At 32.8% G+C, this 72,089-nt stretch overlaps 3 protein-coding genes and 1 pseudogene across 34 annotated transcripts; all 4 read right to left on the bottom strand.

The window, feature by feature from the left end:
* Window positions 1–2,855: 2,855 nt before the first annotated feature.
* On the bottom strand, window positions 2,856–8,318 carry LOC125418596 (pentatricopeptide repeat-containing protein At4g21880, mitochondrial-like). 31 transcript variants are annotated; one of them, XR_007237541.2, is made up of 6 exons: window positions 7,431–8,318; window positions 7,203–7,301; window positions 5,434–5,538; window positions 4,754–4,909; window positions 4,007–4,681; window positions 2,856–3,127 (listed from the first exon to the last, which is right to left on the bottom strand). XR_007237541.2 is itself a non-coding variant. In XM_048462480.2 (6 exons), the coding sequence occupies exons 1-5, from the start codon at window positions 7,458–7,460 to the stop codon at window positions 4,568–4,570; spliced, it is 504 nt and encodes a 167-aa protein (XP_048318437.2). In that variant the 5' UTR covers window positions 7,461–8,318; the 3' UTR covers window positions 2,856–4,177; window positions 4,554–4,567. The 31 variants fall into 31 exon arrangements, 6 of the variants coding, with proteins under 6 accessions (XP_048318437.2, XP_048318435.2, XP_048318436.2 ...); XR_007237542.2 differs by having other exon boundaries at window positions 2,856–4,177; window positions 4,397–4,681; XM_048462480.2 differs by having other exon boundaries at window positions 2,856–4,177; window positions 4,554–4,681.
* Window positions 8,319–38,799: 30,481 nt separating this feature from the next.
* On the bottom strand, window positions 38,800–45,002 carry LOC125418459 (amino acid transporter AVT1J-like; annotated as a pseudogene).
* A 6,777-nt stretch (window positions 45,003–51,779) lies between these two features.
* LOC107434339 (uncharacterized) lies at window positions 51,780–55,138 on the bottom strand. Of its 2 annotated transcripts, none has more exons than XM_016045799.4 (8): window positions 54,976–55,138; window positions 54,419–54,754; window positions 53,397–53,468; window positions 52,987–53,054; window positions 52,658–52,811; window positions 52,474–52,566; window positions 52,268–52,357; window positions 51,780–52,178 (listed from the first exon to the last, which is right to left on the bottom strand). In XM_016045799.4, the coding sequence occupies exons 2-8, from the start codon at window positions 54,716–54,718 to the stop codon at window positions 52,050–52,052; spliced, it is 906 nt and encodes a 301-aa protein (XP_015901285.2). In that variant the 5' UTR covers window positions 54,719–54,754; window positions 54,976–55,138; the 3' UTR covers window positions 51,780–52,049. The 2 variants fall into 2 exon arrangements, with proteins under 2 accessions (XP_015901285.2, XP_015901286.2); XM_016045800.4 differs by having other exon boundaries at window positions 52,474–52,554; window positions 54,976–55,136.
* A 3,133-nt stretch (window positions 55,139–58,271) lies between these two features.
* LOC107434338 (probable apyrase 6) lies at window positions 58,272–63,348 on the bottom strand. The gene is made up of 8 exons (XM_016045796.4): window positions 62,442–63,348; window positions 61,386–61,498; window positions 61,082–61,189; window positions 60,635–60,695; window positions 59,919–60,110; window positions 59,728–59,825; window positions 59,340–59,536; window positions 58,272–59,128 (listed from the first exon to the last, which is right to left on the bottom strand). Exons 1-8 carry the CDS (start codon window positions 63,031–63,033, stop codon window positions 58,852–58,854), a joined length of 1,638 nt encoding a protein of 545 aa, XP_015901282.2. The 5' UTR covers window positions 63,034–63,348; the 3' UTR covers window positions 58,272–58,851.
* Window positions 63,349–72,089: the final 8,741 nt, after the last annotated feature.

Raw genomic sequence — 72,089 nt, 5'->3', positions numbered from 1 at the left:
GAGAGAAATTGCAGGGTTTTGAGAGAAAATTCTTAATTTTATTTATTTATTATTTTAATTACTTTATTTATTTATTTACTATTAATCGCCTTTATTTTGTATTATTATATTATTATGTTTTTATATTGTAGTTAGGTAGTCACTAGGATGATTAACGTCTCATTATTTGCTATTTTTAAATTTGTTCCCCTAAGCATAGGTGTAGGAGGTGTTGACCATTTGGGGACGAGCCCAAGTTCTTCTTTCCGCTGCCAAGTTCGAAGAAAACTGTTTCCTTTTCTTTCTTTTCTTGTAATATTCCTTTCTTAACATCCTATTATTTATTTTAAATTCTATACTTGTTGTAAGCCCTAATATGCTCTGTATACGGTGTCAGATTATTATTTATTTAATATTGTGCATGTTACCCTGTATTGTTTTATTTTTAAGTGCTGTATTTATGGATTGGTAGTAAGGTGAGAGGGATAAAGGTTTTATCGGAATCTTTTTCTATGTAGGGAATTTTAGGGTATGTCCAACCTTTTGAGGAGGTGCTGTCAAATTTTTTGTAGAAAAGTCCAATAGGGTTTTCTTAGTCAAGGGTTATTTACGGTTGCAATAAGGAATCTTGGGTGAGTCCTAGCATAGCTATAAGTTCCCATATCTTTACAGGATTGTGTATTATTGTGCCTCCCCTCTTCAAGTTATTCTTTTGTTTTAGCCGTATTAAATTGTTAATCATTATGAATTCTTGTTTGATTCTTCAAAATCAACTGAATTGCGTAGGTAAGGCGCATGCAGTTCTCGATAGGACTTGACGAAGTGTTCCGAAAGTAGGTCGAGCTTTAAAAATCATGTCTCCCAGTTGACACGAGCCTTGGAAGGTGCGAGCATTAATAGTTACACAGGACCAGGCCTAACAGTTGGAGTTGTGAACTTTGATGTGACCCAAGGTCCAACTGTAGCCATTGCATGGTTGGTCGATATAGAGAAGATCCTGGAGGAAGGGATGCAATGCCTTAATAAGGACAGGGTCAGAATTTTAGCTTCATGCTTGAAGGCGATGCTTGAGGGAAAGAAGCATAGGCATCACACTTAGGGACAATGCAAGAATGCCTACCGTGGAGTACTACCCTCCCGCTTTCTATGAGGCCTAAAGGTAAGAAGTGGACTTACTACACTAGGGTGGCATTATAGTCTCTGAGTACGAACAAAAATTTTGAAAGCTGTTAGAATTTGCATGCACTTGATATTAGATGACATCAAAAAGAAGATAAGGTTTATATATGGCTTGAACGAGAATATAGCCTTAATATCTCCAGAGTTATTCATCAGACTTGCAAATCTATGTGAGATGCCGCACTTGAGCTAGAGAGGCAGATCCAGGTGCATAAATCGAGGCATAGGTCATTTGATGGTTCTTATATGGGAGCCCTTAATCAGGGGTCAAAAGAAGAGTCACAATTCAAGTTCCTCTGGCACTGGTGGACCGAGCCCATAAAGTACTTTTCTGCGGATAGGCCTCTGGTTTACCTAAGCAGCCCGACACTCGATCAACGATGGTACGAGTTCCTATTAGAGGTCTAATCTTGGAGTTGGTCCTAGGTAGTCTTGCAGGATCTATGGCAAGTCGCATGGTGCATCTTGCAAGGGGATGGTATGTGTTTTCAGTGTGGGCAGTCGAGCTACAATAGGAAAGGTTGCTCCTACGGATTAGGGTGTTAGGGGTAGGTCCGCCAGCCCAGCAGACTAATGGTTTTCGAGGCCAGAGTTCCTAAGCTAGTTACATAGCAGGTGGTTCATCAAGACCGACCAACGATCCATAAGATCATGTCAAGGCAATATACATTCCTTTGTCTCAAGAGAATTCATTGCCTAAGTTGAAATAACTTGAATCTCCTTATGTTGTCAATTAGAGATCGCCACCCTTGCAAAAGAGTTCTTGTGGCCTAGCCAAATGGTCAAGGGTTGTCTCTTCTATATTGAAGATCAGGTGATAGAAGTAGATCTAATTCTATTGGATCTTTTTAGGCTTGATGTGATCCTAGACATGGATTGTTATAACAAAGAAGTGACATTTAGGTGTTTAGATCAACCCAATATGCTGTTCCATGAAGAAGTTAGGAGACCTCTATAAAGGTTAATTTCTTCAATCATTACTAAGAAGCTATTGGATAAAGGTAGCCAAGGTTATCTAGCTCATAAGGTTGATAACTGAGTAGGTGGTATAAGATTGGAAAATATGCTTGTAATGAGAGATTTTTCGGATGTGTTTCCACACACTACTAAAAAAAATTCTTTCAGTGACCATTGGTTTTGGTTGCAAAAAGCCATATATATTGGTCGTCAAAAATTTTTAGCAACCAAAAAAACATGATCATTGCATGGTCGCTTAATTGTTGTAACTAATTGTTTTCAATTGCCAGCAAATATTTGGTCGTTAAAACTGAAAAATTTTAGCGACCAGATTTTATTGTTTTGATAACCAAATTTTAATCCCTGAATATATCTAAAAAGTAACATTTTGACTAAATTTGGTAACATAAAACTATTAAGTGATCAATTTCACAATTATAAATTACCAATATTATAATCATTAAAAACAATATTTTGAAATCAAATTGTTTGATCGGTGAAAATACTTACAGCAACCAACACAGTGGTCACTTTTGGTCTTTCACATATTCAAAAATATTTTTAATCACCGAAAAGTGGTCACCATGCTCTATATTCAGCAACCAAACTCTTGTCTCTAAATACTTTATGTTTAGCAACTAATACATACAGATTTTTAGTAACCAATTTGTTCACTAAAATGCGAATATTTTAGTTAGTTTATAAGTTAATCAATAGTAAAGGTGCAAAAATATACAATATATAAAGCAAATTAGCAAATTCTTATAATGCTAAGGCTTTAAATATTTATAAAACAATAATTGTCTTTACATGCATATAATTGTCATTAGTACATACTTAAAACAATCATTTTGTGTAACATAGGCAATAAAATCATCTATAAACAATTACAAGTAACAGTAGTGATGGCGATGGTGGATGGTGATGGAGACAAATCTTGTGTTGAACTCTTCATTGCATTAATTTTGAACATGAACTCAATCGATTAAACTTAACCTTGGTCATTAAATTCCTGAACTTGAAAGAAGTTTAAATAACAACCAAAATCAAATGAAAAACCAACCTCGTACATTTACTGGCTACAAATAATAATAGCAACTATAATTTCCAAATCAAATAATTAAAAGCAAATCAGAGCTCTATACAATAAATGATCCCCTCTTAATGATGTTTTTTCCTGAAACTTTGCAACTTTCCTCTCAACAAGGCACCTTGAGATAGCCTATCAAGTTGAAAAGAGAATAAATACAAAAAGTTTTTCTCTACCCATCAATCCTAAATCTCCATTGTACACATGCTCATTATTTTGTGATCATTTATACAGGTTAATGGTTATATCTATTAAGGCACTAGGAAGCAAGAATGGAATTTCATAATTTAAAAGCAAAAGAACATAGTTTACCTTTATCTAGTTTACACAATTGATAGCTTCTCTAAATTTAACTTCTTTTTTTTTTTTTTTTTGGGTGGCATCTCATCCTCATCAACTTTTATATCATAATCTTTTGGCGAAAAAGTTATTAAATCCCAAAATTAGGTTGCTATGCTCTTTAAATAAATCCTTCATTCTTGCAATGACATATGCACTGTCAATTATGGAAGAGACAAAATAATGCAATTCAATTGGAATAAAAATAAAGCAGATAAGATTAGAATAAACGTAAAGTAGATAAAATTAATGATACAATGCTGTGGTCATTTCCCATTTTCCTATAAGCAAAATTGTTTATGGGCCTCATTCACTTTGAATGGCCTAATTACAGTTGGAATGACAGCATTGCAAAATTAGAGAAAGAAGGGAGGGAAAAAAAAAAAAAAAAAAAAAAAAAAAAAAAAAAAAACACAATTTAATTACTAGTTGGAGCTGAATGAAAACAAGGATATCCTTTACCTCGAAATCTCCATTTCTAGCAAAATAAATGCTCCTCTGCCTCTGTTTCCAAATTGTAAACATGCAAAATTCTGGTAAAAGGTTAGTAGGAAGAACATCTCACCTAAACTGTATTAAAAAGACAAAACCTCAATGGGATGCATGTCCAATATGCAGAAACGTATAGCCTGCCTGCAAAAATCATTGCATAAAATATTTAAACGTATTAATCCAAACTATTCATAGCTGCAACTACAAAACAAAAGCACAGGGAATACAAATTTGGAAAGATACATAACAGCAAGTAAAGGGGCTTTCCAGCATGTCATACAATGCAGTAGGAAAGATAAATAGCAGTAAAAAATTGACATGGTGAACACAATGAATGTACAGAACAAAACAAAAGCAAACCTCATTAAAAAAACCTTCAAGAACCAATTCGTTGTTACAAAATTTATCCCTCATTTGCTTGAGCAAGTTGATGGCAGGATAAATCAAATTGAATGAATAAGTATACTAGATAATGCCAAAAATAATTAATTCAAATGGAAATTTAATGCTAATGGACCTTAAATGGTTGTATCAAACACAATACAAGATAACTCTGCAGCAATCATCAACCCAATAGTTTGAATGATTTATTTCGTCCAGTAGTTTGAGCAATGTGCTCAACTCTCCATCGGATGGAACGTGCTCCTAAGTAATGAGTATGAGCATGTCATTTCTGTTTCCAAGACAAAACATAGACCACTGAGTTAAAGAGCTTACAATAAGACTGATAACAGCTTTGGGCTCCAAAGCAGATCCAATCTGTTTATATATATCAAGTGCATCAAACCACTGTCCATTTTCAAAAAGAGCTTGTGCATGTGGACTATTAATTTCATTCAAGCTTTTATCAGAAATACCCTTATCTGAAACTACCTGCCACATTAAAGAGTATAACTAATCGAACTTTGCATAAATACTACTATGGAAAGCTTAGATATAACAGCAAAAAGTAAGAAAAGTTTGTATTAAAAATTAACCTTGCACTTAAATCATACAGCAATCTTCAAGTCGGTAAAATATCATGGAAGGAAAAGCAAAGAAAGTGGAGGTTCCATATTCACTATGCATATGCTAGCAAATTCTAGAGGAATAAAGAAAGAAAAAGAGAAAGAAAAGGCTTTTCATTGCAAAATAGGCTCTTAAGGTGTGAAAGGTACATGGAGTCATAATATGAAGATAATAAACATTCATGAGACATATAGTAGGTCAGATATGTATGACTGAAGCTGGAAAACCATACTTGATAACAGTAATTGTATGAAAATATCGCTGCAACATTAAGAAAGGTGAACATCTTCGACTTCATTTTAACAACTTCCACCCACAAACAAAAAAAAAAAAAAAAGAAAAGAAAAAAATCTGCCTTACTATTAATCAATTTGCCAAATGGCTAATACGTGTTTTGCTTTCTCAAACTGTCCAAAACTTGCATAAGCATTTATAAGTGCCATGAAAACATGCTTCATATCATCAATTCCAGAACACTTCATCTCTTCATGGTACTACAAACAGATATGCAGATCAACATCTTTTAAGATAAATTTTATCCAAGGTAAGCTTTAATTGATAAGGAAAAGGTAAGAGTTAGATATAATTTACATGAAAGAGGGAAAAAAATAAATGAATAAAATCAAAAAAGCAATTTTACAAAATTGTTCTTTGATATATAATCACTGATTGAATAACTGATGCATGTCAAAACATTTCTGATCAGTCTAAAGTAGAGAAAAATCGCTTCTCTCTCTCTCTCTCTCTCTCTCTTTCTAAGTATTCTTTGCAGACAACTGAAGGGGAAAAAAATCATTTTCTTAGACTCAATTTCCACTGGAATGTAGCTTCCAATTATTAATTTTTGTATGGTGTAATAATTTTAATTTTTTATGTATTTTATATTGGACTCATTACTACTGTTCATGTTGCATAAGAATCAACTTTCACTCAAGATGTTTAGGATTTTCCTCGCTCTTTGTTAGAAAATAATAATAATAAATCAGTAATAAAACATTGGATGAACAACCAAAAGTAAAATTAATAAAACTTTGCAATTTTGACTATAAGTTAGACAAGAAACTTTGGCTGAAATATGGATTTTCAAGCACCTTTTTGATATCTTCTTCAGACTCACAGATGCTTAGTAAATAACAGAAAGTCAAGGAATCTAGTTTTAAATCTGCTTCTTCCATTTGCTTGAGAACCCTCTTTGCACCATATATATTCTTTACATAGTGTTCCATTAAGAAGAGTATGAAGATTCATGGAATGCTAGGATTGCAAACCACCATCAATCTAAAGCTTAAATAATTATCAATGCACATTTTTCATCATCATGAACATCAATACAATTTACAATGAAACATAATAAGATGGAAGCAAAGGCAAGTCCGGTTTCACAGCTTGCCTTTTAGGATTGTATGCTACCATTCAATGAAACTATCTAATATAATAGCCATGCTCCTCTCTGATAATCAAACAACTTTTTATACCAGCAACTATGGGAAGTATTACTAAGCTACAAACCAATACTTATCTTACAATTATAGAGGTCATACATAAGCTACATGAAGCCTCATCATAGCTTGAACAAACCGTGCAACTCGAAGACACTATAACTCAACTTAAAAGCAAAAAAAGCCTTAATCTTAACAAACAGTGCCCATTCATAGCAAACAGTATGTTATTTTCAATTTTCCTAAGAACTTTCTATCTGGTGTTGATTACTACATAGAAGGAGGAGGGGGTAGGGCATAGAGGTAAGAAGATAAAACAAGTAATACATTTTGAAATGAAAGGAAAGCCCTCTTCTTTCAAATCTTGACGCAATAGGAAAGTCAATACGATAGTGAATATGAGAATAGATCAAATAATAGAAAACCAAAACTTTTTAGTCTTTAATTCTCAAATAACATCACAAAAAAAGCAGTGCGCATTCATAAACAACCAAGTGCAACACACACAGGAATGGCAAAACCATCTGATGAAACAAAGGAAACTACCTCTCTAAAGTACCTCCTAATATGAATATGAGAATAAATCGCATAAAAGAAAACCAAAACTTTTTAGTCTTTAATTCTCAAATAACATTAGAAAAAAGCAGTGGGCATTCATAAACAATCAAATGCACAAACACAGGAACGGCAAAAGCCTCCGATGAAACAAAGGAAACTACGTCTCTGCAGTACCCTCCCAGTATGGCATTGTACATGTTAGCTGTTGGCTTCAAATTCATTTTCTCCAAATCATTAATCATTCCATATGCACCATCAAACTACAATAAAAGGAGTATATAACATTATATTGAGGCATGATTTATTTATCAAACTTAGTTCTCAGTAAAAAGAAACCAAGGCATATGTGTTTGCACACATGGAAAGGGGGGAATAAGTGAAAACTTTACATCTTTCATTTTGATGCATAAAGTTATCATAAGCCTGAATGTTTCACTAATTGGCTTCAAATTCTGGTGACAAATCACTGAGTAAACATGGTGAACCTAATGATTAAATACAGTTGAAGAGATATCAGTGCAAAAAAGACAACTAGCAAAAGAAAAGTTAAAAATAAAAATTTATAAATGTCCACATGAATACAAAAGAGATAACTAAAACTCCAATTGGAAAATCATCAAAAGTTATGAAGACTAGGCATTAAAATAGTTTATTTTTTCTACTTCTCTTATTACTTCAACAAAGAAGTACAAATTACTCTAAAATTCTCTGAATTGGTGGATAAGATCAGAAAACAGAATAGATAAAAAATAAAAAAATGGGAAGGTTCTAACATTGAAATGGGATCTGTTGGATGGGAGACAAAAATTTTAGGGATTTGGGCGCTATGTAGTGCAATGTTTGGGGATTTGACCAAAGTTGAGGATGTGGGTTCGAAGTTCTTCATAAAAAAACTGATAACTTTGCCAAAACTGGTTTTAGCTTTTGAAGCCTACCCAAAATCGCTTGAGAGTCTCAAGACAAAACAACAACAAATGCAAGTTACAGAAGGTGGGGGAGATGAAGAAATAGAGGGGGAAAAAGCAAAAGAGAAAAATAAAGAGGTGAAGCACACTTGAAAGCAGTGAGAGTGGGATTATCCGTTGCTCGGAGAGAGAAGAATCACGGACGAAATTCGTAAGCCGCCGTAGAGAAGGGGGATGACATTATAGGAGTGGTGAAGCACTGCAGAGTCTGAAAAAGGGCTAGGGCAAAATGTTGTTTTGATTAGAAGGGAAGGAGGGGAAGGGCCGGCAAATTTCCCACCAAGCCAGAATAAAAAATTGATTTATTTGGCAAAACCCAAAATTAAAAGTAAAAAGTTTATATTTTATATGATAAATAAATTAATATAATTTTTTTTATATATACATAGTATGGACTTTCAATAGTATTAATTTGATTTTGTTAATTTACTGAAGTAATATTAATACTATAGAAGTAGTTAATCTAATTAATCAAATGCAATTTTAACTAATATTTTTTATATATAAAATTATTATTAAATATATAATATGGAATAAATCTAAAACTGGTTTAGTGATGGGCTACAATCTCAGGCTTTGACCTTCGCTATCAGCACAGGATACTAAAAAATTTTACAAAATAAATTTTGCTAAATGGATTACACCATTAACTTTTTAGATCGAACCAATTAGAATTTGAATCATCAATTCTAACATATATATATTTGTATTTAAATATATGTTACTAATATATATGTCTATATATGTAAACATATAATATTGGTTATAATAGTGACATGTTAAGTCCTATTTCAAAAAGATTTTAATTTTTAATCATGTATCAAGTAAGATTATTTTAATAAGTCCACTCTTTCAAAAAAGAAAAATACATTATATTTTAAGATAAAATATCCCCTCCCTTTCTTTCTATCTATACATATTGTTGTTCATTTTATGGGTTAGAGAAATCAAATTAAAATATTTATATAAGAAAATAATGATTAATCTTACTTTATAATGAAAATTAGAGTAATATGGAAAGTAGTTTTTATAATCAATGATGACCATCACTTGGGATATTTGTTATAAGCCTGAAAATTTAAAAAAAAAAAAGAAAAAGAAGACCAATTAAATCCAAACCAATTGAAAATTGAAAAAACTGAATGCCATCAATTGGTTAGCTAAACCAATCAAAACGTAGGTAATTGTTGTCCGTATTGACTTTTCAAAGCTAATAATTGACTGAACCAATAAAAAAATAATAGAAAAACCGAAATTGACCAACCAATAGTTGGATGCTTTTCAAAATGCCAAAATTAATTTTCTATCGAATAACCTACTGATCAAAATTTTCCATTCAAAAACTAAACCAATTAAATGTGATTGTTGAATTTACTCTTACCCATCATTAGTAACATATTGATATGACAACTTAATAGGCTACCATTAAGAGTTCAATTTCCCATAATATAAGAAAAATAATAAATGCAATCAATTAATGTTTGTAAACCAACTCAACAGAGGTTCCACTAATCATTAGTGGTGGCAAATAGTGCATCTTTATCTATATGGATACATTATGATGATATCATTTTCTTTCTTTTTATAAATCAAGAAAGGAGGGATTTTAATATTAAATGTAGTCGAATTTAAAATTTAAAAGTTATCATCAATGATCATTATTATTTAAACAATCCCAAAATAGCATTTAAGCAAATGATTAAATACTAAGCTACATGGTTAATTAGTAACTTATAGCTTCCAAATATCAAATATGGCTTCCATTATAAAGTGAAATAGAATTCCTATTTTATCATTGTTATATATAATATTGTTTATATCTATAGCTATATGTATAAATAAATCTATGTATGTATATATGTACGATAATATATACATGTCCACACATACATATATATATATATATATATGAATTCAAATGAACAAGTATCAATTACAAATATTAATATATATCTAGAGAGAGAGACAAGTGGTTATATTTTTTTATATTGTATTCTAAATAATAAAAGAAAAATCTCAAATGACCAATTTTTTATCACTAAAATGTATTATCCTTTATATTTAGTGTATTTTTTTAGTTATTTATGCTATCACTTGGTTGCTCATGTTTAGTCGTCAAAGATGTACTATATCATCATTTTTTTTTTAATTTTAAAAAATTTCAACTATCAACCTTTTGTTCACTCGTGCAATATTTTAACAATAAAAGCTTTTAGGTCACCTAAGGTGTTATTTCATATTCTATCCAAAAAAAGAAATCTTATATTAATATTTTTGTTACATTGTTTTAATTACTACAACTATATATAACAATTATATGCTCACCAAAAGTTGCATCTAGTAAACAATTTATTTATGCTCTTTTTAAGTAACCAACCTACATTTGCTCATCCATAATTAGTAATACTGGCCAATAACACAAAATTTTAAGCGACCAAAGAATGGTCACCAATCTTATGCATTTATATTTATTTTCATTTTTGATTACTTAAACTATTAATAACCAAACTATTGGTTAGTGATAATTAATTTTAGTGACCTATACATATTTGGTCATAGAAAAATCTTCTTCCCACAAAAAACAAAAAAAAAATGCAGAAAAAATTTCCCGCTCTCACATTGAGTAACCAAAATTTAATTGTTCACTAAAAACTAAGATTTAGTGACCAATCCTTGGTTGCATGAAATGGTACCTTACCATTTTTCCAATATGAGATACCAAAAATTTTAGCGACCATCATATGATCACTAATGTTCACCTTTAATGACCAATAATTTTTGCTTGCAAAAGATTCGGTTACTAATACCTTTTTTTTTTTAGTGACATGAGACCGGAGAGAGAGATCAACTTTGCCATTGGTTTGGTTCCAGGCACTATGCCCATTTCCTTGCCACCACAACGTATGGCTGTAGTAGAAGGTAAATTGTGAAAAAAAAAGATAGTAGCATAAGGTTGTGCATTGACTACCAGCAACTTAACACGGTGACCACCCTAATCGTTATCCATTGCCATGAATTAATGACCGATTCGATCAACTTCAAGGTACCAAAGTGTTTTCCAAGATCGACTTAAGGTCTAGGTACCATCAGTCGAGAATCTGAGAGTTGGACATCCCTAAGCCTACCTTCAGTATGAGGTATGTGCACTACGAGTTCCTAGTGATATCATTTAGGCTTACTAATGCTATAGTGGCCTTCATGGACTTGATGAACAGTGTGTTTTGCCTATGCTTAGACTGTTTTATCATCATGTTCATAGATGACATTTTGGTCTATTGGAGGAGCAAAGAGGAGCATGTGAAGCATTTGAGGAGATTCCTTTGAACCTTAAGGTAGCTTTAGCCTTATGCTATGTTCAATAAGTGTGAGCTATAGCTAAACTGAGTGGGTTTTCTTGGGTACATTGCGTTAGCAGATGGCATTTATATGGATCCAAAAAAGTGAAAGTCATATCGAATTGGGAGTGTCCTACTACAGTGGTAGAGCTGTAGAGTTTCCTTGGCCTAGTGGGATATTATCACCATTTCATAAAAGGGTTTTCCAAGATAGCATGGCCACTCCATTACCTGACTTGGAAAGGAGTTGAGTTCGAATAGATAGATATATGTGAACGGAGCTTGCAAGAGTTAAAGGAGAGGTCAACATTTACATTTATCTTAACTTTATCCGATGGGAACTAAGGTTTTAAAGTCTATTGTAATAGGTCCCATCAAGGTCTTGGTAGTGTGTTAATACAGAATCAAAGGGTGGTTGCGTATGCCTTATGAAAAGTGAAGTAGTATGAGCAGAACTACTTTATGTATGATCTTGAGCTTGCAACGGTAGTCTTTGCTCTAAAGTAGTGGAGGCACTACTTCTATGGGGCCATGTGCAAGATTTACATCAACTATAAGAGATTTAAGTACATTTTCACTCAAAAGGAGTTAAATATAAGGCAGAGGAGGTGAATGGAGCTATTAAAGGACTACGATTGTGTGGTTGACTATCACACAGGCAAAGCAAAGGTAGCAGCTGACATCTTGAGTAGAAAAGTTACTGGATCCCTTGCACATATACGATCGGTCCAATTTCCTTTCATAGTTAAGTTGAAGAAGATAGGAGTGGTGATACACATGCATCCTTTTGGAGTCCCCTTGGCTAGTTTTCATATGCGATCAGTGTTAGTGGATCGTATATTGGAGACCCAAATATAAGATCCTAAGTTGAGGACTATGTTCTTAACATCCTTGAGCTTAAGTGAGAGATCCTAAAGGAAGTGTACAGTTCAATGTATGTGATGCATCTAGGGAGTGCCAAGATGTACCTGATGCTGATAAAGTACTACTGGTGGATTGGCATGAAAAAGGAAGTTGCAGATTTTGTGTCAAAGTGTTTGATTTGCAAAGAAATAACAGTAGAGAGGTAGAGACTTTCAGGACAACTTTAACCTTTGTCCATCCTTATGTGGAAATTAGAGCACCTTAATATGGACATTGTGTTCAAACCTCCCCTTGTAACGAGAAGGTATGACAATATTTAGGTGATGATCGATAGATTCACTAAGTTAGTGCACTTCCACTTGTTCAAGAGCATTTCTCACTAAAGAAGTTAGCTGAGCTGTTTGTGAAGCATAAAGTGAGTCTACATAGAGTACCTGTCACAATCACATCTGATCATGACTTATGCTTTACTTCACGACTATGGTGGAAGTTAGCAGATACGCATGGAGTGAGGCTAAATTTCAGTACTGCCTTTCAACCATAAACTGACAGACAAGCAAAGCCTACCATTCATATCTTGAAGGATATGCTAAGATAATCCATCATGCAATTCTAAAGGAGCTGAGATGAGCAATTGCTGCTGGTAGAGTTTTCGTATAATAATAACCAGTAGGCGAGCATCGAGATGTACCCGTATGAAGCCTTATGTAGGAAATAGCATCGAACTTTGCTGTGCTGGAATGAAGTGGGTGAGGAGAAGCTCCTTATGGTGAACAATGTTGTTGGGTCTTAATATTTATAGATGACCATGGACAAGGTGGGCGTCAATCCAAGAAATGCTAAAAGCTGCTCATAATTGACAAAAAAGTTACATGGATGTGCGTAGAAAGGATCTTGTGCAGTTTGGAAGTCAGTGATTGAGTTTTCTTGAAGTTGTCTGATGGAAGGGAGTTGGGCACTTTGGCTGATGAGGAAAGTTCAGTCCTCGTTATATAGGTTCCTATAAGATAACTAAGTGAATTGGCCCAATGGTGTACAAGTTGGCACTACCAGAGGAGTTTCGTGAGTGCACAATGTGTTTGACTTTTCAATACTATGAAGGTACATAATAGATCCATTTCATGTGCTCGATACTCTTGACATCGAGCTGAGAGAAGACCTATCATATGTAGAGCAACCAATACAGATTTTATATCTAAGGAGTGAATATTGAACAACTAGACCATCTGTCCAATCAAAGTTCTATGCTGGAATCACTTAGTCGAGGAGGCGACATAGTAGCCTGAGGCACAGATGTGCGATCAATATGCCTACTTCTTCAAGTGATGCATGAAATTTCATGGATGAAATTTTTGTAAAGGGGTATATCGTAACACCTTTTCCCGAAGTACACCAAAATTTTTCACATGTTGAGTGGGGACCACATTCACTTTTTGTTATGGATGGAGTCATGCATTGACTAAGGAACCATCACGAGGTACAAGTCAACTTGAGTTCGTGAACCAGTAGCATGCCAAAAATGAAGCTGTGGCTCAAAATTTATAAGCAAAATAGGTCACGATCTGAACTGTCTGAGTGGTTTCACATTTAACATTTTATTCTTGTAAATTTTGATTTTTACTTATACATTATTGTAAATTACTCATCGATATGAGTTCATGGACTAACGGCATATTTAATTCAGACATTTGGTTAAAAAATTATAGACTTACTAAATTTTTTGGAGATAATGTTTGTCTATGTGAAAAATATATATACAATGCCCACCAACACTGTGCCACAGGTTAATCCATTTACCAATTCTTTGAATGCACAGTGGCACTCACAGGTGGTTTTAATTGGCTGTTTAGGTTGTGAGAGAAGGGAGAGAAAAAGAAGAGAGAAAAGACAGAGGAGAAAGAAACCACCTAGCCTTGATTTGCCATGCATCAACCACCATCAGTTTGCATGTGCCAAACCACCTGGTCGGCCAACAAAATTTCACAGTTAATAAGCTGGCGACACACTAGGATCGAAGCGATTTTCAATGGTAGTGTCGCTCACGTCACCGGCCCATTTCTTTCAATCCGGCCACCTTTTGTTACACCATCCTTACCATCATGTTGCCTACCCTTCGGCTAACCAACCTACCAAATTTCATTGCTAGTGGTTGCCAGATGTGTTGGGACTAGCAATGTTTACAGGTGACAGGGAAGGCTCACTGGAAACGTTGGGTTTTAGTGAGTTTTTGACATGTCTACCAACCCTAACCCCATATTTTGAAATCTAAAGTCTGTTCTATCCAAATCTCGATAGATAGGGAGATTCGGGGATAATTAGTCCCAAAGATTCCCGATTAGATCCCGACCACCAACAATCCAATGTCCAAGAGGTAAGATTCAATTTGTAATCCTTGTATTATAAGTTTCGTTTTAAAATATAGTTTGTGTAGTTTGGAAAAAGTTTATGTTAGCTCTTCCTGGTAAACCATGTATATTATACCTGATCAAAATATTATTTTAATTGGTGTTGCGTGTTGTTGATATTTTAGACACCCATGTGAACTTTGGGATTGATCTTATAGAGGATATTGAATGATCCTCCATTTGAGGTGAGTGGTCCTTTTCCAAAATTTATTTTCGGGCTATTGAATATATATATTTTTTGTTATTTAAAATTTTGAAAAATATTATATGTGTTTTAAGATTTATGAAAATTGTTATTTATTTTTATTGTGTAGATTTTATGTGATTTAAATATATTTGTTGCATAAAATTTATATTTATTGTTTTAAAAAAATTATAGAGTTAAATAATTGTTATATTTTGTTGTTAAATTTATCATACAAAATAAAATAGATTTATGTGTGCTTATGCTTATTTCTATGTAAATTTTATGTGATTTAATGTAATTTTTACAAGAATCAATTTTAGGGATTTAAGAAAAATAATCATATTAATTTATTGTGCGAAAAATATTTTTATGTATTTAAATATTTATGAATTTTGATTTATTGTGGTTAAAATTGAATATTTTAGATTGTTGGATTTACGATGATGGTTTAAAAGAAAATGTGGAATTTTATGGGTTTAGAAAAATGTACTAAGTTCGGTGGCATTTTATTAAATGTTCGATACTTGTAACATTTTCGATGTTATGGTTTCAGATACACTATATAATACTAGGGTTCTGTACTGTATTTGTGATTAGTGTGCATTTATATATGGTCATCTTCTGGGAGCTATGAACCTGAGGATTGGCAAGTATTTTACACAGTGAGCATTAATCAACCCTTCTTATTGCAGGATGATTGGTTATTAGCATCAATGCCTTGAGATGCCAAACTGATCAGTTGCAGGTTTTTCTCTTTAACTTTCTCATCAGAGTGGTACTTGAGAGGCCGAGTGCTGCCTGACACCCATTGCTATATAGTGTGGTGCATCATGTCATTTTCTTGACATGTTTTTCAAAAAAAAAAAAAGTTTTAAAATGTATTTTATTATATTTTTATTATTTATTTCAAATTGATGTTTTAAATTAATTAAAATATAGTTTTATTATTTAATTATTTTATTTAATCCAAATTTTATATATTATGTTAATTTTGTTTTTATACTAAATTTTTCTAATACAAATTTTATTTATGATTTCGTTTTACTTTAAGATATTTTATTCTAAATATAATTTGTTATCAAATTTTCAATGTAAATTTTTAATTTTAAATTATTTATGTGATTATTTCATTTTTTTTAGGGATATAAAAATGATGTGTTTTGGGAAAATAGTTTAAAAAAAGGGAACTTTTCCAACTTAGTTAAATTGTGAGGGTTTTAAAAGGAAATTCTTAATTTTATTTATTTCTTATTTTGATTAGTTATTTTTTTATTGTTAATTGCCTGTATTTTATATTATTATATTATTATATTTTTATGTAGTAGTTGGGTCACTCACAAAGATAATAAGTATCTCATTATTTTTCTATTTTTAAATCTATTTCACTAGGCCAAGGTATAGTAGGTGTTGACGTTGTGGGGGCAAGCCAAATGTTTTCTTTCTACTATTGAGTTCCAAGAAGACCTTTTCCTTTTATTTCTTTTCTTGTAAAGTTTCGTTCTTAACATCCTATTATTTGTATTAAATTCTTTGCTTGTTGTAAACCCTAATATGCTCTCCATACTATGTTGGATTATAATTAATTTAAATTGTTTTAATTCAAAGTGCAATCTTTGTGGAAATTTTTGTAATAAGGTAGGAGGAATAAAATGGTGTTTTATAAGAGTGTGTTTTCTATGCAGGGAATTTTGAAGCACGTTAAACCTTTAGGGGTGATACTGTAAGATTTTCCACAGGAAGGTAGGGTTTCTTCAGTTAGGTCTTTTCTTTAGTTCTAGTAAGATATCTTGGGTGGGTCTTAACAAACAAGGTGCAATCCATGCTGATTGGGCAAGCTCAGGTTGACTTTTTAACTATGGGGAATTTTATTTTGACTTTTTATATCATATGAATTTGTATACTAGCAGCACCCTTAGTTTTGACCTATGGTCAAGAAGATATAGTTCTATAGATTTTAGAATTGTTTTACTGGTACTTGTTTTTCTGGATAGTTTTTATATAATAGTTAAAAAGGGGTGTTTAAAAATATATCTAAAAGGTGCCAAGTCTCAAAATTTGACAAGTCTATGTGTCGCAATTGCAATTCCCCATGTGTCCTCTCCTATTTTCTTTTATGGTGAAAAAGGGGATGTATAAAATATATCTTACAGGTGCCATGTGTTGATGTTTGACATGTGCCATATGTCGCCACATGTCCTTTCCCTTTTTCGCTTTTCTTTTTTCTTTTTTCTTTTTCTTTTCTTTTCCTTTATTTTGTTTTCCTTTTGGCCAATCTATACTTCTGGAGTGAGTTTTCTATGTAAGGAGTATCTAAGAAGGTTAATTTTATAGGTGAGGTGCTATCGGATTTTGATAGACAACTCTAGGAGGGTCCTAACATGGTTTGCTAAACTCTTCTATGTGAGTTGTTAGAGATATGAGATTGTTATTGACCTTGGTTTGAATTTAATGGCAAGTGTTGTAACACCTCGATCCAAGAAACACTTCAAATTTTAATTTTTGACTAAGTTTAATTAGGATTTATCGGGATTAACCAAGTGGATTCAATGGTTGACTTTTTATTATGAAAGGAATTTAGCTTTGATCAAGGCATCATGGTGAAGTATTTGTTAACTTGAGTTTGTAGACTATTCATATGCTAAAATCGAAGCTAAGGTTAGGAAATTATGGTCATAGCAACATGCCTTTTAGATTGATTAGGCAAGGCCACGTTGAATTTTAAAGAGTGGGGATTTTTGTTTTGACTTATGTATCATATGATAGTGTTTATTGATATACATTATTAGACTAGCAGCATGCTTAATTAGGACATACAGCCTAGAAGATATGATTTGGTAGAATTTATAATTGTTTTACCGGTACTGGTTTTTCAGGGTTGTTTTTATATAGCAGTGAAAAAGGGGAGTGGTTAAAAATATATTTGACAAGTGCTAAATGTCACAATTCGATAGATAGTCTAACACCTACCATGTGTTGCAGTTGGACTTGGCCACATGTCCTTTCCATTTTTCTTTTCTTTTCTTTTTCCTTTTTCATTTTCTTTTCCTTTTCTTTTCTTTTTTTTAGGTAAATGTGTACTTTTTGAGTGAGTCTCTTGTGTAAGGAATATTTGTGAAAGTCAATTTTATAGAGGAGGTGCTGTTGAATTTTCTATAGAAGTTTCAATGAGATTTTCCCTAGTTGGGGCTATCCTAAGGTTCCGATAGATAACTCTGAAAAGGTCCTGACATGGTTTGTTAAACTTTTCTATGTGAATTTTTGGAGATATGAGATTGTTATTAGGCTTGGTTTGAATTTAATGGTGAGTGGTGTAACACCCTGATTTGAAAAAAACTCCAAATTTGAATTTTTGACTAAGTTTGACAAAGGTTGATCGGGCTTGACCAAATGGATCCGATGGCTGACTTTTTATTGCGAAATGATTTTCGCTTTGACCAAGACATCTGGTGAAGTACTTATCAATTTGAATTCATAGACTATTAGTATGCTAAAATCGGTGTTGAGATTAAAAAGTTATGATCATAACAAGCTGTGGTCTGGACTGATTGGGAGAGCCCACATTGACTTTTTAACTGTGCTCGTCCATAGGAATCCATAAACCATTGGTGGGCCTAATTTGAATCTACGGTCAAGAAGATATGCTTCAATAGAATTTATAATTGTTTTATTGATACTGATTTTTTGGTAGTTTTGATAGAGTAGTGAAAAAGCGGTGATACGAACTTAGGACGACCTGCTCCTAAACCCGTATTATATTAACCCAGATTAATTATATTTAAGTTCTAATGGTTACCTTAACCCCTAACCAACCTGTGATTAGAAACCTTGGTATATAATGAAGACGCCACAATAGGTGATGGAAGACCTATTGATAAGTCAAACTAAAACACTCATTCACTAATTTTTCCAGCAAATAAATAAATAAAAATCAAAATAAAAGACTAATTTCCTAAAACGAAAAGTTAAAATCAAATTAGAAAACTAGTTAACTAGTTTGAATACTAAAGTATCTTTGACCAATCTCCAGCTTGTTTGAGCCCCAAATCAGCTTCCATATGCCATGTATGATGCCAAATATGATTAATAATTATTCCCACACGTTTCCCCTTGATTGGAGTAAGTTAAACAAGAAGAAAAGACAAAGTCAGCGGCAAAACAACACATTTTCGGTCAAATTGAGAGGCTATCCGTACAAGTCCTTTTTAGATGCTTTTGATTCTACCTTGGATGGATTACATGTCCTTTTAATGATATTCATTGAGTTCATGAAGTGTTAGAACCATTCCTTGCTGTTCGGAGTCAAATTTGCACGAAAATAGCTACCCGGGTCCTTATCGGTCTCCACCACTTGGAAGCTTAAAATGGATCTTGTATCTTCAGGTATTGTCATACTCTCTTGAGATTGAATCACTCCATGTATAAAGCCAGTCAAGTTGTCCTTAAATCTATTAACTTGTGCCCTAGTGATTGGCCCCATCTTCATTTGTATAGGACCTGTGCCCCAGTGGGTAGTCAGTTGAATGGGCACGAGTGGAATCACATCATTATCCTCCTCTTGAAAAGGATTTGTCCTTAAATCAAAACCATCACTTACAGCAAAAGGAGATAAGTTAGCAATAGTAAATGTAGCACTAACATTATACTCACCCGGTAAGTTAAGTTTGTAAGCATTTTCATTAATCCGCTCCAAAACTTGAAAAGGTCCCTCCACGCGTGGCATAAGCTTTGATTTTCTTTGTTTTGGAAACCTTTCCTTTTGTAAGTGCAACCAAATCAAATCTCTTGGTTCAAACACTATCACAACAAAATCTAAAAATACATACTCATTATGGCAAAAATTACACTTTTTAAAGTTAACAAATAATCTCTTTATAATTTTCAAATTGCCACAAAGTAAAGTTTTCAACAATGCAGATAAAGTTCTAAACAACAACAGCATCTTTAAATAAGTATCTTTATAATTCATGACCAGAAATGGTTTCTTACTCAAGATGGCTTTATAAACATCCCCAAAGCTCAAATAAAAATTTTTATTTTTCCTTTCTTTTCTTTCTTTTCCTTTCTCACTCACGGCCACCACACAACTTCCCTCCCTCGCGGGTTTCTCACAATGGCTCTCAGGTTTCTCCATTTTGCTCACCCTACATTTGGCTTTCTTATGATTTTTCCACTCAGTTTAAGTCTTAGAATACTTACCTTGAATAGCAAGCTCGGACTTACCTTCTTAGATGATTGGTGAAGCCGTTGGTGCCATACTAGCCTTCTCCTTGAGTTTTTCGGCCTCCCTCCTTTGTTGTATTTGTAATTGATCTCTATACAATTCCTTGGGAGTTAATAGCTCCAGCTTGACCTTTTTACCTTTAAATCTAAAAGCAATACAATTTTCTCGACCATAATGAGTAGCATCTTTATCAAATTGCCATGGTCTACCTAATAGAATATATCCGACATGCATAGGCCCAACATCACACAAAATAACATCCACATATGTATCTATGCTAAATTTTACCTTGGCTTGTTTATTCATTCTCATCTCACCACTATCATTAAGCCATTGTAATCTATATAGTTCAGGATGTTTAATAGTTGTGAAGCCTAATTTATCAACCACAATATTACTAATAATATTTGTATAACTTCCACTATCAATAATCATACTACAAATCTTACCTTGGATTTCATATTGGATGTGGAAGATATTTTCCCTTTGAACTTGATCCTCATCCTTGTATACAGCAAGTATTCTCCTAGAAATCAAGTTTAATTCGGCATTGGATGCATGGAGTGTCTCAGCTTCATCTTCAAGTTCTTCCTCTCCTTGTTTCACTTTCTTCACTTTCCGATTCTAACTCATCATTACCCTTTAACACCATGATTTTTCTATTCGGGCATTGGCTAGCGAAGTGTCCTCGTCCCTGGCACTTAAAACAAATAATTTCTCTAGATCTTGACGGTTTAGGATTAGATTTGACGTCATTCTTTGGTGCTTGGATAGATTTGGATTTGGACTCCTTTTTTGGCCAATTTGAACTCTCTTCTCCAACTTTCAGCTTTGGCTTGTTTTCAAAGGTAGGATTGTTTCTCCAACCACTTGGATTTGATCGTCCACTATTGGAAACACCTCCAAACCATGAGCCTACACCCCTCCTCTTGAATTGATGCTTAAATTTAATAGCCACATGCAACATCTCCTCCAATTCCACATATTGTTGCAATTCTAGTTGATTGGCTATCTCACGATTCAAACCACCAAGAAACCTTACCATGGTTGCTTCTCTATCTACATTCATGCTTAACCTCATCATAAACATCTTCATTTCCTTGAAATAATCCTTCACGAACCAACTTCCTTAAGATAAAGATTGAAGCCTTTGATGCAGTAACATATGATAGTGTGATGGTACAAATCGCTTCCTCATGGCTCCTTTCGTTTGTCGCCATGTAGTGATCAATTTATCACCTACTCTCCTTCGAGTGCTTTGCTCATTAGTTTGCCATTAGAGTGCATAATGTCCAAACTCCATTGCTGCCAATTTCACCTTCTTAGCCTCCTAATAGTTGTGGCAATCGAAGATCATCTCCATACTCTCCTCCCACTCCAAGTATGCCTCCGGGTCACTTTTTCTCATGAAAGGTGGTATGTTTACCTTGATGTTGCCAAGATCATCATCTACCTCCTGTCTCCTATGTCTCCCATGGCCTAGCCTCTCTTGTACAGCAAGTGTTTCATCCATTCCTTCCTCAAAATCATCTCCAAAAATATTCCTCTTCAAACTCCTTTCTAGGTCATCCACGGCCTCCTCTACCTCGACCTTGACCTTCATGGAACTCTTGCCTCAAATTCGGTCCACCATGAGATGTTTCTATTCTATCCATCCTTTGATTTATGTGATCAAATTGAGCATTCATCCGCTGCAATTGTTCTAAGATAGCCCTCATGTCCTTTTGCTCACCATTCCCCGTAGCGCGGGAATCACCATGGAATCCTACGGATTCTTTTTCATTGATTCTTAGTGGTGGATGTCCTCTCCTTAACCTTGAATCTGCCATGTTAGTATAAATAATGCAAAATAAAATATATTCTCACCAAAAATCACTCCCTCATGTGTTTCATTCAATCAAGGTCTCAACACTTGTGTTTTCACACTAGTTTCGACTTTTACCCTCTTTTAGGCTCACACACTCTTGCCTTTTTCCACTAAATGAATTATCTCAAAATTCTAACTAAAACACCCACAAAACAGAAATTAGATCACAAGTATGTTTTAATTTAACTTATCAACAAAACAGTAGCAAAAGCAAGCAATACAGAATGAATTGGTGAAATCTAATTTTCGACTTTTCTAGGCAAAATAAGGCAAATTAACAAAGAAAATTTCAAAAACAATAAGAACTGGACCAGATGGTAAGAAATTAAGGATTCAAGAATAAAATTTTAGAAAAAGAATTTCAAACACGAACAAGAATCAATTCGAACAAAATTAAAGAATAGTGTTGGTTATTATTCTTGTAATTCTAGTTTTATATTAAATCTTTTAACTAATTTTAATCCAAATAATTTAAGCACCCAAAATTTAAATATCCAACAATATAAATAATTCTCCAGAGACTCCAAATGTTGAATAAATAATCAACAAAACAGCAGCTCCAAGAAATTTCTAGCAAAAAATTTCGACACCCAATTCAACAAACCGAATTTTTTTTTATTCGGCTTTTTCTTCTTATTCTTCTTCTTCTTCTTCTTCTTCTTCTTTTACTGAATATTAAAAACAACTCCAGTAACAAAAATTAGCAAACAAATTGCAATTCCAACAGCAAAAACTCACCAAACCCATGGCCTCCAACAACAAGAATAAAAATGTGCATTTTTTTTTATATTTGTTCTGTTTCTTTTTTTTTTTTTACTCACAGATCATAAAACAACTGTAGTAGCAAGGATCAACACCAAAAATTTCAATTCTAAAGCCACAAATTTACCAAACCCGAGACCACTCTTCAAACAAACCAAAAAAAAAAAAAAAAAAAACAAATTGCACCAATTTTAGGTTTTTTATGCAATATGCTTTCAAAACTCTCTCTTTTGTTTTGTTTTGTTTTGTTTTTTTTTTTGAATATATGAATGCAAATAATTAAGACCAAAACAGAAAAGAAAAATCAACAATAATCCAAATTCATAAGAACAATGATGAAAGACAATCAACAAACTAGGAAACAAAAAATACAGTAAAACAAGGAAAACCTAATTTGACTAGGAATGAATTTTTATTTATTTTTTAATATGCAGAACGTGTATGATGATAGAAGCAGCCCTAAACTAATGTTAAAATTTTAGAATAACATAAAAACAAGTCAATCAAGCAAATAAAGATAGATCAAACTTGAACAAAATTTGTCTCTGATACCAATTGATACGAACCTAGGACGGCCTGCTCCTAAAGCCGTATTATATTAGCCGGGATCTAATTATATTCAAGTTCTAATGGTCACCTTGACCTCTAACCAACCTATGATTATAAACCTTGGTATATAATGAACACGCCACAATAGGTGATGGAAGGGCTCTTGATAAGTCAAACTAAAACACTCATTCACTAATGGTGTTTTAGGTGTTCAGAAGAACAAAGAGAACTCAATCTGACAAATAATTTTCTGTATAAAATTCAAGCTTTGTTTTTCATTGAAAATAAGTCTTTAAATAGGCTAAGATTACAAAGCAAAAGCCCTAAAAAATTAATTCAAAACCGGACACAAAGTGTTGAGAAAAAGAAAGTAGAGAAAAGGAAAGTGCCAAATTTTTCTTAGTTTTGTAAACTAATGTGGATTAATTAATTCTTTTATTTTGAATTAGGAATAAATTAATTTACAATTGAAATACTAAAATAATAACTTTCTTAAAATCATTTTTCCAAAAAATAAATAAATAAAAATCAAAATAAAAGACTAATTTCCTAAAACTAAAAGTCAAAATCAAATTAGGAAACTAGTTGACCAATTTGATTACTAAGGTATTTTTGACCAATCTGTAGCTTGTTTGAGCTCCAAATCAGCTTCCATATGCCATGTATGATGCCACATATGATTAATAATGATTCCCACACGTTTCCCCTTGATTGGAATAAGTCAAACAAGAAGAAAAGTCAAAGCCAACGGCAAAACAGCACATTTTAGGCCAAATTGAGAGGCTGTCCGTACAATTCCTTTTTAGATGCTTTTGATTCTACCTTGGCTGGATTTCATGTCCTCTTTATGATATTAATTGAGTTCATGAAGTGTTAGAACCATTCCTTGCTGCCTAAAGTCCAAATTTGCACGAAAATAGCTACCCGGGTCTGTATCGGTCTCCACCACTTGGAGGCTTAAAACGGATCTTGTATATTTAGGTATTGTCATGCTCTCTTGAGATTGAATCACTCCATGAATAAATCCAGCCAAGTTGTCCTTAAATCTCTTAACTTATGCCTTGGTGATTGACCCCATCTTCATTTGTATGGGACCCATACCCTAGCGCGTAGTCGGTTGAACGGGCACGGGTGAAATCACATCAAGCGGGGTGTTTAAAAATATATCTATCAGGTGCCAAGCATCACAATTTGAGTGGTGCCATGTGTCAAAGTTTGACACATTCCACGTGTCACAATTGGACTTTACCATGTATCCTTTTCCATTTTTCTTTTTTCTTTCACATTTTCTTTTCTTTTCTTTTTTCCCTTGTTCTTCTCAATCCCTAATAGAGGTGGCTCTCTTTTTTTCCTCTTCATGCATGGTAGTAACCTCCATGGGGAAATTGACATGATTTTAGCTAGCCCACTTCTCACGGCCATCATCAATCAACGACCCCACAGTGCTTTCTGTTCGCTAGTCCGTCAAGCACATGCTAGAAAATGGCCATGGAAGTCGGTGGTAGCCTTATCATTTGATCATTGAATTCTAGTTGATTCTGGCCAAGTTTTCTATCAATTCCCCCTAATTTGGACTTCTTGAAGCCGATGGTAACCTCTGTTTAGCTCAATTCGAGCTCATTTGTGGTTAATGAAGAAGGTGAGTTTAACAATGGCTTTCGACTGAAAATTTGGCCACCACGGGTAATGTTGAGCTTAATGGAGGTTAGGTTATCATTCGTCATTCATTTAGCTTTCCATTGATACCTTGTTTGTAGGTTATGGTGGTGTATTTGGAATATTGTCATTTTTCAGTAAATTTTTGTATTTAATGTGAAAATTGTGTTAAATTGTATGAAGACATGTTTATGTATAGATATGTGCATATATGTTTGTAAATATATATATATATATATATATATATTTTGTATATACATATATATATATATATATAAGTATATGCGTGTACACCTCTGGCATGTGCATAGATGTATATATATTGTGAATATATGAGTATATATATATATATATAGATACTTTTTTAAAAGATTATATTTATATATGTGAACAAATATGAATAAATATGAATGTGTATATGCTTGTTAAAAGATTGTATATATATGTGGACATATATATATATATATATATGAGTATGTGAGTATAATTAAATTTGTGTGTGTATATATATTTATAAGTATATTTTATTTATTTAATTAGTTATTATTAAAAGATACAGTTAAAGGAATCATATATTTAACCAATTGTTGTTAAATATGTATTTTATAAAATTCCAAAAAAGGGATTAAAAGATTATCTCGAACTAAGGATAGAATAATATTTTGTTTATCTATTTGCTTACTTATTTATGTAGATAATTTATTTAATTATTCGTTTATTATTTATCTATTTATTGATATATTTCTTTATTTAATTATTTGGGCATGCCATTTAGCATGTGTGTTTATTAAATATCCATTATCTAATTTGGATTTTATGAGATATATATATATATATATAATTTTTGATTTTATGTTTATATATATATATATATGATGAGAATCTGCCCGAATCCGCACAACCGACAATCCACTGGGGTGCTGATCCATTACAGAGGAAGACTGGGCCAATTAATAGGGATCAAGCTAAAATATTTAAGGATAACCTGACTGTCTTTATTCATGGAGTTACCATTCTCAAAAGAGCTTGGCCATACCCAAAGATACAAAGCCTATTTTGAGTATCTATGTGGTGAAAGCCATTACAGACTTGGGAAGCTGTTTTAATGCAAATATGGATTCCGGGCAGCAAGAAATGGTTCCAACACTTCATGGAATCAATGAATAACAATAAGAGGTTGTGGAATCAAGCCAAGGCAGAATCAAAAGCAATTAAAAAGGCCTTGTGCGCATAAGGGAAAAAGTTGGCCTGTTTTACTGGCTTTACTATATTTTGCTGAGTTGGCATTTTCTCATTGTTCTAATAAAGGGAAACATGTGGGACTTAATGATAATCCTATTTGGTATCCTACATGGCATATGGGAGCTGATTTGGAGCTAAAATTGCTCATTGATTGGTCAAAGACAGCTTAGTTTAAAAGATACTCAATTGTTTTCCTATTTGATTTTGACTTTTTGTTTTAGGACTTCCATAACCAATTGTAGCGTCTTCATCATACCAAGGTTTCTAATCACAGGTTGATTAGGGGTTAATGTTTTTCCATAAGAACTTGAACTTAATTAAGATCCGGGCTAATGTAATACGGGTTTAGGTGCGAGTCAACCTATATTCGTATCATTTAGTATCAGAGGCAAATTTCATTCAGGTTTGATCTATCTTGTTTATTTTCTTTATTTTTGTGTTATTTTTCAATTTTAGCATTAGTTTAAGGTTGCATCCATTTCATACACATTATGCATTAAAAAAAAAATATATTCCTAATCAAATTAGGTTTCCTTGTTTTACTGTATTTTTTGCTTCCTGGTTTATTGGTTGTTTTTCATCATTGTTCTTGTTAATTTGGTTTATTGTTGATTTTTCTTTGCTGTTTTAATCTTAATTGGTTGCATTCATATATTAAAAAAAAAAAAACGAAAAAGAGTTTTGAAATCATATTGCATAAAATCTTAAAAATTGTGCAATTTGTTTTGTTTTTGTGTGGTCACGGGTTTGGTGGAATTTCGGTGTTGGATTGCAATTTTGTTATTAATTCTTGCTACTGCAGTTGAGTGTATATTCTATGAGTGAAAAAAAACAAAGGAGAAGAAAAGCTGAATAAAAAAAAATTGTAGAAGTTCAATTTTCGTTGAATTTGGAGTTTGAATTTGTTTACTAGAAATTTGTTGGAGCTGAGTTGTTGCTTATTTATTCAATATTTGAAGTTGCTGGAAATTCAATCTTGCTGCTGGATATTTGAATTTTGGGTGCTAAAACTATTGGATTAAACTTAGTTAAAGGATTTGATATAAAAACTTGAATTACAAAGAACAACAACCAACAACTATTCTATATTTTTGTCCAATTTGATTCTTGTTCTTGTTTGAATTTCTTTCTCTATATTTTATCCTTGATTTATTGGTTTAATCATATTTTGGAAAGCTTTTATTTCATTCCAAAATTTGGCTTGTTGATTTACCTTGTTTTTGCTTAGAAAAGCCGAGAACTGGGCTTTATTATTTCACTCGGTATTGTTTGCTTTTTGCTACTTTTTTGTTGATAAGATTAATTAAAACATACTTGTGATCTAATTGCTGTTTTGTGGGTATTTTAATTAGAACGTTGAGATAATTCTTTGAGGGAAAAAAGGCAAGAGTGTGTCAGTTTAAAAGAGGATAAAAGCCAAAACTAGTGTGCAAACACGAGTATCTAGACCTTATTTGAGCGAAACACATGAAGGAGTGATTTTGGTGAGGATTTATTTTATTTTTGCAATATATTTACTAACATGGCAGACGCAAGGATGAGAAGAGGAGTAGCAGATGGTTCATTGAGAATTAATGAGGAGGAATCCATAGGATTCAAAGGTGATTCCCGAGCTATAGGGAGTGGAGATGATACGAACCTAGGATGACCTGTCCTAAACCGCATAACAAAGGTTGATTTAGACTGTCTAATTACAAGTTTTCAATGGAAGATCTCGATCCATTACCTATATTTGAGGTAAGAACCTTGGTATGGTGACCACGCTACAATAGGGTGTGGAATAACCTATTGATAAGTCGAATTTGAACTCTACAAGCAAAGCTTGAAAAAGTTCGATATAGTTCTTAGAGAACCAAGATAATCACTCTCACTTTGAATCAAAATTGTAATCTAATTTTTATTCATGACTTTTATGCCTTCAAATAGGCAAAATAAATTACAAAGCCTTTCTAAATTTGCTAAAAATAATGATAGAATAATAATGGACGAAAATTAGGTTTAGGAAACCTAATTTTGATAGGTTTAGGAAACCTAATTTGCTTAGATTTAGGAAACCTAATGTGGTTAGGTTTAGAAAACCTAATTTAACTCATAGTTGCATAATTTGAATGGCCTTTAATTCTTTGACCAATTCAATTCTAATAAAATTAGGAAAGTAATTTGAAATCCTAATAAAAACTAAATTAGGAAAGTAAACAGGCAACATGCCAAAATCCAATCAAGACAAACAAAAACTAATGTTTTCGTAATTATAAAATTCAGCCAAGCTTAGTTGAAAGCCATGTAGGTGCATATCACCTTCCACATGGCAAAAGTGCCATGTCACCATAGGATGCCATATCATCATCCATGTCATCAAAACTTGCCATATCACCATGCTGTAGGATTCCTTGCGTCAAGCTCTCTTTCACATTGGCATCCACCGTTCCAATCATATCGCCAATTTTGGTTCATCTTCAGTAATGAACATGCTTTCTTGGGATGTGAACACCTCTTTGATTAAACCATTTTGTGCTTCTTTAAACCACTTTGCTCTTGCCCAGGTTATTGGTCCCGTAGAGATTTAAAGTGGCTTTGGACTCCATCTTGGGGTGCTCCTAATCATGCCCTCATCATTCCCCTCCTCTTGAAAAGGATTTGTCCGCAAATCATCACCTGCACAAAAAGGAGATAAATCAGTGACATTAAAAGTAGCACTTACATTATACTCACCTAGAAGATCCAACTTGTATGCATTGTCATTAACTCTCTCCAATACTTGGAATGGACCATCTCCACGTGGCATGAGTTTAGACTTTCTTTGGGCGGGAAATCTTTCCTTCCTCAAATGCAACCTAACCCAATCTCCAAGCTCAAAAACAACTTGTTGGCGCCCTTTGTTTGCTTGGTTCATGTATTGTTCGGTTCTCCTCTCAATATTAGCTTTAGTCGTCTCACTCAAAGGTAAAGGTGTTAAATCCAATGGAGTTAAAGGATTAAAACCATATACGATTTCAAAGGGTGAAAATTTAGTGGCTGAATGTACAGATCTATTGTAAGCAAATTCAACATGAGGTAAACATTTTTCCTACATTTTGATATTCTTACTTATCAAAACAAGCAACAAACTAGGCAAAGTTCTATTTAATACCTCTGTTTGTCCATCAGTTTGTGGATGATAAGTAGTAAAAAACAACAATTTAGTACCCAACTTAGCCCACAATGTTTTCCAAAAGTAACTTAAGAATTTTGCATCTCTATCAGATACAATTGTTCTAGGCATTCCATGCAACCTAACAATTTCTTTAAAGAACAAATCAGCAATATGAGATGCATCATTGATTTTATGACATGCAATGAAATGTGCCATTTTAGAAAACCTATCCACAACCATAAAAATTGAATCCCAACCTTCCATGTTCTAGGTAACCCTAGAACAAAGTTCACAAAAATGTCTACCCAAGGATGGTTAAGTATAGGAAGTGGCATGTACAACCCATGTGGCTGCAGCCGTGATTTAGATTGCTTACATTTAATGCATCTATCACAAATTCTTTCTACATCTCTTTTCATATGTGGCCAATAAAAATGCTCTTGTAGAACAGCTAAGGTTTTAGCTATTTCAAAATGTCCCATTAATCCCCCACAATGAGATTCTCTAACAAGTAAATCACGAAAAGAACAACTTGGCACACAAAGTTTATTTTCCCTAAACAAGAATCCTTCAAATCTATAAAACTTTTCCTCAGCATGCTTTTCACAAAGTTTGTAGATTTCACCAAAGCCATGATCTAAAGCATGATATTCTTTAATTTGTTCAAAACCAAGTAATTTAGCATCTAAAGTAGAAAGTAATACATACCTGCGGGATAATGCATCAGCTACAATATTTTCCTTACCTTGCTTATAGCGAATGACATAGGGAAACATCTCAAAGGTGCAGCAATAGTACTCCAAATTTGTTTGGAATTGTTGATCCTGGAACAAAATCAATTTGATGTTCGATCCCTCTAATCGGTGGTAACCCACTTGGAATCTCCTCAGGAAAGACATCATCGAACTCCTGCAAAAGAGAAACAATTGAACTAGGCTAAACAGATTCATTAGGTTAGTTAAATGATTCATATATGCCTTTTTGTATCATTACAATCATAGGCTTTCTACAACAAAAAAGCTTTTTCATTTCACTCTGTTTTGCATAAAAACTCTCTTTTTTCTTTCCACTCTTTTTCTTTTCTTTTTGTCTCACACTTTCAGCCTCACCACTCTTTTTCTTCATTTGGTTGTTGGACACAACTTGATTTTGTTGTTGTTTAGCTTCTTTCCTCCTTTTTAATGCCAATTGATCATCAAAAACCTATTTAGGAGTCATTGGCATAAGCACCACTCGTTTACCCTTGAAATTGAAGACAATCTTGTTAGTATGACTATAATGATTAGTATCTCTATCAAATTGCCACGGACGTCCCAAAAGCAAATGACCAGCTTGCATTGGTACCACATCACAAATAACCTCATCTTCATAATCACCAATAGAGAATGCAATCTTCACTTGCCTATTCACCTTCAACTTTCCACAATCATTAAGCTATTGTAGCTTATATGGTTCTGGATGCTTCATAGTGGGTAAACCTAGTTTTTCAACCATAGTAACACTAGCAACATTAGTACAACTCCCACCATCAATAATCATGCTACATACCTTATCCTTGACTTTGCACTGAGTATGAAAGATGTTCTCCCGTTGCACTTCCTTCTCATCTTTGTATATAGTTAGAGCTCTTCTAGTAACCAATGACAAATCCCCACCAAGGATACATGTAATCTTCTTCATCTTCAATACCAATGTCCTCTAATGGTGGCATGGATTCATTGTCCGACTCTTCCTTTTCAGTTTCAATGTCTCCATTTTTCTAGATCACCATGACCTCCTATTTGGACATTGACTTACAATATGACCCCTGCCTTGACATGTAAAGCACATGATATCTTGATTTCTAGTTGAAGATGAATCGGATTTACTTACTTGCTTGGATGAGGATGATTCGGCCTTAACTTGGGATTTAGGCCGTATGGTGGCTTTATCTTCAAACTTGGACCGATTGGGTTTCCATGTGGTTAGGCTTTCTTTCCAAGTGTTTTGAGCTATACTAGGTCTTGTGGTATCCCTCCTCTTGAGTTATTACTCTACTTTGATGGCCATGTGCAACATCTCCTCAATCTCCACATAATGATGCAAGTCCACTTGATTTGCTATTTCCTTATTCAAACCAGCCAAGAAACGTGCCATTGTAGCCTCCCTATCCTCCTCAACATTAGTCCTCATCATAAGGATTTCCATCTCCTTATAATAGTCCTCCACACTCTTATTTCCTTGAGACAAGCTTTGTAGTTTCTGAAAAATGCTTCTATAGTAATGGCTTGGTACGAAACGCTTCCTCATCAAAGCCTTCATCTCCTTCCATGTATCTATAGGTCTTTGTCCTACTCACCTCCTAGAGAGTGTCTCTTTATTCCACCATCCAATAGCATAGTCCGTGAATTCAACAATGGCTAATTTAACCTTCTTAGCCTCGGAGTAGTTTTGCCAATCAAATACCATCTCAATCCTTTTCTCCCACTCGAGATATGCTTCTAGATCACTTTTACCTTGGAATGATGGTATTTTCATCTTAATTCCTCCATAGTCATTGCCTCGGTCTAACCTCTCTCTCCCACAGAACTGATTGGTTCCCGAACCAATGTCTTCCTCTTCTTCCTCATAGTCATATCCCACTCATTCCCAATCTTCCCTTCTTGGAGTATTCCTTCCTCTACCACGTCCATGAGCAAACCTTTGTGGAGGTTGTTGTTACGGCGTTTGGATTGATTATTCCATCCTATCTAACCTATCATGGATCTGCCCCCTCTCCAACTGTAGTGCTCTTTGAAGTTCTCCCACCATGGCTTGAATGTATAACTTCGGATCAGCCACACCTGGAGTTTCATCCATGCTGTCTTTGCTTTTGTCTTGTAACATGATTTTCTTGTAGAACTTGTTAGTAAAAAGGACCTAACAAAACTCCCTTACGTGTCTCGCTTAAATTCAGGGTCTCAATTCACTCGTGTTTGCACTCTAATTATAGTTCGGCTTTTACCCTCTATAATTCTCACCTCTCTTGCCTTTTACCACTTTAGTAATTCTATTTGGTTCGTTGCAAACTAATTTCAAACTAAAACAAACTAGCAAGTAACAATCCAAATAGACCTATCAAACAGTTATGAAAATAAGACTAAAAAGACAAATAGAATGAAAAGTAACAAGAAAAAGGCAATGATGAAAGCTTAACAAGAAATTTGGCACAAACAAAAGAAACTAGAATGTGAAGAACAAATTGGAATGAGATTTACAAAGTGGAATTAGAAACTAGAATGTGAAAAACAAAATGCAAAGGAAAATGCAGCAACCCAAATGCAAAGAACAACCAAAGAAATCAAAGATGCAATTTCTAACCTAATGCTAAAAATCGCAAAAAAAACCAAGATACGAACCTAGGACGACCTGCTCCTAAACTTATAACAAAGATTGATTTAGACCATCTAATTACAAGTTATCAATGGAAGACCTCGACCCGTTACCTATATTTGAGGTAAGAACCTTGGTATGGTGAAGATGCCACAATAGGGTGCGGAATAACCTATTGATAAGTCAAATTTGAACTCTACAAGTAAAGCTTGAAAAGTCGATATAGTTCTTAGAGAACCAAAAGAATCACGCTCACTTTGAATCAAAATTTTATTCTGAAATTTATTCATGACTTATGTGCCTTTAAATAGGCAAAATAAATTACAAAGCACTCCTAAATTTTCCTAAAATAAATGTGGCCAAACATTAGGTTTAGGAAACCTAATTTGGTTAGGTTTAGAAAACCTAATTTACTTCCTAGTTTCCTAATAAAAATAGGAAAGTAATTTAAAAACCTAATAAAACTAAATTGGAAAAATAAAATAGACAACATGCCAAAATCTAATCAAAACATAAAATAAAAACTGATGTTTCCCAATTATAAAATTCGGCAAAGCGTAGTTGGATGCCATGTAAGCGCAAATCACCCTCCACGTGGCAAAAGTTGGATTCCATGCGTTAGGCTTTCTTTCATGTTGGCATCCTCCGTTCCAATCATATGGACCAATTTTGGTTCATCTTTAGTAATGAACTTGCTTCCTTGGGACGTGAACACCTCTTGGATTAAACCATTTAGTGCTTCTTTAGACCTCTGTGCTCTTGCCCTGGTTATTGGTCCCGTAGAGATTTGAAGTGGCTCTAGACTCCTAAACCTTCAAGGTTTAGAGAAATTGTTTGTTTTAGGTGCCAGCGACGAGGACACATCGCCAGCTAATACCCAAATAGAAGAATCATGGTGTTAAAGGGTGATTGTGAGCTAGAATTGGGAAGTCGAGAAAGTGGAGATGAAACCGAGCAAGGTGAGGAAGACTTTGAGGATGAAGTTGAAACCTTGCATGCATTCAATGCCAAATTAAACTTGGTTTCTAGGAGAGTGCTGGCTATATACAAGGATGAGGATCAAGTTCAAAGAGAAAATATCTTCCACACCCAATGTGAAATTCAAGGTAAGATTTATAGTATGATAATTGATACTGGAAGTTGTACAAATGTAATTAGTAACATTATGATTGATAAATTAGGCTTAACAACTATTAAACATCCAGAACCATATAGATTACAATAGCTTAATGATAGTGGAGAAATGAAAGTAAATAAACAGCATAGATAAATATGTGGTTGTTGTATTGTGTGATGTTGTTCCTATGCATGCAGGTCACATATTGTTGGGAAGGCCATGGCAATTTGATAGAGATGCCATATATTATGGGAGATAGAACTCCATTGTTTTTAAGTTTAAAGGTAAGAAGGTTAAGCTGGAGCCATTGACCCCGAAGGAGGTTTTTAGAGACCAATTACAAATGCAACAAAGGAGGGAAGCCGAGAGGCTCAAAGCGAAGACTAGTATGGCACCAATGGTTTCACCATCCATTCAAGAGGGAAAATTTAAGTTTGTTTTCCAAGGTAAGTCCTCTAAAACCCAGGTTGAGTGAAAAAATTATAATAAACCCGAGAGTGAGAAATTTGGTGCAAAAGCCGAGAGTGATGTAAAACCCATTGAATTCATGCGTGGGAAGGAAAGAGAGAAAAAAGAAAAGAAGAAAAAGATTTTTTTATCTATGCTTGGGTGAGGTTAAAAAGAAATTTTTGAATGATAAACCTTTGCTGGTTATGATTTATAAAGATGCTTATTTAAAGATGTTTTTTTTTTTGGTATAGAACTTTATCTGCATTTTTGAGAGCTTTACTTAGTGGAAATTTGAAAATATGGGAGAGATTATTTGCTAACTTTAAAAAATGTGATTTCTGTAAAGATGAATTGGTATTTATAGTATTTTTTGTGATAGTGTTTGACCCAGGAGATTTGATTTGGTTGTACTTAAGGAAGGAGAGGTTTTCTGAACAAAGAAAGTCAAAGCTTATGCCCGAGGAGATGGATCTTTTCAAGTTTTGGAGCAGATTAATGACAATGCTTGCAAACTTGATTTGCCGGGTGAGTATAATGTTGGTGCTACATTTAATATTGCTGTAGGTGGTGATCTTGATTTGAGGACAAATTCTTTTTCAAGGGGAAGTGAATGATGAGAATCCGCTCGAGGCCGTACAATCGACAACTTACTAAGGTGCCGACCAAATATAGATGAAGACTAGGCCGATTACTAGAGCTCAAGCCAAGAGGTTTAAGGACAACCTGGGAGTATTTCTATATGAAGTAGTTAATTCTCAAAAGAGCTTGTCCATACTCAAAGATACAAAGCCTATTCTAAGCATCCGAGTGGTGGAAGCCGATATGAACCCAGGTAGCTGTTTTCATGCAAATTTGGACTCCGAGCAGCAAGGAATGCTTCCAACACTTCATGAGCTCAATTAATATCATTAAAAGGACATGGAATCCAGCTAAGGCAGAATCAAAAGCATCTAAAAATGACTTGTACAGACAGCATCTCAATTTGGCAGAAAATATGTTGTTTAGCCTCTAGCTTTGACTTTTCTTCTTGTTTGACTTATTCCAATCAAGAGGCAATGTGTGGGAATCATTATTAATCATATTTGGCATCCTACATGGCATATGAAAGCTAATTTGGACCCCAAACAAGTAGTCAAACTAGTCAACTAGTTTCCTAATTCAAAATAAAGGAATTAATTAATCCAAATTAGATTAGGAAATGAGAGAAATTTTGGCCAAGCTAGGTTTCCTATTCTTTGGTGGCCGGTTTTACCTAGATAATTAGGGTTTTATTTTGTAATTTTTAGCCTATTAAAGAGCTTGTTTTATCAATAATATTCAGTACATTATTCAGACAGAAAATTAATTATGAGATTGAATTCTTTTTGTTCTCTTTGAACACCTAAAACACCATTAATGAATGAGTGTTTTAGTTTGACTTATCAATAGGATATCCATCACCTATTGTGGCATCTTCATTATACCAAGGTTTCTAATCACAGGTTGATTAGGGGTTGAGGTGACCATTAGAACTTGAACATAATTATATCCGCGCTAATATAATACTGGTTAGGCACAGGTCATCCTAGGTTCGTATCAAGTATTGATATACGTGTTATGGAATATGTATTATGTGCATTATGAAATTTGCATGTTTTAATATGAATCATCCATATGTTTTTTTATATATGACATGGAAAAAGTTTTACACTTAATGGCCTAATGAATAATTATATCATGATCTATTGGACAAGATATATGTTATAAGCAATATGGAGATTATGTGTTTGATTATGTCTTGTGCATATTGTATTGTATTCATGTTATGAATCTAGCCTGTCTATTTATTGAAGTATGCATTATATGATAAAAACTACATTGTTATGTTTATATTTGCATGGTAAGGACGCATATCTATTCTTTCTAACTTGAAAAATTACCAAGTTTATTTGTAAAATCATTTCAATTGTTGCATTCTTTTTTTAGGTAATGACAATGATAATCCTTATTTGTTCATTTTGGTGGATTGTAGGAAGCATCTTAGCAATACTTTGAGAACCACTTAATAACTTTTATTAAGAAATAAAGTTTCTTTAAGTTAAATTCCTATTTAATTGTCCAAAATGTTTAGTTAGGTTAAATGTTTGATTATTTATGTTTTAAAATCTTTAAGTTATGTGGTAGTTTAATTTAAGTTTGATTTTGAAAATATTGTTTTGTTTTGAAGGTATGGAACTTGAATAGTAATTTTAATTTATTTATGAAAAGTTTTAAAATTCTATATTTTTTGTGAGTAAATGGTAACCAGTTCAATTATGGTTAACTTAAAGGGCATGTTACAATACTTTTACTTTAGTTTTTGCTAAGAGTTATGCTTAAATTGTAAACTTCACCTTCACTGGCAAACCTATCGTTTTCCAACGATATTCTCCCCAATTAGTCACCTTACTCTCACTTGGGAGCAATGAACCTGAGAGTTCTTTCAAACTCTGAAATCAACCACTCTAAAAAGGCGTCGATTTTATGAGAATGACTATTATTACATTTGAATTGTCCCTTGATCCATACTTGGATGATGTGGAACTGGACACTATATAGCCTAGTAGTGTCTATTGCATCCCCGCTACATTAGTCATCATATTCCACCCCTCTTGGGTTCCACTGTCCTCGTTGGCACACTCCTAACCTGGTACAAACTTTGATACCATTTGTAACATCCCACCTTCATTGATGGACCTGTCACTTTCTGCCCATATTGTTCCGAATTAGCCACTGTACTCATTATGGGATCTTTGTTCAGAGTTTTTAAGAGGTCATCTAACCTTGGACTGCTATCGCCTGAGCATGTTTAACTTTGGAGTTCTTTTGAACCTTGAAGTCAAATACTCTAAAAATATATTTGCTTTATGAAAGTCAATATTAGTACATTTGAACCATCTCTTGTTCCACACTCAAACGATGTGAGATTAGACATTAGGTGGCCTGGTAGTGTCTCTTGAACTTGCCCACACCAGTCATCACATATATGGGTTGAAATTTTCCTTTTACACATTTATGTACTTGAAAGGCAAGTAGAAGGTATGAGTTGTTGCTTTAAACATTTTAGGCTCTTTTTTTTTTCCCCCTTTACTTGAGTTGTGAACTTTTTTTTTTTTTAATTTAGATGAGAAATAGTTTGTACATTTTTTTTGTTAAATTCTACTAATAAATTATTTATGTAATGCACATATTGAAGCATTCTTGCTAGCTTGCTAGACCATATATTTATATCATACATAAATATTATATGCATACAACCTAAAAAAGGAAAAAAAGAAAAGAAAAGAAAAAAAGAAGCCACTGAAGCGAATAAATAAGAATTACAAAAAACTAAATTGATAGGATATATGTTGCATTAACTAATATTACATTCGAGAACAACAAGAAGAAAGGAAAATAAGGGAGAAGGTTTGCAGATTCAGTGTGAAATTTAACATGTGGTCTACTACTACTTAAATGGATTCAATAAAATTAAGTGATGACTAAAGATAGAGAATCTACCATTAACTAGCTCTTTTGGAAAGCTCTCCAATATTGGCTAATCAAAATACTATACGCTTCGTATCCTGACAAATAAATAAACAAAAATCGAAGCAATAAATAGGCTATGATTCAGCTTCAACAATAGTAGAAGAGATTCAAAATCCTTTAAAGAGTCTCCCATTATGTATTGTGCATTTTGTGCTCATTACATTTGTGCTTTATTACCTCATGGCCTAGATTTTTTCTATAATTGTTCCCTATAATAAGGTCATTATTGATTACTTATCCAAATTCTATGTTATAGATAGTGTTTGCTTTTATGTAACATTTTTAAAGGATTAGGGCTATTTTTCTATTAGTATTTTGTATATGTGTGTGCGTATGAATGCGCATGTTTGTATGTGCATGTGTGTACATGTGTACATAGATATCCGATAAGCATCATTCTCAATGGCTTTGCAAAATAATGGATGGGAATGGGCTAATTAGCAATGTTGTTGGATAGGTGCAAGCTTAGGAATGGGAATTGTCGCATCTTCGTGTGATTGGCAAGGCTTTACTAGTGCCTTATACTAGAACTCCTTTGATTGTCACTCTCTTTCTAAGATGTCAATTTCTCTCTTCCTCTTTAATATGAACTTTATCACATGAAATACAAAGCAAGAAAGCAGATGCAGGGTGTTTTATTTGTTTCCTTTTATTAGTTTTGAGAGATGAAAATAATGTATGTTGACATCCAAAATCTATAAATATTAATCCATATTTATGGACTTTCTTAACAAGTACATCATAGAGTTTCTTAACTCACCATGTAGTATTTCCAATTACATGAAAATCTTGAGATATATACCTGAAATTACATGTAAATTGACGCCCACACCTGCTAAAACAATATTATATATATATATATATATTATTTTCTATTAATAAAAACAATGTTAAACAATATATGATTAACTGCTGACTTGGTTATTAAACATGTTATTAAATAGTAATTGATGAGCTGGCAAGTTTTTACTAGCTTGAGAGTACTAAACAATTTATCTTACAAATTTGCTCATAAAATTTTATATCCTTGTAAAATATCATTAGTTTTAAAATATATAAAATTGCATTGGACATTTAAATTTGATATACCATATCTCCTAGGATTTTAAAGATGGGCTATAATGTGTTTTATAGAAATATAAGTGCTTGCTATTCCAATGAGAATCCCATTGACTAGAGTCCCTATTATTGCCATAAACTCAAACTCAAAAGCCCAAGCTACCTCATTAATCTTCAAGTAACACACACATGGTAACAACAATGCTACTGTAACACTCAAAATGGCACCTATGAATGCCATTAGATATCCAAAATATGAAAAAGCTAAAGCCACAACCACTGTGCTAATCATAAGTAGTGTTCTAACAAAGATACTTAGTAATCGATTATTAGGTGGAATGAACTTGGCCTCAATAGTTGAGCTAATGGGAGAGAGTATGAGTGCAAATTTGGTGAGAAGATTTATGATTATTGTTGAAATTGCTATCTTTATGTTAACATTCCTTAGTGGAAGATTCAAAGTAATTTGATCCTTTAAAAATTCTCCGAACATTAGATATCCTATTGTGGCCATTGATCCATAAATGACAGTGCTTGTAATAAAGCATGTAGCCAATACCTGCCATGAGGAATGAATTTCAAAAAATAAATAATAAAAAGCTAATAAGTGAGATGCTATATGAAAGAACCACATTCCAACACTAGAGAATTATTCCTTACCTTCGGAAATTGAGTTCTATTTTTCATAGAAGTGCATAGGGTAGGAAAAACCGCATGCCCACCATAACAAAACATAAATATGCTTGCAGTAACGGGAAGTCCTCCCAAATCCAAAAACTTGTCCCTTTCATGAAATCCCACACCACCAATTGCACCCACCCATAAAACACATCCTAATAAAATTATTGAAGTCACAATCCCTTCGATTGACAAATACGCCAACACACCCAAATTCCTTAACCATGTACTCGGCAAAACTATTAAGGCAGTGTTAATAATGAAGCCTACTTTACCTTTGACTTTAAGGTGTCCAATTGTAAGATTAGTATTTGGAAATAACATGTTTAGAGTATCACCCTCTAGAATTAAAAATTCTACAGCCACTGCAAATAGCTCTAGATATATTGCTGCAGCTATTAATGTTCTTCCTTTTGGACCAAATGCTGCATGGCCTATGTCTGAATAAGTTTTTATTGTGGGGTCTTTCATACACCTCTTTAGCAAGAGCTCTATATACTAAGAAATCAATCCCACCAAAAGAAGAAGTATCAAGCATAACCATCCTCCTTGTGCAATTGCATAGGGAATTGAGAGTATACCCACACCTAAAAAAAATGTTTAGCATAAAAAAGTCATTTTAAATGGATCTATCAATTGTTCCATGTAATTTCTTGGGGTATTGAATTTAAAATCGTGTAAATACAAAGATATAACAATTTCTTTTTAAAATGATTTTTAAGTGAATAGGTACACCAATGTAATTTGTTAAATAAGTAGAGTACGAGCTCATAGTAGTTGAAATTGCTAATTAACTAAAAATCTACTACAAACCTGAGTTTAAGAATTTAATTTCATGTAAAATATATAAAACCTTTTTTATTTTTTTGATAGATGACAAAAGAATTTGTTGGACAAAATTTGCAGTCCCAATAATAAAAAGAAACTTAAAGAAATAACATACAAAAATCATTATATATCAATAAAACAAGTACAAATTAGACAATTACGGATATGGAGGAACTGAAAAACCCTTACATAAATGAACATTGTTGAGGATAAAATCAGGAACCAAGATCCTCTCCTCATATTAGATTGGGTGGAATTATTTAGTGCTATCTTAACCAAAAAGGTACTTCAGAATTATGTTACATATAATTTGAGAAAAGTGTACCTTATGAACGACTAGGCATGTAAAGTTGTTGGTAGTGGTGAAATAGAAATCAAGCTACATAGGTTTGTATGGAACCTCAGCAATGTGAGGCATCTTCCCAATTTGAGAAAGAATCTAAAATCTATTGGCCAGCTAGATAATAGAGTTTTGTTACCCCTTTTGCATATGATACTTGGAAGATCTCAAAAGGCTATGATTGTTACCAATGATAAGAAGAATGGTACTCTTTACTTGATAACAGATGGTTATGGTTCTATTTTAATTGTAGAAAGTAATGAAGATTTGAATTTCTGGCATAAAGGAAGGGGCCATAAATTAGACATGTGAATGAGAAGATACATGGTTTGAAGTCAATTAAGATTGATATGTGTGGAAGCTATATTTTCAAGAAACATATAGGAATTGGTTTCAAGAAAATGTACAGAACTACAAAGAAAGAGAAACTTAGGTTACTTCAAATAGATGTTTGTAGGTCAACTTCATTTTCATTAATGGGTGGAAAGTCTTAGTTGCTCAAAAGGTTGAAGGTAATGGCAAGGAATGAAACAAGTTTGAAAAATCTAGGAGTTGAGATCTAATAATGATGGAGAGTATGAAGACACTAATTTCAAGACGTTTTGTTATTAAAAGATATCAAATTGGAAAGAGATGTGCCAGGGATACTTGAGCAAAATAATGAACAAAATAGATGAATAGAACACTAATTGAAAGGGCTAGGAGCATGCATCTACATAAAGGTATATCAAAGCAATTTCGAGTAGAGGTAGTCATCAAAGCAGCAGCATACTTGATAATCGTGGATTATAGTACCGTTAAAGCATAAAATACTTTAATAAGTATGGTGTGGGAAAGAAGTGAGCCTTTTTCATGATTATTAGTTTTGTTAAAGCACAAAATACTAAAAGAAAGTATGGAGTGGAAAAAAGGTGAGCCTTTCTTATATGTAGGTATTTAGTTTTGTCTCACATGTACATATTAATGAATAAATTAGATGTTGAATCAAAATATACTTTTATTAGTTATGTTGGTGATGAGTCTGGTAGTAAATTCTTAGATAATCAGAATAAAATAGTTGTTATAAGCAAAAATGTAGTCTTTAATTAGAAAGTTGTCTGTAAAGATAAAGATGCAGCAAAATTCACTAGTTTAGTACAACCTTAACCTTGTTACTTTGAGCTAGATGATCTTTTAGATATAATTTAAACAGATAAACTTGGTTAGACTACTCAAGTTGAGGAAACTACTATCTATGAGGTTGATTTTCCATAGAATCTTGTTCTTGTTAGGAGATCCAATCACCCACATGAACAAAAAAGAAAATATTTGAATTATTTGTTGTCTACAAGTGGAGGTGAACATGAATGCTATGATGAGGTATGTTAAGTGAATGGTTGAAGCAAGTGGGAACTCGCAAGCAATTAAGAAATGAAGTTTCTTTATACATAAACAAACTTGGCAACTAGCTAAATTACCAAGAAGTAAGAAAGCTTTGCTCAATAAATAGGCATACCAAGTGAAAGAATAGCATGATGATTTAAGAGATATAAGACTAATTGGTGGTAAAAGACATTCAAAAGAACATAAAATTGACTACATTGACATTTTCTCTCCAGTTATGAAACTAATTATCATTCTAACAATTTTGAGTACTATAGCATCAGGGGATTTACATCAAAAGCATATAAATGTGAACCCAATCTTTCGCCATGGTGATTTAGAGGAGAAAATATGTATGTAACAGCTAGAAAGTTTTTTAATGAAGAAAAAGGTGAATTTGGTATGCACATTGAAGAAAAGCCTATATGCCCTGAAATAAGCCCCCCAATAATGGTTATTATAGATGCAATGAGTGACGTTAAGCTTGTTAGAGCTCCTTTGGCTAATCATTTCAATTTGTCAAATAAGTTTTGTCCAATGACAACTAAAGAGAAAGACTTCATGGCTAAGGTTCCGTATACGTGATTAGAAGTCTTATGTTTGTTGCGGCTGGTAGCAGACCAGATATTGCTTATACAATCAGAGCAATAAGCAAATAAATGTCAAATCTAAGCAAATAACATTAGAAAGTGGTAAAATGGATACATAGGTACTTGCATGGTACTATAAAGACTTGTTTATGCTTTACAAGGCTAAGTTGAAATTGCAAGAATATGTAGATCCATATCTTATTGGTGATATAGATAATAGAAGGAGTATAACATATTATGCGTTCATTTTGCATAATACTACTTTTATTGGGCTTCTAAGCTACAAAAGATTATTACTTTATCTATAATTGAAGAATAGTATGTGGCAGTTATAGAATATAGTAAGAAACTGATTTGGTTACAAATTTTTTTGCCACAGTTGAGAGTCAAGCAAAAGGTGTACTTGCATAATAATAGTCAAAGTGCTATACATCTATTAAAAACTCAACATACCATGCCAAGGCCAAGCATATAGATGTTCATTATTACTCTATCGAAATGGCTATTTGATGATGATATGTTAACACCTATGAAGATATAACTTGGAAAGAATCTATATGTTAACCAAACCGATGATAACAAAGAAATTAGAGCTATGTGCTGTTTTAGTTGGTCATCGAGGTTAAGGACAATTACTTACTATACTGTATTCATAAATCACTAAGAGAAGGGGGTTTATTTATGTTTTCTTGTCTTTAAGTGGGATATTATTGTGCGTGTGAAAAAATAGAAAAATAAGGGTTTAATTATTCTAGTTCTATACCCCTAGGTTTGATATATGTAACTTCTTTATTTTTTATATGCTAGTGTGTGAAAAAAAAAAGAAAAAGAAAAAACAAGCCATCCAAATTGAGAGTGGAAAGACTTCACCATTATAAAACTTCAATCATATTTGATTGTGGATTTCATGAGTGTCAATGCATTCTAAGGACATTAGGATTGCATTGATCGTCAAACCATGTTAAATCTATTGTCTATTTCCTTATTGTTCTTTGTGTTTATTGTGCATTATTTCTATTTGATTCTCTAGTTTAATCAATCTCAAGGTCCTGAAGAATTAGGAATAGTACCTACATAGAACTAAAATATGATCTTGAAAAAAGCAGGCTATAGTGGTGTTGTCATCATTAGAAGCTGAGTATCTTGCTTCCACATTAGTAGCTTGTTAAGCTATTTGGATGTGCAAATTTTTTGGAGATTTAAATATCATTAAATAAAAGCAATAGAGATATTTTGTGGCTGCAAGGCAAAAATGTTAATGACAAAAAATCTTATTTTTCATGGAAAAAGTGAAGCGTGTAGAGCTTCATCATAATTTTTTCAAACATGTTGTTGCAAAAGGCATGATCATGATGAAGTACTATCCAATAAACAATCCAGTGGCAAAAGCTTTTAGAAGACATTCTTATATTGAAAATTTCTCAAATTCATATAATCTTTTAGACTTTCAAGATTTGTAACAAAGGGAGTGTCGAGTAATGTGATGCTAAATTTATGGATTAGTTGATAGTTATGTTTTATCTATGTTTTATTTTGTTATCACTAGACATGGTCTTTTTAATATGGTTAAACCATGTTCAAGGTTTGTTATTCATGTTCCTACTTTTATGGGCCACTTTATCTTTCATGTTTAGAAAGTAAAAAGTAAGGATATTCACTATGTCTTAGGGACTCTATAAATAATTATGTTTATGTAAAGTGTAAAATGTATATGAAAATGCATTTGTTCAAATTAAATTCAAAGTCTTTGTTCTTTCTAGTCTCCATTTCTAATGTAAAAATTTAGAGTATTACTTTTGGTATTAAGTTTTTCTAACAAGGTTTTATTAATGTACAACTCTTAAATGTAAATAGGATATGTGAATGAAAGTTATGCCTTTAATTTACATTCAGTTTTGCATTGAAATATTCTTTAAACATAGAAAGATATGTATACAACCTCAACCATAGAATAAAAAAAATCAGTAATGAAGAAAATATATTTAAAGAAAAAAAATGTAAGAGAAAGATGGAGTAAATAAACATTTAAAATGAATAGGAGGAAAGCTTGAAAATTTAAAACGATAGTATTCTAATGTCTAACTTTGACATACCACATAACGTATTTACTCCATTGAAACATGTTCTAAGGATTGTAGTGCCTTCACCACCACTATTTAGGTTTTGTGCTTGTTGCTACGGCTGTTGGGGCTGATTATTTTCATTCATCATACTCCTCCATATATGTGGTTGTTGTTGCGGGGGCTGGATTTCTCTTAGACTTGCCATTTTTTAATTATAGCAAAATGAGCAAATGAAGAATCTCATAACTAGTTAAACGCAATAAGTGTCTATCAAAATACGAGAAGTGTATATCAAAATGCATATATAACTACAAGTATATATAGAAGAAGTAAAGAAGCCTTGCCGTTTTATTTTGAGGAGTCTCTAACTCAAAGAATACCCTTCCATTTTTTTATGACTTAACATCATTCTAAGGGTATTTTTTTTTTTCACACAAAGATGCTGAATTGAGAAGAAAGCTAACGACATGTGGGTAATTTGATGCTTGGCTAATTTATCCAATACACTTGGCATCTTACTTTCGATTTGGTTTAAATGTTTCAAGATTCTAAATTTTTCTTTTGCTTTTTTATTATTATTTTTGGTACTAATATGATAGTAAAGAAGGTGCATGAAGAGGGAAAAGAACATTCCTAAAATGATGGGGAAGAAAAGGTAAAAGTTAGAAGGTATTTATCAAAAAAGAAAATAATAAAGCAAAGAAAAAAATTTAAAAGCTTAAATGAGAGAGACTAAGAAGACAACCTTATTTCTTACTTGAAAATTAAAGCTAACTGAGAATTAGCTATCACCACATTTGTTGAGGAAATAGTTAGTCTAAGTATAATACTTTCCTTGCTTGTATAATGTTCTTTGTTTAGACAAAAAGAGTATGGATGTACTTATGACACATATATTACATGTAGACATTTATATTAGAATTTATTGTCTTGATCCAGTGATAACCAGTTAAAATACACCTCCTAGGAATCAATTGGGTCTCGCTGAAATCCCCCCTTCTCCAATTGTAGTTGTTTCTCAAAAGGAAAAAAAGAAGTAAATAGTTTGATTAGGCCAATAATTCAAATTGTTGTTCCCTACACTAACGAGGAAACCATTAATTTTCCTCTCTCACACCATATTAGATTTTAGAAGTTATGAATGGGCAGTCTTAATTGTGATCAGCTATCAATTTTAAGGCAAAACAAAAAGATAATATCAATTTTTGGCACTGACATATTGCAAGAAGACATTCTTATACAAAAAAAAAAAAAACAAAAAAAAAAAAAAAAAAAACAAAAGGCCAACGAATGTACACTTGTACAAAATAAATCACACATTGTTCCTAAACATTTATTACCATTAGTCCCTAAAGAGCATTCTTTCCTTTTTAAAATGATGGAATTGAACACCTCGAAGAATTATCTGTCCACTAGATATCTTTCACATAAATTTAGCAGTAGAAAGGCGATCTTAACATAGCTGAAGGTTCTTCACCATTAAAATTGTTGTCCTAACAAAAGTGTTTAAGAGTTTATAAGCTACACTACCTCATATATTTATTATTTCATTGTAGTATATATTTTGGGTTTAGACGTATTTATTTTTTTGAGTTTTAATGTCTATGATTTTGAGGGTTGTTTATTTTGATAAGTTAATTATATATTGATATCGAGATTTCAAAGTTGGATTGGGTTAGGACTTTGGCCTAAAATTTTGCAATGGTCATATGAGGTAATTTATCGATTTAATGTGGTAAATATTATTATTTTAATTTTATTGTTTTAGATTTTAGCTTATATATTGAGTTACTTAAATATATACAAAACGAAAAATAATATTTAGGAAGCAAAAGAAAACAAATTTTAGCTATTGAATTTTTATGTAAAGATTTAATTAGGATATGTCGGATATTTTATAAAAATAACCAAGAAAAAAAGGGTAAGCAATAAAGGTTTTTGGTAATTATGGTAAGCAATATTATGGTAATTGAGCTTTAGCTTTTTTGAAAAAAGCTTAAGCCTCCGTTTGGTAGAGTTTTTTTTTTTTTTTTTTTTGCTTAAAAGCTCTTTTTAAAGGTCAAAAGCTCTTTTATAAAAAAACATGAGTGTTTGGCAAAAATCAACAAGTGCTTGACAAAAAAATTAGCTTTTTTCTATTTTGAGCTTATACGGAAAGCTCAATGGGTCATTTAATAAATTTTTTTATTTCCAATTCTACCTTTATTATTTTTTTGAAATACCAAATTTATCCAACTAAACCCTATTTTGAGCTTATACGATTCCTTCTCCTTTTCGTTTTCTTCCACGAAAGATACATTATATTGGTATACATAATGCAGACAAAATAAGTCTCACGACAGGTGAGTACTTAAAATTCCACACTACTATGCCAACTAGGCACAAAGCCTCTTTAGGGAAAGCTAACACAATCCAATTCTCCAAATATAGATATTTAATTTGATTCAATAAATTTAGAATAAAATAATTAAACAAATAAACAAATGAACTAATTACCAATAAACAAATGAACTAATTACCAATAAACAAATAAATAAATAAAGAAATAACATTTTTTTTAAATAATAATAAAACAATAGATGAATAAATAATCAACAATAAATAAGTGATAAAATGATATAAAGATATATCAAATAAAATAAAATAAAGGTTTTTTTTGTAATTATTAACAATAAACAATAAATAAATAAATAAATCATCAACAAATAAATAAAAAAAAACAAAACAAATAAATTTTTTTTTTAATTTCGGGTTGCTGACGTCAGCAAGATGGCTGCTGACGTCAGCCTTCTTCTTCCTTCAGCCGGGTCAAGGACGACCCGGTTTCCTGGTTAACGGGTCACATGACCCGGTTGACAAACCCGCCTGTAAAATACCATTCCGGCCACCGTTTTATACAATACCGGCACCATTCTTCTCCTTTCGGTATGGGCAACAATTTTAAAGTATCAATTTGACTAAAGGAAAGCTTAAAACAAACACCCAAACTTAAGATTATAATCGGTCAAAACTCAAAAATAAACAACCGTGTAATCACAAGAAATTCCAAAAAATTTTGAGCAAAATAGATGCCTTTTGATTCCTCTCCTCTTGAGAAAGTTTTGCCCCATATCAATTTGGCTCAAAACGCAGAAAAATAAACACCCAACACAAGAGTTGTTTCGGCCACGGTTTCTCCAATTTTTTATTTTATTATTATTATTATTTTTTTAAGGCTTTTCAGGTCCAATTCGAGTTTTTTAAACAATACAAAACACATCGAAAAACAATTTTCCACCATGTCCAGGTCTTAATTCGAACTAAAACAAGGTTTACAAACTTTGCACAAATTTGATTCAAAACCCGATTACCTCTAGTTTCGCATCACAATTTCTTGTTTTTTTTTTTTTTTTTTGTTGTTTTACAAATAACAATCAGGCATGTATTATGTTTCTTCACACATCAAGATCATGGCTTCACAGATCCATGCATGCAGAAAGAAAAAAATAAAATAAAATAAAGAACATATATTTGAATCACACATATACAGTTCAATTCGATCATCGTAGATACAACGAAGACTAATCTCAATGAAATTTATTATGCATATTAACCATGCTCTGATACCAATTGTTAGAAATTTTATGGATCTAAATATACATAATAAATTCTATAAATCATAAATTACTAACCTCCAAACGCAGCCATTGATAAATTAGATCTTTAATCCTGCAAAATAGAAACAACGTAAAATAGTGCCTATGGACACACTACTCTCAAACCACTCTCAGCTTTCTGAAAACCCTAATATCAAAATACCGTATGGCATATGTTTATTTGCTTGCCCTAGACCTTTTATAGTCTCTGCAAGTCACACTTATCCATTAATTTTTGACACACATAAAATAATAATAATTTGATAATATAATTATACTAGGAAAAATATGGATAAGTCAATGGGCTTATAAAGAGAGTTGGTCCTCCAATCTAATGGGCCAACTAGAGTCTTATAGAGAGTGTGTGACCAAGGGCCCTACTACAAAATAATAAAATAAGTCAGTCCCATTAATGGCATAAATAGGCCTGTAAGTGAGTAATTGATTATGCCAAGTCCACAAATATTAATTTATTCAACATGTACCCAAGTTTTTGATCTTGTAAAAAAATATCATTCTATATTATCATATGATTGCCCTTTTTTTTTTTTTTTAATAATGATATATGATTGTCTTATATTCATCCAAAAAAAAAAAAAAAAGAAGAAAGAAAGAAAGAAAGGAAAAAGAAAAAGGTATACTACTGTCTTAAGTTTCAATGATAAAAGCATATTGGCACCTAAATAAGATCTATTAAACTACTTTTTTCTGCAGTCCCCTTAATTGTGAAACATTGATTTTTTTTTTTTTTGTAGTAAAATTTATTTTTATCAAAAATATCCCGCTGAATGGCTTTTCTCTAATAAAATTTCATCTTATTATTTTGTCAGATAAATTTATAAAATATCCCTCTGAATGAGTAATATTATGGGCAAAAGTAATTTTATAAAGTTGTTGATTTATTTGCCAATTGATGTGATAAATTATATGACAAAATATTGATAGTTAAAATTTTAATAGTAAATAACAGTTACATAAGCCTCCATCGAGCAAACAACTTTATTAGAGAAGATTTCACTGTAGACTTTTTCTTTGAAAAGCAAAAACTGTGACAGAGATGAAGGGGAAGTATGGTGGTTCTGAGACTTTGTTCTGGCAGAGGAGAAACGTGGGTGAAGTGATAGAGGAAAGGTAAAAGATCATACGAGAAAATACATTATTTTTTAAAATTAAAAAAATAAATAAATCAGAGATATGGGTAAAAGCTTAAAGCTATGAAACAGCCAAATCAGATGAGTAAGAGATGCTGAACTGGAATTTTTTAAATAAGATGGATTTGGGGTCACAGATGGCAGTAGCTAATTGGCCACGTGCACAAAATGGATTCCAGCAGGGTAATTTTCCCCTGCTTTAAAAAGGTGTCAATTAATCTTTACTTCTAAATTAATTGTGAGATATGTAGATTATTATTATTTTGTTTTACGAAAATTTATATTTTTATGAAAAAAGAGAATTGAAAAAAGCAATATTTGAAGTGTACAATCACTTGATTAAAAAATATTAATTATTCAAAATTATTGTTATTTGAAGTCTACAATCACTTGAAACAAAAATATAAAATATTTCTTGGTAAATAAAAAATATAAAATATTTCCCAAAATTGTGTAGGAGTAGAAATCTAATAATAGTTCACAAATTGCTGAAGTGTAGTATAGTGTAAAAAGGATTTTATAGTGTGTAGGAGAGGAAGATTATATATTCTTAAAACAAAGGTTTATGAAGCTATTATTTTTATTAAGAGTACTACTAAAACAATTAACTCTCAAGTCTCAAAATAAGTTTCCGGTTTATTTTCTTGGACAGAAAGGAAATAGTAATGGGTCGAATAGTAATAGTCCGTCGAAGAAGTTGTCGAAAAATCATCGACAACTATTCTGAAAAAATCCGGGAGACAACAATTTCGGGTACGGGGAAGAAGAGTGATCAAGAAGTTCACTGGGCAGCAAATCCTGACTCTGACAGCAGCTTTGAAGAGATTGAGTTGAAGAGGAAGCGAAAAAGAGAAAGAGAAGCTTCGCGCGTTGCTTTAGAGCGACAGGAAAGAAGCGTAGCTTTCGATGATGGTCTTGAAGCTGAGAAGCAAATTAGGTTCATGTGTCGCTCTGGGCCTTTCGACCGAAACCCATTAAATCAGTTAGGCTTGTTTATGAAGCGTGATTATTCAGACATTGAGGAAGATGACGATGAGGAGGAGGTCATCTTATGTGAAGATTACGCAACCAACAAGTCCTTGTTCCACCATGATGGCGGCGGCGGCAATATTCGAACATCATCATCGACACCACCATTGTCACCCAAACAGGCTGCTAGGGTTTCCATGTTGAAGTCCCGATTTATGGACGTGATCTCCAAGTCACAGCAACAGCTTGGTCTTCTTGATCATCATGGCATTCAAGATTTGAAGAAACCAAAGCTGATGAACAAGGATGGAGTTGGATGTTTCAAGAGGAGCTCGACGCAGTACTGCAAAAGCAACGCTACCATTAATGCTCCAATACGTGGTGCTACAGTCGTTTAGAAATTGATTGCCACTTCTTTGTGTTTTTGTACAAGGATATTTTAAAGCTTTCCAGTTATATGTACATATACCGTTTTTGATAGGCAACGAAGCCTTTTTGTGAGATTGTATTTCAATTTGATTATATAATGATGAAAACTACAGCAATTTATTCAAATCTCAGTTCGTTCATTCTTTAATTTTTCTTTTTCTTAAGTATGACTAAATTTTTAATTACCCTTACAGTAGCCGCATGAGCATCCATTAATGAATCCACATAATCCTCATACATAAATTATCCTATGTACACATTAAAAATAATTAATTAATTAAAAAGGCTGCATTTCCAATATGAGATGCCCACCATCTTAAAAATAATTAATTAATTAAGAGGTTGCTTTTCCAATATGAGATGCCCACCATCTTTTTTATCCATCAATTTTCCAATCCTTCATTCCACACTAAATCTTCCTTAAGAGCAGTCAGCCATGTTCACTCTCTATCTAGCTATATATCTCTCTCTGTGCAATTGTGTTTGTGCAACTTTTGCGTGAGTGAGAGGAATAGATTTGCCAGGAGCTGTTTTGCTAATGTTACAGTAAAGATAATATGTTGCATGTTTGGTCTTAGATCTGCTGCAAGTGGGAATTTTGGGTAACCCGTACATGTAGATGCGTGCATGAATGTAATGAGGAGGTCATCTAGCATGAAAAATTAATTTAAAACTACATTGTTACCATATTTCAGAAACTATATTTTGTTTTATTGATGACAGAATTCAAATCCTCTTTTCCAGCTAACTATTAAAATAAAATAAAATAAACTGGGAATAAAAAGTATGCAGACCAAAATAAACGAAATTTGGGAAAAAAAAAAAAGGTACGAAACCATAAGTTATTAAGCTTCAGACCATGAATGATGATAACATAGCATGCAGACAAAAAATAGGGGCCATGGGACATCACAAAAATAGGATTATGGAACGACAGATAAGCATGATAAGAAAACAAATTCCAACTGACAGCCAGCTGCGTCACGCTCAAATTCTTTTTTCTTTTTTTCCCATTTAATTAGGCTGAAATAGAAATTCATATTTACATGAAATGGTTTGGAAACCAAAGTCAGCAGCGTCCAACAAGGTAGCCACGCTTACACGAGTCAATTTCTCTTCAGTTAATTTTAAAATTTCATATTTTTGGACAAGAATGGAAACTTTTCCATTTATTTTTCAGTACATTCCGCTCAATCACTCTATATATGCAACAATCTTGAACTATCAAGAGTTCTCGCTCCCCACCAAAAATCAAACAGCTTCTTGGTGCGGGGTCACCGAGGGTCCTGACGGACCAGATGCTATTGCAAATTGCAGACCTCTGCGCTGCCCTGATTGCAAAACAAATGCTACTTGTGTTGCTGCCAATGCTGCAGCCTCCTGTTTTACCAAATTATGTCACAATATTTTAGTCCCCAAAACTATATAACAGAACAGATATGAAAGTAAAACTGAAAGATAAAGCTGACCTGTCTTTGCCTACGACGCTGTAAGATACTGATGGCCCAAGCCATAATGTAGCACGGCAAAAGAAACCCAGCAGCCCGAAGCAAGAAAAGCTGCAGAGCATCAACTGATTTATCAGCTTGAATGAACCATACAATTAACTTGGTGGAAATTACCAGAGTGCTACACACTCTTCATCAAAATAAATGTAAAATGCAATTCTACTTACAGAGAAAAAAGCAGATGTCTCATCATCTGCATCATCATCTGAAACATTCCATGCATGCCGCAAGAGCAGAAGGGCCATCAACTGGTAAAACAGCTTAAAATCAGAAATATATTGTAATAAGAAATCCGAATGAATGAGAATGAACGCTAACATTAGAGTAAAGGATTAAAAGCATATGGCTTACAATTAAGGCTGCAGCACGGCAAAATGCAGCTCCACTGGCATTGGAAGCAGCATAGTCATCATACTCGGCTTCCAAAAAATGTCTTTCTGCCTCTGCAATTGCCAAAAGTCGTGGATCCAATTCCACAGGAGTTCCAGATATTGTCCAGCCTCCGCTGCAAGAAAGATGCCACATATATCATCAAATAACTAAAAACATTCTCACATATTAAATTATATAGATGAAGGAATTTTATACTTGAACTATTTTCAAAAGGAACAGAGATACATGGAAGAGTTTCACCAAAGCTTTTGAAACCCTTTTGAAACACATGGAACAGAGTAGCATACCCAATGTCAATGGAGGTTTCTTCAGGGTGAGGCGGTGGAGGTGGTGCAGTATAACCAGGCTGGTAAGGCTGCGAAAAATCAACATAACCATCAGATAAAGGTAAACATGCATCTTAATATAACTTGAAAGGATTAAAAACTAAAAAGGACTAAACAAATATGTAAGCTGCACATATGATGCCATCATAAAAATGGAGACCCAACCCATGCCCCAGATCTAGTTGTCAAGATGTAGAAGCAATTATAATTCACCCATTACTTTTTCATTCCTTATGTCATGGTAGAGGCCAAGCACAGTCAACCATACGTACTTGCACCATGTCACAATGGAGTCAGAAAACCTACTTTAATCATATACATCTTAAGGAACAATACATAGTATTAAAAAAGAAACAAATTAAGGAGCTTACCTGATGGCAAATCTCACAAATTATATCTCCTTTCTCATTGCACCAGTGCTGAACACACTTCCTATGAGCATACTGAACAAAGTAATAATTGTCAGCAATAAGTCCATCAAAGATCAAAATAACATAAGGAGACAAATTAATTACACTACATTTATATAAGATCAGAAAACAGCTACAGAAACAGCTGACTTCCAGCTACAATTACAACTTGGTGGCTCTAACGGGTCTTTGAAAGTGAAATTGTGTAGAAGATATCCTTAACAACAGTTAATTGGTATGGGCTGACCATTGCACCAAACTCTTTTAATTTCAATAATAAATACATAAAAAGACCGTTGAATAATAAGAGTGCATAATAACGAAAAATTATCACAGTGAGGTGACATTATGAAGAAAGCAACGATCAAATAGAAGAAAACTTGAGCCCTAAGATGAATAAATAATTGTATAGAATAATTTCTTTTTGTTTTCATCAAATAACCTCTGTTCATCTCTAATGATTGAAAACAAAATATCCAGCGGACACCATAAATCTGCATATATAGAACATGATAGAAACTTGATAAGCTTTAATACATCGCAAAGATATTTCAAATTTCTATCTCTTTTACAGTCCCTTAAATTCATACCATATAATCATACTATTAATTCTCAGTCTTGGGCCCTTACTCCCCCTCAATGTTGTTAACACCCTTATCACGTCCCATAAACCCGAATTTTTTTTTATAGAAGTCCCATAAACCCAAATGTTATGTCACGATTCATCCATTGTCAATAAAAAAAGATTAAAATAAAAAATATATATATACACGTACTCCTAAAGGCTCATATTCAAGAAACGGAATGCACCATAACACTTTAAATTCGAAAAAATTCTGATCGCACAGATTTTCTTCTTCTTCTTCTTCTTCTTCGTATTATTATTATGATTATTATTATTACTACTTAAAAAAAAAAAAAAAATCCACTAATAACGGGTTTTTATTTTTTTTATAAATTTTTGAATGAAAATAAAAATATACCTTGAGGCTGCCACTACAACCACAAGGGGTCTCCAAGTTATTGAGGCCGTCTTCCTCTTGGCAAATTCGGCATTCAGCCACCTGAATCAGCGGTTCCTCCTCATCATCCAAACCATCGTCTTGCTTCAACCTCTTCTCGTCTGTTGCCAAGCAAGACGGTCCAGCTGTGTCCATAACCTGACCACCGCTTTCACCGCCTCCAACCGTCAAACCAGAAGGTACCTCAGACGGTTCCGGCACCGATTGCATAGCCACAGGCCTAATCAAACGGTCCACATACAACACCAAATGATCGCTCATTGCTTCTCCAAGACTCAAATAGACAAACACCCCCTCCTAATTCACCACCAACAAAAATCCAAAGAATTTTTTCAATGAGTGAGAAATGCAGGAAAATTTTCTTAAGAAAGAATAAAAAAACCCAAAGGATGTTGTGAATTTGAGCCCTAGAAACCCAAGATCACGCTGGATAAGACAGCGGATCAGAGGTTTCAGAGAAAAATCAGAGAAAGAGAGAGAAAGTGAAGGAATCCAATGGGAAAAAAGAAAAATCTTACCTGGAAAATGACTACGAAAGCGCGTGATTGATTAAGCGAACGAATCGGAAAGAAAGAAAAAAAGGGAGTTTTGTTTTGGTTTTTATTGGATTGGAAGCTCCGCGTTTTCTGATTTATTATTATTATTAATTTTTTTTTTTTTTTTCAAATGAGGATTCTTTATAATGTAAGAAAATTCTCTGCTTTCTTCTATATATAGAGCCAGTCTTCAGCTTCACCCAACGTCATAAAAAGTTCGGTGACTAACATCCAACAGCCGCAAGGGTATTTTAGTCAATTTACATATGTATTGCCGCGTAAAACGACCGGCTCTACCCCTTTTCGACGGTTTTGGGCCCATCACGGTCTTTTTCCCCCTACGTTTTATTTTGTTTATTTTCTGTTCGTTTATTCTTATTTTTTTTCTATTTTTTAATTTATCCGTTTCTTATACATGCTCAAAATTGCAATCTTGTCTTATCTTATTTGTTACAGTTATTACGATTATTTACTTTTTTTCCCAAAAAAAAAAAAAAAATTACGACTATTTATTCTTAACAATACGAGCAATTCTTGTTCGATTAGTTAAATTTAATTTTTTGAGCAGGAATTAATGAAACTTAATTAGTAAAACCAAACCAAATATTTTCAAAAATCCAAACCTCTTAATTAATTTTGGACCGACCAAATTAAGCCTTTCGAAATCATGTTCTTAAACTGTAGCCTTTTGCTATTATAAAAAATTAAATTAAATTAAAGACTTTTGCTTTAAGGAATGTTATGTGTCAATTATTATTTTTTTTTTTATATGAAAGCTAGATATACATACCGTCTTTATTCAAAATTTTTCCAGTACAATAAATCCATTTGATCACATATCATATGCATATAAACCTCATAAATGCGAAGAGACTTCAAATATATAGCTGTTCATATTAGGTTTTTTGGTAGATGGCTGATCATATAGCTTGCATTTTATAGCTAAAATTTATATTTCATAACACAATTCAAAATGAAGTTTTTATTCACTACATGTTAGATCATGAATTATTAACTGTATTTAATCTTAAAAAAAAAATCAATCGTCTTAAACTTTTTTTTTAATAGAATTTTTACAAAATCTCCATGAATAGCATCAATGAATTTAGTAGTAAGCATGGACATAATACATAATAATTATGAACTTAGTATATAGTTTTTAAAACTTTAATCAAATAAAAAATAAAAATTAGCAAAAAATCATTAATGTTATGTCACTTTATCATACAAGAGAAAATTTTTTTTATCTTTTATAAAATATTATAATATATTTTAAATTTAAATTAAAAAGAATGAGATTTCATGCAGATCTAATTGAATCCAAAATTTATTATTTTTCATAGTTTATACTACAAAATATCTTCTTCTTCTTTTTTTTTTTTTTTTTGTTTGTTGGTTATACAAAATATCTTTGTAGTTCTCACCATTTATGGTCGAAATTGCAAAAAGCTTATTTTTCTATATTAAGTTTTTAGCTTAAAAAATAAAAATATAATTAAGTAAACCCAATTGAAAATTATGTGATCATCATCAATAGTGCCACATTATAATAATTTTACTCTAAAAAGGAAAAGGGAAGAGTCATCTAAAATCCACAATCTCATGATGCAAGTATAAGAGGCTTATTACACCAAACTCAATGACAAATGAAAAAACAAAAATTTGGACCCAAAATAGAGCAACAGAATTAATTTTGTTAAAAAAATCATATAACAGTAACGGGACCATAAAGCATTATCATAAGACGAAATAAAATAAAATAATCAACCTCAATATTACATTTTGGCTATTTGATATATGGAAGACCCAAGCGGCAGATTGGACTTCTTCCTACCTACAGTCAAAATTCCCCTCAAGACTCCCTCTTAAAGCTAAACATTATTTTATGAAGTTGTTTGGCCTTCCTTCGACCTCTTCATAATGGAAAAGTTCTTAACAAGACTAGGAAAAAGCTAGCAGACCACCATTTTTGGCTAGGTTATGCAATTAAGTCTTGTCGTTCGTCCTTTTATGTATAATCAAACGAAACCGTTTCTTTTTGCTCTTATCCTTTGTTTATAACCGCAAGTTATACCTTTGACTTACGGTTTACTTTCTTATGAATTGTGATAATTTTACTGAGAGGCAATGTACTTGTTCCTGTTCTGTTATTGTTTTAGAATTGGTGTATCCTTTTCTTTTGCTATAGGAAAACATCTACTGTCCATTTTCAACCTCACACAACTGTAGTTAAAGTGGCTTAAGTGTCGGTTCTCTTTATATATACATACATATATATATATATACATATATAAAGGAATTTGCATATATATATATATATATATATATTGTTGAAGAAAATGTTGAATTTTCTTGATATATATATATATATATGTGTACCCAAATCACGATATATTGCTAGGTTTTTGATTAAGTTCAATTTCATATTCTATACCAAAATCATTTATTGGGTTTTGTTTGCTTTGGGGAGTGACCGCTCTTCCCTAACCACCCCTTTTCTCCCCCCAAAACACACACCAGAAAATTAAAAAAAAAAAAGAAAAAAAAATTATTATTATTATCATCATTTATTTTTTGGGATTTGAGTGAGACTATATACATAATTTTTTTTGCCATAGTTACTAACACCGTTATAGACGCAAGATGCAATGCGTATTGAATGACGTAGGAATTGCTTCACATAAGACCACTATTACATGGTGCTAGATCTTTCTGTCGTTGGTCAAACATTTGCATTTGACCAAATTCGTAGGAAGTTTCCTTTAGCCAATCCAAGGCACGTCTTCTTTTTATATTTTACCGTCCTTTTGTTCAACGATGATAATTTCTATCAGACTTCCAGCAGCACTTTAACATACAAATGAACCTCTTGTATTAAGTCTCTGATAACGACGAATTTCTCTCTCCTCCTTTAATATACCCCGATGTTAATGTTTGGCCCGTCTCTTTTCTTCTTTTCTCTCATTTATTTTTCCTCTAAAGAAGGAAATAAGAACTTATAATTGAAGGTGCCACTTTGTCCATCCACAACATCATACCAACAAGTTCATCATAGCTAGGGAACTATAAATTAGTGTACAAAGGTATAAGAGTACGTCATCCTCTACCTTTTCAACTTTTTTTGGCTTTACCCAATATAAAATAATAAAAATCAAGAAGTTTATTTACCAGTTAAATATGATGAACCTAACACCCTGTATAACAGAGAAAAACAAATCAAATGCCACAAATATATGCCTCTGCTCAAAACATAAAAAGCATACCATCTGCAAACAAGGTTAAAGTGAGAAACACTAATGGTTGAATGCCTCTAGAATCATAATAATTCGTAATAAACATGTAAATTACTGGTGTCTTCACACAATGACCAACGAATCAAAAAGCAAAACATCATCTCTCACCCACCCATTGTAACATAAACAAGCAAATCTGTTAAAGCTCATGGATGAAAGAGCTGTTTTCCACGTCAGGAATGTAGAGAAAGCACAAGTAATGCACATTATCATACATGGTACAGCATGGAGTCTCCCAAGAAAGCAGAGCTCTCCGAAACCGATCTGCCTCACATTTTATCCTAACCTTGCATATGGGCATGAGAAAGCATGTTGTATTGCAACACTCAGGTCTTGATCTCCCACTACGTACAAAATGGGAATCTAAATCTTCTATCCTAGCTCCCACTACATTTGGTGCTGAAATCACAAAATATAGAATGTCATCTCCAGTTCGTCATAATGACCGTGGGCTCTGATTCTATATTGAGGCTGCTCAGGTGTATTAGTGCAGTATAATAATTACACCAGTCTTCCATCCCAATCAGCAACAGACAATGATCATTATCTCCTTTTCAAGAATCTATCAATATCTATTAACACGGGTGACTATATACCGTCCTTTCTCCAGATCATAAATTGTCTTCAACTGTGGCTTCCTCCACTTTGATATAGACCATGCTGTAAACATTAGTATTATAAAGATGGCGATCAGCGAGAGAAGTGTAGGTGAGTCATCAGCAATAAATGTGGCAATCCAGTCAGGGTGGTGCTCCATGGCCAAGTTAGCTGTGCTTTGAAAGATAAATGCTCCCAAAGCCCAATCAAGGGGCATGTTTCCCACCTGATTAGCAACATTGATCCTGATCCAATAATTAAAATTAAAATTATTTGAAGTGATTACACTGGCACACATACACTCAAAATAAAAAATAATAATAAAAAGCAGCTGGAGTAAATGGATACAAAAATATGTTAGTCACATGTGCAGACAGATAGAAAGAGAGTACAACTCTAGAAACTGTAGGCAGTAAGATAATAAACCTAGTAAAAAGCCCACCAACTGTTCAATACCTTTCTTCGTCCAAAGCAATTCCAAAACTATCATGAAGTAGGGCCACAATATAGGCAGAAGAAAAGCAATAATGCAGTAAATCTTCCTCATGAAATGAGTGATATCTCTTCTTCAACTTTGACCAATCTTCTCCACAAAATTGTTGTCCAGCTACCATAAGATTAGAAAGTAATGCCTTTTGGTCCAAACCAAAGAACTAATCAAGTAACAAACAGACAAAAAAAAAAGAAAAAGAAAAAAAGGGCATTAGAAACATATAGCAATGCACCTATACATGTTGTGCATAGTCAAAAGAAGAAAATGGTTACACAATTAAGAACATCTAAAAGCAAGAAAACTGATTAAGGTTTTTGAAAATCTAACTATCAAAATAAATGAAACCAAAACCTTGGACGTATAGAAGAAATTTTCTGTAGCCAAAAATTTCCCTTGAAGCTTAGGCATGAAAGTTGATCCTATATAGCAGTTCTGAGAAGAACATTTCTCTGAATTTCAAATAGAAAAGAATTATAACAAATAGTTATGAGAAATTGTTCAGACATATTATTTAAAAACATGGTACAGAGAGAACTTCTAACCTTTTCCTTTCTGCAACATCATTAATGCAGCAGATCTGCACTCAGAGAAGTTCCCCTTCGGTAGAAGAGTGGAAAAAATTCCGTTCTTTTCATCTAAAGAACCTGGAGAGAGCTCCAATGACTGTTCACTATGTGAATACCCTTTAGGAGTGCAAGGATCTATAGTTACTCCAATCTGAAGATATCTGGCAGCTGCATTTAAGGAGAATGTTAACATTACAGAGATAACATCCTACTCTACAATGTGAGAAATAATGGGGCTGGTAGTGACCCACTGGGAACACCCTCGGAGACAGAAGTAATACTAATTTAACTGCCGAAAACTGTGGCATCATTTTTCAACCTTTACAAGACTGTTGAGTTACAAATATGAACCACTTGCATCCTAACTGTGAAAACAAGCAGAGCATGTGGTGCACATGCGCAAGAGGATAGTTTTCATTGATTCTCATTCTCTTAATCAATATAGATATACAGATGACAACTCATTAAAACACTAAATATTCATACCTAAATGGTTGAACACAATTATGCCATTCACTACTCTCTTCAAGAGCATCAAATCATACTGACATGTAAAAATAAGTCCCTTGACTATGATAAACATTCAAGGTTCTTCATTTTGATAATCCAAGTTCAAAACATACAAACAGAGGCAAAAGCTTTGTGCAGAAACAACAAAAATAAAAATGCATTCGGAAAGAAAAAACACATACACTTGGCCAGGTCGAAGTCTCTTGAAATAATTGCTTCCCTCACTGAGTTGTAAGCGGCATTCTGCAAAATCAAACTATCAAAAGCTCCTTCTTGAAAAATTAAAATGCCTTGCTCAAAACAGTACAAGTGATTTGCAATTAAATTTGTCTTCAATGAGGTGTTAAGGTTGCAAAATGCCATCATAAACAAATCAAATTGCTCAAAAGGAAATTTAAGTAAAGAAAATCACATACATCAAAAATTAAAAGGCACATGAATCTATAAAGATGTAAAAAAAAAAAATTCTGACCACTTGGATCACAACAAAGGAAATAAGGACAGTAAAGTGTTTGCCATAATTTAGGAGGTTCTGTACAACAGTCAAGAAATGTAAAAGTGTTTCTCAGGTAACAATAGCCACGTTAATTAATGCCAAATGTACATTATTACAAGAAAGGAACACACACCTGACCAAAGTGAAGAAAGCTGTGACTATAGAGATTATAAGTGATATTCCCAAATTTAATAGTACGAGAGAACTCAGGTGGTATTCGCTCACTTGAAACAAAGGTCACCTGAAATAAAAGCACACTAAACAAACTTAATGATGTAGCCCAAAATATGTCATGCTTCAAACTTTCAGCTTATATTATTTGCAATTATTTTCCACTTGATTCTTTGATCTTATTCATTCATGAAACATGATAATGTGGAAAAAAAGATTTCCACAATCTACATAATATTGTAAAAACAGAAAACATGGAACAAAACCTGAGCAGAAGCTCCACCAAGTTCAACAATCCCAGTTGTTTGTAAAGGATCACCTCCAAGAGTGCCAAGGGCATAGTTTGCAATAACCCAAGCATACATCCCTTCATCAGAGCCTAACATACCATACCACAACTTTCAGCACTATGCCTTTAGAAAAGTAACTCTGGAATTTAAAACCAAGTTATGAACAGTAAGATCGTAGGATAAAATCGGCAACAGAATTTGAAATGCCCCAAAAACCAAAAAAAAAAAAAGAAAGAAAGATTCTCTTCCATATAAGCTGAATATATAAGATGCCAAGAAGAGCATTGGTCTAAAGATCTTGCTTTACGAGCAGTCAGCCAGTCACCTAACTAATTAAAAAACCTAACTATGCATATTTATTTAGAATGAGTAATGTGGCTCTAATGAGGATATCCTCAATATATAAGTGGGTTCAATCATTTATAGCCCTTGGATTTGACGTGCCAAGGGTTCTAAATGATTGGGCCCCCTTATCCTTAACTTCTTAAGTATGTCCTCATTGGAGCCTTCTTGTTAGAAGGAGCTTTACACATATAAGGAGATACCAACCTTGGTCCCTGACAAACTGTAAACTTCTGAGTAAATGACATGTAAATAACATCTAATGTTTGTCCCAGTTCTAGTTAAAATCTACTGCTAACCAGTGACCATTGCAAAGTTTCGAAAATGGAAAAGCAATAGGCCAAGATATGGGCTATAGTCCTCCCTCTAACACCGGTATTTACTGGTCTTCTTCTATTAACTTCTACAAATAGTGGTGACACAAAAAAAAAAAAAAAAAAATCACCATTTGAACTAGAATGAATGTTACATTTCACCTCATCTTCTCTATTTTTGTCGACTTCCCTCTTAACAATTCCACAAAATTCTTCAATATACGACCCATATATGTCAACTTGTTCTATAAAATATTGCTAAAATTGAAAATGCAGTACTGGGGTATAATATCCATTAATGGTAAATGTAATAGTAAATTAGTAATAATTATTATTATAATTCTCACTAAAAACAACAGAAAATTGAACGCCATACCAGTAATGACCGATGCCCACTCGTTCCTGAACTTAAACCCAGAAGCATGAAGCACCAGCCTGCACGAATCCAAAATCCGATCTTGGACACCCGGCTCAAGCAATCGGAGCCCCGCTGTTGCCATAAGCCTAATCTCCGTATCCTTCCAGAATTCCTTGGGAACCCGACCCTTCCCAAACTCCAGGAGCTCCGCCAATGACCCGCCCGCAGCTTCCGGATCCGCCGCATAAGATGATAACCCCGGATTAACCCTCATAGAAGCCAACCCGTCCTTCCCGAAATCGAACACCGGGTTTCGATCCTCCACGACGTACCCGAACACGTGGATTCTGGTACCGGTGCTCCCTCCATCGATGACGATCCCATACCTTTTGTCCCCGAAATTGCTGGAATTTTTCCTCCCGAAAACAAAGAGAAAGCAAAGTAACAAAACCAATGCGACCGAAATTGACGCGTAAATTAGGAAGTTGGATTTGTTGCCATTCTTGGGGCTCCGAGAGAATCGATTGGCGGGTCGGATAGGGAGCTTTATAGGATCCATGTCGCTTGTAGATTTTGAATCGATCCGTGTGCGGGCATTCAACCTTCGCATTCAAAAAAAGGCTAAGAACTTGGCGTAGAGAAAGAGATTGAAATTCATGTGACTGAAACCGAAAAAGAATATAAAATAACAAAAACAATTAAAGAAATTGATAAAAATTAGTTTTTTTTTTAAAAAAAAAAAAAATGTTTTTGGGGGTAATTGTGGTGTAGATCGGAGACGGAGAGGGCAATCGTGAAACTCTCGCCCTCTCTATCTCTCTCTCGCTCTGGTTTTCTTTCCCCTTTTTTTCCTTGGCTTTTCTGATCGTTATTCGTATCGACGTCCAAAGCTTTTACTGCGCGTAAACAATGTCTAATTCGGTTCGGTTTAGATTTTGAGCCTTACGGGTTTGGTCAGATTTGAACCGGATCATCTGTAATTTATTTTGTTTCTTTCTTTTTCTTAGATTATTTATTTAAGAAAAAACCAAAAAAAACTACCTCGTTGTTTTTTTTTTTTTTTTTTTTTTTCAAAAAAGGGTCAATTTTAATTTTGATTTTAATTTACACCCTCTAATTTTAATTTTTTTAAATTGAAACTCACATATAAATTGAACTAAAATTATATTAAAATTATAGTTAATCCTTTGCAGTTTTTCTTTTTTTTTAAATTTTTTTTTTAAATAATTGTTTTTTTGGCCCCTACATTGTTTCCCCCAATTTAATAGTTTTAACAAAAATAATCTTGTTATCTATTGGCCTAAAGTAAAATCAAAAAATAAAATTAAGAGTCTTAATTTATAAAATTGAAATGAAGGCAAATTGAAGACACAACTAAAATTAAGGTATGCAATTGAAACTTCTAAAAGTACATTACTTTCAATTTGAAATTGAAGGAGGCTTATTTAATTGGAATTTTAAATAATTTTTATAGATTTTTATAAAATTAAAAAGTCCATATGGCTCCAATTCCAACTTTTAAAGTTTAAGATTTTGTTTTCTTCTTATTATAAACTTATAGACATTTTAATCAAAATAAATGAGTTTCATATATTTCAGCAAAGTTGGAAAGACTATAAAACTTGAAACATTATGGTTAAAATGGAATGAATTAACTATAACTGGAATGCGCTCAAATATAAAACATTCGTATAAGAAATTATAAACAAAATATTTTGTTTTTGTAAGACGATATGACTAAAAAAATATTTTAGTCTAAATAAATGTATTTAATGCATTTGAAAAGAGTAGAAAAATATATCCTAAAATATACAATACAAATTTTTATGAATTTTTTAAAAACCTATAAAAATAATAAAATATTAATTGAAACTTTTTAAAAGTCCATAAAAATATATATGTATTCAAAAACTAAATGTTTTTATAGATTTTATAATATGCTAGATTTTTGTAGACTTTTAGGTGAGAGGTTACTTTTAGGTGAGATGTATAAATACAAAACTTCATTTTCTCCCCCAACAATCCTAAAGATTTTTGTCACTCATCAAAGGAAAAAGAGAGGATATGTTTCACCACTTCGGGTAAATCAAAAACTTTTTTCTTGGATAATCTCTCTCTCATATATATGTATATATATATATATATATATATATTGTTATTTATTTATTTGTGTTCTTCTTTATCATGAATTACTTTTTGAATCTTTTATTTGTTTATACTTGTATATGTGTGTGTGGTGTAAAGAGACCGAATAAAACTCTAAAAAAGTATACTATATTCAATAGGATTTCAATATCATGCCGTAAAATTGCTTGTTTATTTATTATTGCATACAATTCTTTTTTCTTTTTTTTCTTTTTTTTTAAGAGCTAGGGTTCTTGCATAGGATGGAAATTGATAGAAATCAAATTAACTATACGGTTTTATTCACAAAATACTAGTAATAATAATAACAATAATAATAATAATAGGTTTTTGGATGATTGGTTTAAAAGGTATGGAGAGATTATCTTTCGATCTTCGTTGGATTTGGATCTACCTCTTGTGAAAAATCTAATGAACATGTTACATATATACTAGGCAAAATAAAGTAGCCAGCATCCATCCCTCTTTGAAAGCAAACCTTAATCTTCAATCCCTTTAGCCGTACATCCCCTAGCATCCACCATGGCTTATATTAATTGATTGGTTTCTACCTTTTGTTTGTCAACTTGCCTGTTTGTGTTTTGTCAATTTGTAAACAAATATATATATATATATATATTATATGGAACTCTCTATTTGTTTCTTAGTGTATATTTTTTTTAGGTCTGGAAGACTCTTTGCAGTTTGCACCTAATCAAAATCTTCAACCACTCATCGTTACTATTCGAATGTGGGGTGAAGAAGGACCTTTTTGTCATAATGTCAGTCTATTATTCTATTAAAATTTAATTTTTTTTTATAAATAATTAAATAAAAATAGTAACTATTCGGTCACTTTTCGTCTAGAGCATTTTAATGAAAATGATATTTTTGAGATATTGTCCATTCAAAATAAGAATTGGAGGTCCTAAAAAAATCCAAATTTAGTTTTGAAATTAAACTTATACATCATTTGGTTTTGGATCAGCTTCCAGATTATACTCTGCTTACTTACATAATGTTGTGTTTGTTGACCTTTTTTTCACAAAATTTCTTATTTGTACCTCCCACAATAAGGAATAGTGGCCAAATTTCATTGTTCCTATCCTCTTGAAGGAAAATAGTAGTAAGAACCTCTTTTTTTCCCAATAAGAGAATGTTGAATTAGTTTTCCATGTCGCTATGTAAGTCAGATAGCTAGCTAGGGATGGATAAAGCGGAATCTTCCTCAATAAGATCGATTTTATGTTTTGTGATGCTGAATCTGGATTTTAGGATTTTATATTTTAGCTTCCATGAGTTTTATAATTATGTAGCTTCCAACTTGCTAATTTTCTTTGTTTGTGTAGTTATTTTTGTTTTTTTTTCTTAACTTATGTTTTTTAGAAATATTTGTGATATTGTGCGTACAATATAGCAATATTATTAATGGGAGATTCAAATCAAGAAAATGACAAAGGAAAGGGAAACACTGTAAAAACAAATTAGTAAAGGGACAAAAAAGAGTAATGAGTTGCTAAAACTTATGGTTAATTCCGCCACTTGTGGGTAGCATGACAATAATATAAGCTCATTTAGTAAGAATATTGCACAAAGAAAGATATTTCCCATTTTAAATGCAAAATTTGGGTGTCAAGTGACTTATTCTCCATACCAAAGTTGTTTGAAATGGTTCAAACAAAGTTATAACAATTTCTGTGAGCTTTCTCATTATGTTTTTGGATTTGGATAGGATCCTGTGATAAAAAAATTCACTACTCCCGATTAAGTATGGAATAATTATCTCAAAGTAAGTGTTTTTGTTTTTAATTAAAAAAAAACAATATATAGTTTATTAGATAGAAGTAATTATTATATATGTTTTATATATTTACATTTATTATATAACTTTTTAGTCTTATTCTACCCATAAAAATTATCATACAAATACTTTCACAAACTATATAGTGATAAACAAGATTTTTTGTATGGTTTCCATCTCTTGGACACTATATTTCACCACAACACTTTCAACCCATGAGTTTAGAGGTTCTCACAATAACTTAAAATCGAAATAGAACTAAGTTTGAAGTCTAACTCATTAGAGACCAATAGTTCTGAATCAGATCTAGATAACTTGCTCAGATCATTAATAAGCTTAATGGAACTATCACTCATATTGTGCTTGAAGTTAACCTTAAGGAGGAGCAAGAGTGATCATCGATGGTATCTGTGAATGATTTATATTTTTAAATATTTTGGCCATATTAGTACAATATATAAATGGTTTGATTATTTTGTGTCTATATGGTTTGATTTAAATGATTATTCATGTAATGATACGAACTTAGGTCGACACACTCCTAAACCCGTAATATATTAGCCAGATCTCAATTAAGTTTAGATTTTAATGAAATGACCTCAACCCTAACCAACCTATAATTAGAAACTTTAGTATAATGAAGACGCCACAATAGGTGATGGATATCCTATTGATAAGTCAAAACTAAAACACTCACTCTGTAATAGTATTTTAGGTATTCAAAGATAACAAAGGGAAATTCAATCTCATAATTAATTTTTTGTAAAATATTCAAGTTGTTTCTCATTGAAAAACAACCCTTAAATAGGTTCAAGATATGAAACGAAAAAAAAAAAAAAAAAACCTAAAATGATAAGACAAAATTGGCCATGTAGATTAGGAAACAAGCTTGGTCGAATTTTCTCTCTCCATTTCTAAATTAATATTGATTAATTAATTTCTTTATTTTAAATTAGGAATTAATTAATTTACAATGAAAATAATAAAATAATAACTTTTCTAAGTTGGTTTGTCCAGCAAATAAATAAATAGAAACCAAATAAAAGATTAATTTCTTAAAACAAAAAGTCAAAATCAAATTAGCAAACTAGTTAACTAGTTTGACTATTAAGATATATTTAACCAATGTCTTGTTTGAGCTCTAAATTAGCTTCCATATGCCATGTAGGTGCCAAATATGATTAATAATAATTCCCACACATTGCCTCTTGATTGGAATAAGTCAAACTTGCTTGAACAAGAAGAAAAGTTAAAGTCAACGGCTAAACAACACATTTTCTACCAATTTTAGATGCTATCAGTACAAGCTGATTTTAGGTGCTTTTGATTCTTCCTTTTCTTGATTCCATAGCCTCTTAGTGATATCCATTGAATCCAAGAAGTGTTAGATCCATTCATGGCTACTCGGAGTCCATATTTGCACTAAAACAACTACCCTAGTCCGTAATGGCTTCTACCACTTGGATGCTCAAAACAGGCTTTGCATCTTTAGCTATTGATAAGCCCTTTTGAGAATTGGTTACTCCCTATATAAATGCATACAAGTTGTCCTTAAATCTCTTAGCTTGAGTTCTAGTGATTGGCCAAGTCTTCATTCGTATTGGGTTAGCACACTAGCAAGTTGTCGGCTGTACGGGTTCGGACAGATTCTCATCATTCCCCTCCTCTTGAAAAGGATTGTCCTCAAATCAAGATCATCACCTGCAGCAAAAGGAGATAAATCATCAACATCAAATATGGTACTAACATTGTGCTCACCTATTAAATCAAGTTTGTAGGCATTCTCGTTAATCTGCTCCAAAACTTGAAAAGGTCCATCCAGACGCAGCATAAGCTTTGACTTCCTTTGTTTTGGAAGCCTCTCCTTTCGTAAGTGCAACCAAACCAAATCTTCTAAGTCAAACACTATCATAACAAAATCTAGAAATACATGCTCATTAAGGAAAAATTACACTTTTTAAAGTTAGAAAATAATTTCTTCCAAATTTTCAAATTTCCACAAAGTAAAGCTCTCAACAAAGCATATAAAGTTCTATACAACAAAAGTATTTTTAAATAAGCATCTTTATAATTCATGACTAACAATGGTTTCTTACTTAAGATGGCTTTATTAACATCACCAAAACTAAGATAAAATTTTTTATTTTTCCTCTCATTTCTTTCTTTTCCTTTATCACTCATGGCTTCAATGGGTTTTACATCACTCTCGGCTTTTACACCAAATTCCTCACTCTCGGGTTTATTATAATTTTTTCAGTCAACCTGGGTTTTAGAGGACTTACCTTGGACAGAAAGCTCACATTTTCCCTCTTGAATGGATGGTGAAACCGTTGGTGCCATACTAGCCTTCTCTTTAAGTCTCTTTGCTTCCCTCCTTTGTTGCATTTGTACCTGGTCTCTAAAAACTTCCTTCGGGGTCAATGGCTCTAGTTTAACCTTCTTGCTTTTAAACTTAAAAACAATGGAGTTTTCTCTCCCATAATGTATGGCATCTTTATCAAATTGCCATGGCTTCCCCAACAATATATGACCAGTATGCATAAGCGCAACATCACACAACACAACATCCACATATTTATCTATGCTGAATTGTACTTTGGCTTGTTTATTTACTTTCATCTCTTCACTATCATTAAGTTACTATAATCTATAGGGTTTTGGATGTTTAATAATTATTATACCTAATTTATCAACTACCATACTACTAATTACATTTGCACAACATCCACTATCTATAATCATACTACATATGTTATCTTGAATTTCATATTGGGTGTGGAAGATGTTCTCTTTTTGAACTTGATCCTCATCTTTGTATACAGTAAGGACCCTCCTTGCAACTAAACTCAAATAAGCCCTTAAAGGTTGGATTTTTTTGGATTCCTCTTTCTCATCCTCTCCAAGTTCTTCATCATCCAATTCGACCTCTCCCCCACTCTCCTCATTTTCGAATTCTAGTTTACCATTACCTTTCAGCACCATGATTCTTCTATTCGGGCATTGATTGGCAAAGTGTCATCATCCCTGGCACTTAAAACAAACATTTTCTCTAGATCTAGAAGGTTTAGGATAAGATTTACCTTCAATTTTATGGGCTTGGACAGATTCGGGTCTAGTCACTCTCTTTGGCTGATTTGAACTTTCTTCTCCAACTTTTGGTCTTGACTTGTTTTCATAGATATGATTGTTTCTCCAGCCACTTGGATTTGATCTTCCACTGTTGGAAACACCTCCAAACTGTGAGCTTACACCCCTCCTCTTGAATTGATGCTCAAGCTTAATAGCCACATGCAACATCTTCTCCAATTCCACATATTATTGCAATTCTAGTTGATTGGCTATTTCACAATTCAAACCACCTAAAAACCTTGCCATGGTTGCTTCTCTATCTTCATTCATACTTAACCTCATCATAAGCATTTCCATCTACTTGTAATAATCCTCCAAGGACTTATTTCCTTGAGATAAAGATTGCAGTCTTTGATACAACAACCTATGATAGTGTGATGGTACAAATCACTTCCTTATGGCTCCCTTCATTTGTCGCCATATAGTAATCAAGTCATCACCTACTCTCCTTCGGGTGTTTTTCTCACTAGACCACCATTGGAATGTATAATGGCCAAATTCCATTGCTGCCAATTTCACCTTCTTTCCCTCCGAATAGTTGTGGCAATCGAAGATCATCTCCATATGCTCTTTCCATTCCAAGTAAGCCTCTAGATCACTTTTCCCCATGAAAGGTAGTATGTTTACCTAGATATTCCCAAGATCATCATCTTTATTCCTTGCTGGTCTCCTACGGATTGGCGTTCCTTGAGGTTAAAAAATTTTATCATATCCCTCATCCAAGTCATCTCCAAAGTTGCCTTCCTTGAATTCTTCTCAAAATTGCCCTCGACCTCGGCCTCCATGAGCATCAAACCTTGTATTCAGCATTCTTTGGGATGTTTCTAGTCTGTCCATCCTTTGATTTATATGGTCAAATTGAGCATTCATCCGCTGTAATTGCTCCAAGACAGCTTTCATGTCCGTTTGCTCACCACTCCCCGTAGCTTGGGAATCACCTTGGAATCCTATAAATTCTTCTTCATTAATTCTTAATGGTGGATCTCCCATTCTCAATCTTGAATCTGCCATGTTAGTATGAATAACACAGAAATTAAATAGAACCTCACTGAAAATCACGCTCTTACATGTTTCACTCAATCAAGGTCTCGACACTCATGTTTTCACACTAGTTTCGGCTTTTACTCTCTTTTAAGCTCACATGCTCTTGCCTTTTTCTACTCAAAGAATTATCTCAAAGTTCTAATTAAAACACCCACAAAACAACAATTAGATCATAAGTATGTTTTAACTAAACTTATCAACAAAACAGTAGCAAAAAGTAAACAATACTGAGTGAATTTTTTAAACACCTAATTCTCGGCTTTTCTAAACAAAAAATAAGGCAATTTAGCAAAGAGAATTTTGGAATAAATAAGAACTGGACCAGATGGTAAGAAATTAAGAATTCAAGAATAAAAATTTAGGAAAAGAAATTTAAACATGAATAGGAATCAATTTGGACAAAAATACGGAATAGTTATTGGTTGTTGTCCTTTGTAATTCAAGTTTTTGTATCAAATCCTTTAACTAATTTTAGTCCAATATTTTTAGCATCCAAAATTCAAATATCCAGCGGCAAAAATAAATCTCCAGCAACTCCAAATATTGAATAAATAGTCAACAATTCAGTAGTTCAAAGAAATTTCCAGCAAACACCAAGTTCAACAAACCTATTTTTTTTTTTTTTTTTTTACTCACAGAATGTAAAATAACTCCAGTAATAAAGATCAACAGCAAAAATAGCAATTCCACACCAAAAATCCACCAAACCCATGACCACCAACAACAAGATACAAATTTGTAATTTTTTTTTTTTTTGTAAATTGATATATGTTGTTGCAAACACACTTCTTCTTCTTTTTTTTTTTTTTTTTAAATATATGAATGCAAATATTTAAGATCAAAATAGTAAAGAAAAAACAACAATAAACTAAATTAACAAGAACAATGATAAAAAAAAAAAGAAAACAACCAACAAACTAGGAAACAAAAATACAATAAAATAAGGAAATCCTAATTTAACTAGGATTGATTTTTTTTTTTTTTTAAGATGCTGAATGTGCATGAGGTGGATGCTACCTTAACCTAATGCTAAAATTGTAGATTAACATAAAAACAAATAAAGCAAATAAAGATAGAGCAAACCTGAGCAAAATTTTGGCCTTGTTACTAAATGATACGAACCTAGGTTGACACATGCCTAAACTCGTATTATATTAGCCTGGATTTCAATTAAGTTCAGATTTTAATGGAATGACCTCAACCCCTAACCAACCTATGATTAGAAACCTTGGTATAATGAAGACACTACAATAGGTGATGAATATCCTATTCATAATTCAAAACTAAAACACTCATTCTCTAATGATGTTTTAGGTGTTCAAAGAGAATAAAGAGAAATTCAATCTCACAATTAATTTTCTATAAAATATTTAAGCTGCCTCCTCATTGAAAAATAACCTTTAAATAAGTTCAAGTAGATTAGGAAACAAGCTTGGCCGAATTTTTTCTCTCCGAAACTAAACTAATTTTGATTAATTAATTCATTCATTTTGAATTAGAAATTAATTAATTTACAGTGAAAATAATAAAATAATAACTTTTCTAAGTTAATTTTTCTAGAAAATAAA

This window comes from Ziziphus jujuba, chromosome 12 (genome assembly GCF_031755915.1).
Source record: "Ziziphus jujuba cultivar Dongzao chromosome 12, ASM3175591v1".
NCBI lineage: Eukaryota > Viridiplantae > Streptophyta > Magnoliopsida > Rosales > Rhamnaceae > Ziziphus > Ziziphus jujuba.
This window is presented reverse-complemented; position numbering and strand designations above follow the sequence as displayed.

What these genes read in the sequence shown, in the direction of transcription:
- LOC107434339 (XM_016045799.4), bottom strand. Translation starts at nt 54,718, where the DNA reads ATGAGCGATCATTTGGTGTTGTATGTGGACCGTTTGATTAGGCCTGTG. An exon ending in GTTGTAGTGGCAGCCTCAAG is followed by an intron (nt 53,469 to 54,418) that starts GTATATTTTTAT and finishes TACTTTGTTCAG; the next exon opens with TATGCTCATAGGAAGTGTGT. An exon ending in AGACATCTGCTTTTTTCTCT is followed by an intron (nt 52,358 to 52,473) that starts GTAAGTAGAATT and finishes GATGCTCTGCAG; the next exon opens with CTTTTCTTGCTTCGGGCTGC.
- LOC107434338 (XM_016045796.4), bottom strand. Translation starts at nt 63,033, where the DNA reads ATGCGAAGGTTGAATGCCCGCACACGGATCGATTCAAAATCTACAAGC. An exon ending in AGACTTCGACCTGGCCAAGT is followed by an intron (nt 60,111 to 60,634) that starts GTATGTGTTTTT and finishes CCTTAAATGCAG; the next exon opens with CTGCCAGATATCTTCAGATT. An exon ending in ATTTCTTCTATACGTCCAAG is followed by an intron (nt 59,537 to 59,727) that starts GTTTTGGTTTCA and finishes TTACTTGATTAG; the next exon opens with TTCTTTGGTTTGGACCAAAA.
- LOC125418596 (XM_048462477.2), bottom strand. Translation starts at nt 7,460, where the DNA reads ATGATAACTTTATGCATCAAAATGAAAGAT. An exon ending in TGGGAGGGTACTGCAGAGAC is followed by an intron (nt 5,539 to 7,202) that starts GTAGTTTCCTTT and finishes ATCTGTTTGTAG; the next exon opens with TACCATGAAGAGATGAAGTG. An exon ending in AGTTTGAGAAAGCAAAACAC is followed by an intron (nt 4,910 to 5,433) that starts GTATTAGCCATT and finishes TTAATGTGGCAG; the next exon opens with GTAGTTTCAGATAAGGGTAT.